Source organism: Macaca mulatta, chromosome 4, assembly GCF_049350105.2.
Source record: "Macaca mulatta isolate MMU2019108-1 chromosome 4, T2T-MMU8v2.0, whole genome shotgun sequence".
NCBI lineage: Eukaryota > Metazoa > Chordata > Mammalia > Primates > Cercopithecidae > Macaca > Macaca mulatta.
Genome location: NC_133409.1, coordinates 133,045,656 through 133,117,744, shown reverse-complemented (window position 1 = coordinate 133,117,744; position 72,089 = coordinate 133,045,656). Strand labels below are relative to the sequence as shown.

General features: G+C 35.8%; 1 long non-coding RNA gene across 1 annotated transcript; it reads left to right on the top strand.

Moving 5' to 3' along the window:
• Positions 1-17,095: 17,095 nt before the first annotated feature.
• LOC114677400 (uncharacterized) lies at positions 17,096-70,110 on the top strand. Its single transcript, XR_003728676.2, has 3 exons — positions 17,096-17,234; positions 63,933-64,054; positions 65,770-70,110. It is a non-coding gene; the product is annotated as an uncharacterized LOC114677400 (long non-coding RNA).
• The last annotated feature ends 1,979 nt before the right edge of the window (positions 70,111-72,089 follow it).

The window sequence follows — 72,089 nt, the reverse complement described above, 5'->3', positions numbered from 1 at the left end:
TCATTTCCCTCAATTATGAAAAAACATTTTGATTGGCTGACTTCCTGACCGCAACTGACAAACTAAGGAAATCTAGCATTATAATTAAGGGAAAATTTGAAACCCAGAAATTTCTAAAGGAAAAACAAATTTAGCAGCCTTTTTAACTTCTTTTTAGAAGACTCAGCCTCTAAGTTACACCAGTCTTCACAACGACTGAAATGTGCTGTCAGATTCACTTCCTCTACAACTAGCTACAGAGTGAATTTTGTCCATGTTTAATCACTCTTCCTGTTAAAAATTACCTCTATTTCAGATTTTTCAGTTGGATGATTTAATATTCAAAGCTCAAGATCAGAACCTGCAATATACTGTTCCCATGTAACAGATAGTGATTTGAGCCTCAGATTTGATGAAAGTCATTAGGAATAGAAAACCTTTTATTCTTTTGCTTAAAAAAAAAGTATATTAACATAGCAGATGTTGAACAGCGAATTAGAAAATATTATTGAAACAACTTTTAAAATAAATATTGAGCTACAATTTAAGAATTTTTAAAATATTACATTTTTGTTTTACCATTATATTATCACCAGATAAGGAGAAAACTTTTTATTGCATGCTAAATGTGAACTTGGCAGATTTCTTTCAAAATAAAAAGAGAGGTTTAGGATTTTATCCTAGCTTTGTGTCAAGAGATCTCCCTGGTTCTTTGCTTATAGTTTATAGTTTGCCTGAGCTTTATGTAATTTTAAAGATCCTTTGTTAATTCGCATCCTAAATCATTTCTTTATCAGCATCATTCAATATTGTTAAGTACATACTTTTGTAAGAGTCTTTTTCATTAGCTTCTATGTTCTGACACTCATGATTTTCCTTTCATGTTTTCATTTTCTTTGTTTTAGGTTCATCCTTCTCTTCTAAAACATTAATTATACAGACATCCAAGGTTGAGTTCTAGGGCCTCTTATTTTTCCAGAGTATTCTGCTTGGGCATTCTCATTCACACCCAAAACCCCAAATACTTTCTCTACCTGTATGATTTCCAAATATGTATTTCTACCTTAGGACTCCCATTTGAACTCCATATCTAGGTTGGTGTTTTCTCCCATATACTCAAAGGCATCTCAACTCTGCATGTTCTAAACGGGACCTATAGTTGTTTTTTCACAGCCTCACCATCTTCTCTCCTTTACTATTTCAGTAAATGGCACGGTGATTTCTCTAGTTCCACAGCCTGAAAAATAGAGTAATCAAGTGGTTTTATGCTACCCATTTTTCATATCAAACTCATCACACCTGTCTTGTCAGTATTATCTCCTAATTGTCTCTTAATCTGTTAACTCTTCCCCATCTCCGTCACTACTTCCAAATTCCAAGCTATCATCATCTTTCCCATGAACCGCTGAAAAAGAAAGAAGGATCTGCAGGCCTGACAATCTTTGTTGTGTGGCTTCCTCTCACCTGTTTATCTCCCTCAATACCATCTCTCCCTAGCAACTCGTCCACCTTAACAAAGAAAAATTTATAGTTGCTCAATGGAAGATAAAATATCTATGTATATTTTTATATACATCTAACTTGTGCTAAGCTATACTTGTACAATATTTCAAGAAACTTGGAAATCACTGTAAGATCTGATAATTTTCTTTTGTTCTACATGTTTTAGCTGCTAAAAAATGAACACAGTAATGAAATTAAGTGACATAATTTAGTTCAACATAAAATAATAATCTATATGTATTATATGTTATCTATTAAATTAATAGGTAACAGTCACTTATTCCAATATTCATACTTTATTCAACATAACAGAACAGAATTTTCATAGGATTAATGTTTCAATATTTTTCAGGTTTCTTTTTATAAAAACCCAATCTACGAAGGCATGCATACATATTATGTCAACTGTGACGTTTGATAAATCAACATATCTCTCTTTTCCTCCATTTCTTTATCTTCAAAATAAGAAATGTGATGGTTTATGAGATCAGTTTAGCTTCTGCAATTAATTTTAGAATTAATTGCAATTGAGGATTCATCTGATATGGAAGGGAAAAAATAGGGCAAAAGGGTTCTTCGTGAGCTTAGCAATTATTGAGAAAGATGGTTAATATGCTTCTTTTAATGGCAGAGACATAGAACCAATTGTGACTGCAAATTTTCCAAGAAGTCTTGCAATTAAATAGCACATTTAATTTTGTTTAAATCAGTGCTTTCTGAAAGTATTTGCTCTGATGACCTCATTTTATGTACCACGACACACATTATATAACATGATGTATTACATAATACATTTTATATAGCACATACCACTAGTTGGGAAATGATAGCTTTATGTTGGGATTACAGCTCTTTGCTCTTTATATAGTTGAGTTATATAAATTTCCTCACATTTTCATAAGCCTAGTTGTTTCAACAAGTCTAACCTGTGTCTGTGGGGCCGAATGAAAGCAATTTCACAGCATGGCCATCTGTTACAAATTCTTGGTATAAAAACTTTCATTAATTTAACTCAGAAGAATTTCCCTTACAGCAAATTAACAGACTGGAAATTCATGGTGAATAAATTCAGGGTCATTCTGCTTCACAGAACAACTTTCTTTCCAGGGATATTGGGGTCAGTGGGGGCAAGATTCTCTATTGTCTCTTAGTCATCTCTACCCTAACTCCTGCAATGAGATATCTGGAGGCCAAAGACTTTTATCATTAGTATTGTTGCTTGAAGTTGCAAATAATACTGATCCCCAAATAGGTATAAATACAGTTTTAATCCCTAAATTTGGCTTCTGCACAGTTCAGGGACTAGTGCTGAATTAAAACTCTCCAGAAGAGAAAAATTGTATTTTTCCTGCAATGAAATATCTGGAGGCCAAAGACTTAAATCATTAGTACTGTTGCTTGCAGTTACAAATAGTCCTGATTCCCAAATAGGTAGCAAAACAGTTTTGATCCCTAAATTCTGCTTCTGCACAGGTCAGGGCCTAGCACTGAATTGAAACTCTCCAGGAAACAAAAACTATATTTTATGTTTCATACAGGGAATAATTCCTCAACGTGTACTGGGCATTTTCTTCTCTATAACTTGGATTTTGGGGTCATATAAAAAATAAAATATATAATGGTATTTTTATTTAAACTAAATTTGAGTTTTGTATATCTGTATTTATTGACATACTTTATTTGCAGAGTACAACATTTTAAATCAATGCTGCCAATACATTCTAATAAATTTTATTTTCCAGAACTGTAATTGCACAATTTATTTCTCAAAGGAAAAAAGAACAGTGTCAGCCTTCAGAATTCTGTGGCAGCCAGTAATTAATTTTCCTGTCAGTAATGTTGGCTCCTCTGATGCCATCACTACCACAAATATAGTCACATTTCCAAAGCATTCATATCTTGTTTTTTCTTTACTTTTCATATTAGGTGATTATGTTGGGGGGAGGGGGTTATTTAATATATATATGTTAAGCTGGCTAATGCTTGCTGAAAACCTCTTGACAAGCTTATTGGAAGTAAATTTTGTAAGTAAAGGGATCTAATGCAAGGGAGGTGGTAGCTTCTTTCATTTAGGAGAGAATGTCAGAAATGATGATGAAACTATTTGATTTTTTAATAATTTAGGAAGGCAAAATCTAAAAAGTTGAATGTATTAGATTGCAGATTTCTCTAAAAGACTATGAGATACTCAAATATTTTGTTGTATCCCCATTTTATATCACAATGTCTAATATTTTCTAGGTGCTCAATAAACCTGTGTTGATTAGCTGAATGAGTGACTGAATGAATGGCTATATATTATGTGGTAAGATTTACCACCCTTTGAAATTTTTTGAAATACCTTCAAGGAAATTTTTTTTTTTTTTTTTTTGAGACGGAGTCTCGCTCTGTCGCCCAGGCTGGAGTGCAGTGGCGCAATCTCGGCTCACTGCAAGCTCCGCCTCCCGGGTTCACGCCATTCTCCTGCCTCAGCCTCCCGAGTAGCTGGGACTACAGGCGCCCGCCCCTGCGCCCGGCTAATTTTTTCTATTTTTAGTAGAGACGGGGTTTCACCATGGTCTCGATCTGCTGACCTTGTGATCCGCCCACCTCGGCCTCCCAAAGTGCTGGGATTACAGGCGTGAGCCACCACGCCCGGCCCCTTCAAGGAAATTATAAAGAGGCAACAGAGGAACCCAGGCCTGAAAATTAAAAATGGATATCATAGTCCAAACCTGATATAGTTTGACTCTGTGTCCCCACCCAAATCTCATTTTGTAGTTCCAACAATTCCCACGTATTGTGGAAGGGACACAGACGGACATGATTGAATCATGGGGGCAGATATTTCCCGTGCTGTTCTTGTGATAGTGAATGGGTCTCAGAACTGACAGCTTTAAAAATGAGAGTTTCTCTGCATGAGCTCTCTCTTTGCCTGCAGCCATCCACATAAGACGTGACTTGCTCCTCCTTGCCTTCTGAAATGATTGTGAGGACTTCCCAGCCCCATGGAACTGTAAGTCCAATAAACCTCTTTCTTTTGTAAATTGTCCAGTCTTGGGTATGTCTTTATCATTAGTGTGAAAATGGACGAATACAAATCCTGAAGTTAAAATTCTAAAGACCAAGCATTCAGTTTAAAAACTTGAAACCACTATGGAACATCAAGAAAGGACAGTTAGGGTCAGAATCAATATTTTTGTGGATGCCAACTTCTATTTCTTTCATCATGCCTCTTTCATTAATGCCTGCAAAGAAAGAAAATCAAACTCCTTCCTATTAACCAAGATGATTTAATATCAGCATCACTCATATTGTTTCTTTTCTGTATTAGCTTTATAGATTTAATAACTATAATCACAAATTCTTCTCTCATTAATTTATATCTGCCAATCTTCTAGTGAATCTCAGAACCCAAAAATCATGATTTTTAGGTTTCAGTCTCATAAACACTTCAAACATCCTTAGTGCACATATTCTCCCAGTATGTAATAATTGTATTTAATTGAATTACCAATCTAGAAACAGATTTGAAAGCTGAGGAAAACTCAGATGTGAAAGTACTTGCAAAACAAAGAAATTCTCAAGTGACTAATATTATCATCAATGGTCAAACCTTTCCCCAAGAAAATATCATTAATAAGCAATATTTTTCCTGTGAAACATTTAAAAAGAGAAAAGGGTACCCCAAATGCACCTAACATAAATTAAAGAAGCAGTGTAAATCAAAACATAGGGACATTGCTATGATTTACATGTCCCCTCCTAAACATATGTTGAAATTTAATTGCCATGGTAACAAGCTAGTTCTTATGCTAGCTGTGAAACAGTCAGAGGATCCTATTGTTTCAACATTGGCCAGAGTGTCTGTCTTAGCCCGTTTTCTGCTGCTGTAAAAAAATACCACCGACTGGGTAATATATTAAAAAAAACAGAAGTTTATTTGGTTCATGTTTCTAGAGGCTGAGAAGTCTAAGAGCAAGATGCTGGCACCCGGCAAGGGGCATCCCATGGTAGAAGGCACCGCTCTCTTGTGGGAATTGATAAAATCCACTTGGGAGCAGTTGAGGGGAAAGCAGGGTGTTCTGCCCTCACAGACTCCAGTGTCCACACTTACATCTCGCACGAGTGTAGCCTAATTGGTATGCAGCTTAATAATTAAAACAAATTTTTTATTTTATTGATATGGTAAATCGGAAAACAATAAAATGTATTTTATGTAAGAATTTACATAAATGTAAGAATTTAACTGCAATAGAAAGGCTAAATCTCATGAAAGCATATACCAAGCCACTTTCAGATCTAAAAAAATCATGATTAAAATTAAGGATTAAAAATAAAGTAAGTAAAGGACAAGCAAAATCTTGAAATAAACAGAAACTGTAGAGATGAGATTAAAAGATCAAGTCAGAATAATTTGTGCTGAGCAAAACAAAACGAAACACATTTGGAATTGAATTGATTTAAAGGTAAATAAATAAGTTAGTCAACTAGATTAAGAATGGGGCATACAACTACAGTTTAAAGAGGTGAGACACATGGTTTTTTACTATTTGTTTCCCCTAGGGAGTCTCAATATATGAAGTAAAATAAAAAAGATTGTATTAAATCCAAGTGTGTCTAAATGATTTCTCTATCCAAAAACTTACATTAACTGAAAAATTTGAGAGAAAGAGGTTTTGAATAAATGAATAAAAGAATACATGTATGTTCTTGTGGCCAGAGGGGTTAGGTGGGAAATCAAGTTTCTACACAGCCATGCTAAAATCACAAGGAGTAAGATGCACTTTTACCATAAGTGTTTGTCTGGAATAGGGCAGGTGTTGTATAAAACATTTTTTATTTTTGGCCATCCTGGTCCTGACTCTTTGGCTTGGAGAAACAAGCATTTACTTGGAGATTTTTTTTCTATAACTCTTGGTAGTTCCCTTTTAGAGGCTTTTCTGACACCCTGTCTAGGTTAGGTGGGGAATTAAAACCAGAGAACTCACTTCCAAGGCAATCTTTCAGTCTCAAGTTCCCCAGACTGCCTCACTTTCCACCTTTCAGAGTATTTCTGTTTGTTGCTGTGCTATGTCCAGGCTTATTTAGTCTTAGGAAGGAAAACCTGAGAGGAATTGGGCTACTCCTACATGAAGAAACGAGATGACACTATCAATATTTTAAAATCTTTAAATTTTATGAAAGAACTCTTAGAATGAGAAGCAGACTTGTAATATAAAATATAGAACCAAAACTCATAGGTGAAATGTATATAATAAGACAACAAGAAGTCTTATTAAATTAGCACCATGACAAACTGAAAAATGTATACATGTCTAAGGGCATTTAGATTCCAAACTGTGAAACCACCAGGCTAGTCAAATGAAATCCAATCTGGCCTCAGAATCCTAAGTTTGAATTCTAAGAGAATGTGTAGTTCTTAGGCTCAGTTTCTCTTTTTTTCTCCTCCCTCAATTATACCTTGATTTGATCATCCAAGATGAACTGCCTGAACTTCCCATTTCCTTTTTGCCCCAACAATAATCTCCAGTGGTGCTTACAGCTGCAGCATTTACCTTGACATAACTCATAGATTTCAGTCCTAACCTTACCTTCAAAGTTTGCTTTTAATATTACTTTATTATTATTTCAGCATCACTCTAGTATATCCACTTTGGAAACAAAAGACATCATTCTATTCATAGCATTCTGTTTTTAGTAGTGGTATTTCCTTTTACAAAATATAGTAAATCTCAATCACTGAAAACATCAAGTCCCAGAAAAAGTACCATTCCTACACATGATGTTAATTCTGCGGTGAACTTATTGCGCTGAAATGCTGTGACAAGAAGGAGGTGAGAAGTCGACATTCCACAGTGATTCTTTGATTGAAGTGGACAGCAGAAATGGAAAGAAGACTAAGAAGCCATGTGCCATGGTGGATTATAACAAGAATATGAGAGCAGTGGACTAGGCTGATCACGTATCCTACTAAGCACAAAGGTACAAGGTTTGGTATAATTCTTTCTCCCCATTCTAAACATTACAGTGCTGAACTCCTGCATCCTGTTCAAGAAAGACAATCCTGAGCAGACAATTAACCATGTCAACTTCAGACTGATGTTGATGGAAAGAATGCTGGAAAAGCACCACAAACCATGGCGGCAGCATCTTTGAGGTCATCTGTGCAGTGATGATGTCACACCTTTTTGCCTGTCTGGAAGACATTTCCCCAAGAGCATATCACCATCAGGGAAACACAATCTAACTGGTGGCTGCAAAGTTTGCTGCTTGCACAACAACAAGGATGGCAAGAAGATCTGGAGAGAAGTGCAATATTTTTGTGCAAGATGTGATATTTCTCTTTGTGTTGTTCTGTGCTTTACTATTTATTTATTTTTTATGTACTTATTTATTATTATTATTACTACTGAGACAGAGTTTTGCTCTGTCATCCAGGTTGGAGTGCAATGGCGCGATCTAGGATCACTGCAACCTCCACCTCCCAGGATCAAGCAATTCTCCTGCCTCAGCGTCCCAAGTAGTTGGGATTACAGGCGCTGGCTACCACACCAGGCTAACTTTTTTTTGTACTTTTAGTAGAGATGTGGTTTCACCATGTTGGCCAGGCTGGTTTTGAACTCCTGATCTCAAGTGATCTGCCCACCTCAGCCTCCCAAAGTGCAAAGTGCTAGGATTATAGGCATGAACCACCCTGCCTGGCTGTTCCATATTTTAAAATTTACTACACACACATAAAAAATTATTAAATACTGATCATCATATACATTTCTATTACATTAGGGTTAGAGACAAGTTTTGTTTAGAAATAACTCCAAAAGCAGTTTTTCTAATTTATTTTCATATTGAAAATCAGTCAGATTTGCTTCAACCTCAGGAACATATTTTTGTAAAATTAAATGAACACTGGCAACAAGCTGCACTTTTTTTCTAAACAAAAACAGTGAGTGAAAGATGGAGAAGTAGAGGATAAATTCATTCTCTGAAGGGTTAAGTTTTTGCATCATAATATTGGAGACTAAGAGGTAGTCAGAGTCAGAACAACAGAAGAGAAAACAATGGCAAAAATATATAACATGGGTTTTCTTTATTTTCATGTATAATATATTAATTTGTATCTTAAATAGGAAAATATATTTTTATTTTTTGAGTGAACTAGAATATAGCTTCTTCCCAGATTCTTACAAACTTTTAGTAGTTTTCCATGAGAAAGAAAAAAAAAGTAAACTTTTAAGCCTTGCAAATATTTTCGTAAGTAAACTACAAGCTAATGTTTGCCTTATGAGTTAAATACATTTGTAAATTTGAATTTTGTTCTAAAATTATAGTTCATGTAAAAAGAAAACCTATTTCTACAGAAATTTTCTCCTGGCCTGAAAATTTTCTCTTTAATCCCTTGCAAATATAATTGGTATAGTAAGTAATAATAGATCTCATGTATCTGAGTCTAACAAAGTAAACCGGCCTAATTACTAACTGTGGTTGAATTCTCTCTGGCTTGCACTTAGATTTTAATTGCATCTAACATTTCCACCTTAATCTCTGCCCGCGAAGCTGTCAAGTGTGGACTTCGTCATCAGGCTTCTTTGCCTTCTACCTTTTTTTAGGGTCAGACAATGAGAGGCACTGGCAGAAGGTCAGAGATCAGAAGAAGAGTCAGGGTATTAATTTCTCCAGCATCTTCCCTGCTAAGACACAAATTGTGATTGTATTCCCTTAGCCAAAACCAGAACTCCTATTGGTGACTTTCTTATGGCTTTCTTTCTTTCTTATCTTTGTCTTTTGGGGACTGAGCTCCTTCACCCAATTCCCACAGGCATGGAGGTGTTAACTCCCTCTCTTGCTATCAGGGATGTTTTTTATCCCTCTAATTTTCTTTTCTTAACCCGACTAAAACCTTTATTAACTTTTAATTACCCCCATTTGACTGTGCCATTTGTTTCCTGAAAGGCTCTAGTCTGATACAATTACATTCCTTAAATATCTTCTTTGTCAGGGCTCTTTTACACTTCACGCAATGAAGACTCCATAAACTTAGCTACTAACAAACATAGTATTAATATTTTAATACTATTTGTTACTATTGTTATTAATTAAACTCCAGGAAAAATTATAAAGTAAGCAGAGATGGATTGGCGTGTCATCTGTGAAGCCAACATGAGTTTTGAAGTCAGAGAAGTCTGTGTTTTAACTACATCTTCAGCATGTATTAGATAAATAAAGTACAAATGGCTAAATAATGAAAGATGAATGTAACCTAGCTTGAAACTTGGTTTCCTAGTCCTTAAAATGGTAAGAATAATACTATACTGGGTTGTCATGTTGACTTCACCTGACACAACACCAGCATACAGTGTCCAAGTAAAACAATGACCAAGTAAAGGAATTATTTTACCAAGTAAAGGAATTACCTTCCTCATCTTCCCTTTTTTATGAATAATCAGAGATCATTCCATTATTCTGTATATCTAGGTATATTCTCCCTCCTGTCTTCCTGTTTCCTGAGCAGCCTGCTGAATGGATGGCTTCTTGAAAATGGATAGAATTATTATTTTGCATTAGTTTAGAAAAAAACATACTTTTATCACCCTCATATTTTTCCTTGGGATTGAGTCTAATAATAAAATGTGTGATTAATTCTTGATTCATTATCTGCCTGTCTTTTATTTGTTCATCAAATTCAGGAAGCAAAATTGCTTAATTGGGTATAGGGTCTTAGTGTCTTCTATGAAACTGAAAGATTAGAATAGATAGATGATCTTTCAGAACCCTTACAATTCTAAGATCCCATGAAATATTTCTTTTTAGACGATTTGCTAAAATCAACCATTGACATCACATAAAATGAATTTCTATTCTTTTCCCAGTCATGACTATCAGGTGATCTCCAGCCTGTTGGTGTACCAAAGTTCCCCCATCAGTGTGCTTTCTAGTGTACTGTGTGTGTACTGTGGGTGGGTGAGTCAACCACTGTGCTGAAATATTGACTCCATTAGCCCTTCAGAGCTTACAGGGCTGATGATGTGTGCTATAAATCTCTTCTTTGTAACCCATTGTGACCTATATTATCACAGGATATTTTGTTGATGGTGGTGGTGATTAGTATTAAAAATCTACCTGGAAAATTTCCATTTTATACCTGGTGAGTTTAGTGGAATGATATTATTATTACTATTACCATATTGGCACCATTTCTACCATCTTATGACTGTATTTGTGTCACAATTTATGTTATTTTTTAAAATTATGTTTTTCTTTTTAGAGATGGAGTCTTGCTCAGTCACCCAAGCTAAAGTGCAGTGGCATGATCATGGCTACCTGTAGCCTCAAATTCTTGTGTTCAAATGACCCTCCAACCTCGGCTTTCTGAGTAGCTAGGACTACATGTGTGCACCACCATGCCCAGGTAATTTGTTGTTGCTTTTAGTTGAGATGGGGTCTTGCTGTGCTTCCCAGGCTGTTCTCAAACTCCTGGGATAAAGTGATTTTCCTATCTCAGATTCCCAAAGTGCTGGGATTACAAGTATAAGCTATTGCAGCCAGCCTAAAATTATTTTTCATTTAAAAATTATTTTGAGTCTTTTGCACTTCAATTTGTTAGAATTCTATTTCATTTTAATGTTTGAACTTAAAATTTGCCCATGCCAATTTAACATAATTAAATCCACATCTTAACCCCATCCTTAGCATTTAACTTAGATATTATTGATAACCATTATTTTATATGAACAATGTTTAATTCACCTCAAATGTTTACCAATTTTCTTTGTTCACCATTCTGTCTTATGTTCCAAACCCTGATTTGGGAAAATTTCCTTTTTCTTGAAAGTATATTCTTTAGAATTTTCTTTTCTGAAAGTCCGTTTGCGGTAACCTAAGTTTGCACTTCTTTTTTAAAAAGCCTTATTTCACATTATCTTAAAATATAATTTTGCTAAAGACACACTCCTCTAATCATGTTATTTTTGTCTTTTTATATTGTAATCACATAAATATATTACCATCTCATTTTATCTTCTGTGTCTCTGAAACATCTATTTATAATCACCATTTTGTTAGTTTTTTTCTGAATTTTGAGAATTTCTTTAGCTCTACACTTCAGTTCATTTAAGTATCCTACAATTTCTTCTGTCTACAACTGTGGCTGACCAGGTGGCAGTCATGATTTAGTTTCATTGTCTGACAACTTATGGTATCACCAACTAAGCAGCAACCGAACTAACAGAATGGGCGTCAGTAGATAGGAAGAGAACCCTAGGAACAAAGGTGGAGCAGCCATTGAAAAATGCCAGGTTAAAGTTCTCATGAAGACACTCCAGAAATGATAGTGGAACATTTTTGATGATTCAGAAAAAAAGTATGAAAACCGATGGCTCTAAGTTGGTAAGAGATCAGAAGGATTGAATTATAAATAAGAACAAGGCTAGGATTTTGTAAACCAATTTATTTCATCTATATTTTCTTTCTTAGGTAAGCACGCTAGTGATGGGTGACAAAAACTTACGTCTAAATACATATAAAAAGGCTCCGTCAATGAGTATAACATAAAACTTTTTTTCTTGAGAGGCGCGGTTGCGCATGCCTGTAATCCCAGCACTTTGGGAGGCTGAAGTGGACAGATCACGAGGTCAGGAGTTCAAGACCAGCCTGATCAAGACGGTGAAACCCCGTTTCTAGTAAAAATACAAAAATTAGCAGGGCATGATGGTGGGCGCCTGTAATCCCAGTTACTCAGGAGGCTGAGGCAGAAAACTGCTTGAATTGGAGGGGCAGAGGTTGCAGTGAGCTGAGATTGCACCACTGCACTCCAGCGTGGGTGACAGAGTGAGACTCCATCTCAGAAAAAAAAAAAAGAAAAAAGAAGAAAAAGAAACCACACACACACGTGCACATTCTTTATTTCTTAATTATACATAACATGATAGTGCATTTACAATTAAAGGCATCTTAGACATGAAGTAATACAGAATCACTTCACTGATAGAATTGCTCATGTTCTTCCAGACCAGATACCATTCTCTTGAAAATGTTGTATGCCTTCCAGTTGTCTTATCTGACATCCATACACCATGTTTTAAAATATGCTAATATCATTGATTCTATTGTGTTTGAGTTATGTTTCCTGTGAGTTTGGAAGACATAATTAGCCTTACCATTTTTTGCTGATTCAATTAGTTGGATTCTCAGAATGTGGTTGTTCCATACAATTTTACTGATTATTGCTGCAAACTGAAGTCCATTCAAAAGAAATTTGAGTGTGCTTAATATTCAATGTGATACACACACACGTACACATATATGCAAAAAGAGGGAAGAAGAGAAAAAGAGAGGTGGGGCTAGAGAGAGTTGTACTGGTGATGTGAGATATTGATCTCAAATCTAGACCTAGATATTAATTTCCTTAAACCTAAGAAGAAGCAACACATTTCAGCTACTGAAAATTTTTGTAATAACAGAACAATGAGCCTGTTTATTCTGTCTTCTCTTGTTAGCAAAAATTGCTACTTAATAAGGAACACAGATTTCCCCATCCTCACTGTCATTTAGATTTCACGATATTATCCTTTATAGCTTTATAGATAATTGGCCTAACTAAAGAAGAAACGGTCCTTATTGCTTAAATTATTTGTTTGAATGAAGGCTGTCTTTTGAGATCTAGATTTATTGTCCATGAGGTTAAGAATATCTGTGTATCAGGTGACTTCAGCTCCCAAGATATAAGAAAGTCCTGCTTACACATTCAACAATCAGTCACTGAGTATTTACTTGCAGTGTGATACACAAGGCACTGAGTACTAGGCACCTGAATATCGGTAAGATAAAGCTGTTGCCCACATGTATGTAACGCAGACATATTTACAGTAACAATACAATGATGTCAGTTAGTAGGTTCAGCTGCAAGTAATGGAAGTAGATTTCAAGGGCTTAAATAACACAAAAAATAAATAAGTTTTTTTTTTTTTCCTCACTAATCAGGAAGTAAATAGCTAGTGTTGCTGTCAAAGGCCTATGTTCTTTTCATAATCTTTGAATTACTTAGCATGTTCTTCTCATACTTCTGACCTTACAATTATAAGATGACTGCTGTATATTTCAACTAGAATCAATTATCCACAAAGGGAAAAACATGGTGGAGAGAAAACAGGGAGGAGTGGGACCCATATCAGAATGACTTCCTGTGTCACTGTCGACTTCTCTCTCATTTGGCAAAAACTGGGTGGCACACTCCTCTGGTTGTAAGGGCATCTGAAGGAAAGGATTATGTAACTGAACATATTGCTAACAAAGACAAAACCTAGGGAATTTTTTAGAAGGAATGCTGTGGACAGGAGATGGAGTGGGCAACTGGCAGAAGAAAGCAAAATAGAAAAACTAAAGTTATAAGAGAAGGATGCACCAACTGTGACAGCAAAGCCTCCGGGGACTAAATATTTCTCAAATATCCCCTAAGGTATTCATTGTTGTTAATGCACTACCTACGACACATTAATTTGGAAATGCATGATTGTCTGTATTACTATCTTACACATAGATAACTTTAGATGACTTTATTCAGATCTCATAATTTGGTAAGTTCACATCAGTGGTTCAAATGTAACTGTCTTTCTACAGATGTTTAGCTTTCAGTTATTTCACTGGAAACAGACTTTTCTGGCACTCTCCACCATGTAACAAAAGCATGTTTAAGTAAGACTAAAGAGAATTTTTGCAAATTCAAGTAGAACTGATTTATCTCCACCTGTCGGATACATGGAACCTATAAAAAAAAAACCCATTTGATTATCTGGTCTGCCTGGCATCTTGCCCGTAGCTGCCATTATCTAAGCCAAACATTTCCTAAACTTAACCACTCAAGCGTTACATCACTGATAACAGAACAGACTCTCAAAGCAGCTGAGATGCAGGTGGCCAGGTGTGCTTTAAGATAGACCAAAGAATTAGCTAAAAATTCTGTTTTGAAAGAAAAGGATGAAAGAGAAGACAGCCATAAATAATTAAAGAGCTTCATCAAAAAGCTCCTTCGTCTTTTCTAATTTGTTGCAAATGCATTTTATCCATCTGTCAGTAGGCATTATCATTTTTGTAGCATTATAAAATAAATTATTCACTTGACAATTAATTTTATGCCACTGCATGCCTCCAAACATGTAAAGCACAAGAAACCCCATTTTAGAGTCTTGGCCATACACATAATGAGGGTTTTATAAACTATTTCATAATAAATCTGACTGCCCACAGCAGTGGTTGGATCTATGCTATCTGTAAAACAAAAACACTCAGGATATATTGTCATATTTGTAATAAATCTTATTTTCTAATTAATTTGAATACACATTTACAACATGTCTAGAACTTTTAGCATTATGAGGTAGAAAGTATTCTGTAAAATAATGCATAGACTCCTTTTGAGTTTATGTACAAATATAACATTTGGAGTTATTTATAACTGATCACTCTGCAAGAATGTATTCAGGACCTATACTATCTAAGAGATAAGCCACTGTCTGCCATTAAAAAGTTTTGCTATAAGACTTTTTCATTAAATGGTTTTTCAGACAGGACTGGTGATTTACTACATTAATTGAAATTTCTTTACAGTATCTTGATCAAATAAAAAATTATTTTTGTCTGACATGAAATGCAAAGATTAATAGATCAGAGCTGGATCAGTAGCTTCACAATGTCCTTTATGCCCCAGACACCTTCTGTCTTTCCAAAACACCATTCTTAGTATAGGCCTCTCGTTCTCATAGAAGTCTCATGGCCACAACATGACTGCCCCACTATTAGCTCCTGTCTGCGTTGCTGGAGGTAGGAGAGCATATCTAGACGGTCCTTATGGTTTCCTTATTAGGAAAGGAATACCAGCACTAGAACCTTTATCTTATTTGGAAGGGAAACTAGGAATGTAGTTTTACTTGGTCACAAACTGTGAATAAAAGGTTCTTTTCATAAGCAAAATCGAAAGAATGAATATCGTTAAGTCAATTAGCAGAGACTGTCACAATAATTTATAAATTTTCATTACATTAATTTTTGCCTCATCAAATAACAAAATCTCAGCAAAGTTAGTTTAATGATTGAATTGTTTTTTATTAGCAATTGATGAACCGGTCAGCATCCCATTTGTAAAATAGAAAATGTTCAATGAACCAAGCATAGGAGGTAGGCTTTATAGATGGAAAAGGCTGAAAAAAGCAGAAACAAAAAATAAGTGGATTTTAAGCAGAGAGGACTTTTTCTTTTTTATTATGGAGAGGACTGTTTTCTCAACTCAACTTGACTGGGCCCCTTCTGATTATTTGCTGTGATTTTCCTGTTTTTCACTTTTCTTTTTTTTAATTTCTCATTTCAAAGTTCAGTTTGATTACATGGCACCTAGAATGAGTGAATTCATTCTGGTTTGATCTGGTCTGCTGGGGCCTGGTGCAGGAACTCGGTTCAAAATGATAGACTCCCATAAACTTTGTTTAATATCCTACATTCCAACATACGTACACCATTTTAATTTATTTTACTTACAAAATTCTTTTATTAAAAAATCAGGCCAGGCATGGTGGCTGACGCCTGTAATCCCAACACTTTGGGAGACTGAAGTGGGTGGATCACGAGGTCAAGAGATCGAGACCATCCTGGCCGACATGGTGAAACCCCGTGTCTACTAAAAATACAAAACTTAGCTGGGCGTGGTGGTGTGCTCCTGTAGTCCCAGCTACATGGGAGGCTGAGGCAGGAGAATCACTTGAACCCAGGAGGCAGAGATTGCAGTGAGCCAAGATCGTACCATTGCACTCTAGCCTGGTGACAGAGCAAGACTCCGTCTCAAAAAAAAAAAAAAAAAAAATCAATAATTACTGATACGTTTCTAAGAAGGAAGTGGTTTTGCATTTGGAAATGGGATTATTGAATAAATCTCTTCAGATACTCATTCTCAAGACAGTATCAATTTTTAGTAAAAATTTTGCAAAATAATTTTCTTAATAATTCTTTAAAAAACTACAATGCAATTGCATAATTAACAAAGTGTAACAATATGTATGCAATACCAGATGTAACAAGACGCAAAGCTGGAAATCCTCATATATTTATTTTTGATCATTATTTATGTTAAATATTTTTCTTTGTACCAAAGAAATCATCTTTCTCATTAATGGGTACTTAAAGGTTAGATAAAATGTATTTTATTTTGTATTTCATAAAACTTTGGTTAAAAAATCCCAATTTTAATCTGCCTACAGTTCATTTACAAAAGTGATATCTATAGCTGCATTAAGCATAAGATTACTTTTTCTGACTTAATTGCTTTCTGAATTATACTGGAAGCCACTTCCAAAATCAAACAGCTGTAAGAGACAAACTTCCCAGCTTGATAAATGTTGCTTAACTTGTGTGTGTGTGTGTTGGGGGCGGGGAGCAAAGGAACTAATTTCAACATTAGTTGATTTCTATCATTAATATCCTTTTTACTAGGATGTCTATGAAAAGATGATTTTGAAAGATTAAAATATACCATATTTTCAGTCTCGAGAATTATTGACTTCCTTAAGGAAAAATAAAACAGGCAAAATAATTGTGCAGTATCCAGGAAGGGTATCTCCCAAAGTCCACTTTAGTTGCAACATTGCAGAATAATAGATCAAAAAATAAACAAATAAAAAGGAAAGAAGGTGGGATTGCACAAACCCAATAACTACAGGGGACAGTGGACAAGAATTTCTTTTATAGAGGAAAACTAGCTGGAAAACTTCATGACAAGAGTGAGAAGTCTGGTAAGTCTGTCTAACATGAATTTAATAATTGCTGTGAGTCAGTGACTGCTCAATTTCCCGTTATTCCTTCTTATTTTACCCTGTTTTCTCTCTTAAGTTTTAAATGGTGCATGTAATTTGCTTTTTTGGCATGTAGCAAGGACTGGACCTCAACTGAGAATGTGAACTATATGCTGGATGCAATATGAGTTTTGAAAAGATTCTTCCTTGATGGGAAATAAGCATGGTCTCTTTATGAAAGTAGGTTATGTATGGATATTGGTCTTCATATGTAAGTCAGGATGTGAAATTTCCAAATAAGCACAGCCAGCTCTAGAGCCCATGTTACAGTGGAGAATCAGGAAGAGACTATGTAGATAAAGAAAAGACGGAACAGCAGTAAAATATATACAAATCAACCCCAGAAAGAGAAGGGGTAATCTGACTTGGTGGATCAGAACACCTGCTTCTTGGGAAGTGAAAACTGAGCTTTAAAGGGTGTGGAATCAGAGGGAAGATACTGTTGGAATAGAGAGAAGCAACTTTTTTTTAAATATGGATTTTTAAAAATGTTTAGATTTATAAGGAGAACATTATCTCTGCATGGGCCACCATAATTCTACAGAAAGTGAAAATGTACAAGAGAAACCTAAATTGGCTTGAGCAAAATAGAAGACTTATAAGAAGTAAAAGGAAAATTAGGTAGCATCTCTTTAGTTGAAAAATAGAAAACAAAAACTGTTTTTAAAGAAATGTGTTAGGCTTTAAGAAATAAGAATTCTTGGTGTTTCAATAAATTAAAAGAAAATGGGGAAGTCGGAAGGGGTAGAGTATTCAGCTCAGATACTGAAGGACCATGTTAAGAATTATAAATTTTATGCAAAAGAATTGGAAAACCATTGGTGTGTGATATGGGTTGGCTGTGTTCCCACCCAAATCTCATCTTGAATTGTAACTCCCACAATTTCCATGAGTCATGGGAGGGACCCGGTTGGGGGCAATTGAATAATGGGGTCAGGTCTTTCTTGTGCTATTCTCATGATAGTGAATAAGTCTCATAAGGCTGATGGTTTTATAAAGAGGAGTTCTGCACAAGCTCTCTCTCTTGGCCTGCCACCATCCATGTGAGACATGACTTGTTCCTCTTTGTCTTCTGCCATGATTCTGAGGCCTCCCCAGCCATGTGGAGCTGTGAGTCCATTTAACCTCTTTTTCTTTATAAATTACTCAGTCTCATGTATATCTTTATCAGCAGCACAAAAATGGACTAATACAGTAAATTGTTACCAGTAGAATGGGGTGCTGCTGTAAAGATACCTGAAAATGTGAAAGCAACTTTGGAACAAGGTAACAGGCAGAGGTTGGAACAGTTTGGAGTGCTGAGAAGAAGACAGGAATATGTGGGAAAGTTTGGAACTGCCTAGAGACTTGTCGAATGGCTTTGACCCAAATGCTGATAGTGATGTAGACAATGAAATCTAGTCTGAGGTGGTCTCAGATGGAGATGAGGAACTCTCTGGGAACTGGAGTAAAGGTGATTCTTGTTATTTGTACAAGAGACTGGTGGCATTTTGCCCTGCCCTAGAGATTTGTGGAACTTTGAACTTGAGGGAGGTGATTTAGGGTATCTGGTGAATAAAATTTCTAAGCAGCAAAGCATTCAAGAGGCAACTTGGGTGCCACTAAAAGCATTCACTTTTAAAAGGAAAACAGAGCATAAAAGTGCAGAGAATTTGCCAACCTGATTGCATTAGACAAGAAAACCCCATTTTCTGAGGAAAAAAATAAGCTGGCTGCAGAAATTTGCATAAGTTACAGGAAACCAAATGCTATTCACCAAGACAGTGGGGAAATTGTCTCCAGGGCATGTCAGAGGCCTTCATGGCAGCCCCTTCCATCACAAGCCCAGAGGAGAAGGTGTAGGAAGAAAAAGTGGTTTCCTGGGCCAGGCCCATGGCCCCCCTGCTATGTGCAGTCTAGGAACTTGGTGCCCTGCATCCCAGCCACTCTAGCCATGTCTAAAAGGGGCCCAGGTACAGCTTGGGCTGTTGCTTCAGAGGGCGCAAGTCCCAAGCCTTGGCAGTTTCCATGTAGTGTTGAGCCTGCAGGTGCACAGAAGTCAAGAATTGAGGTTTGGGAACCTCTGCCTAGATTTCATAGGATGTATGGAAACACCTGTGTGTCCAGGCAGAGGTTTGCTGCAGGGATGAGGCACTCATAAAGAACCTGTGCTAGGGCAGTGTGGAAGGGAAATGTGGGGTTGCAGCCCCACACAGAATCCCCACTGGGGCACTGGCCAGTGGAGCTGTGAGAAGAGGGCCACCATCCTCCAGATCCCAGAACGGTAGATCCACCTAAAGCTTGAACTGTGTGCCTGAAAAAGCACAGACACTAAACACCAGCCTGTGAAAGCAGCCAGGAGTGGGGCTGTACCCTACAAAACCACAGGCACGGAGCTGCCCAAGACCATGGGAACCCACCTCTTGCATCAGTGTGACCTTGATGTGAAACAGGGAGTCAAAGGAGATTATTTTAGAGCTTTAAGATTTGACCACTGTCCAACTGGATTTCAGACTTGCATGAGGCCTGTAGCCCATTTGTTTTGGCTAATTTCTCCCATTTGGAACAACTGTATTTAGCCAATACCTGTACCCCCATTGTATCTAGGAATCGCTAGCTTGCTTTTGATTTTACAGGTTCATAGGCAGAAAGGATTTGCCTTGTTGCAGATGAGACTTTGGACATGGACTTCTGGGTTAATGTTGAAATGAGTTAAGACTTTGGGGGACTGTTGGGAAGGTACGATTGGCTTTGAAATGTGAAGACCTGAGATTTGGGAGGGGCCAGGAGTGGAATGATATGGTTTGACTGTGTCCCCACCCAAATCTCATCTTGAATTGTAACTCCCACAATTCCCATGTGTCATGGGATGGACCCAGTGGGAGGTAATTGAATAATGGGAGCAGGGCAGGTCTTTTTTATGCTGTTCTTGTGATAGTGAATAAGTCTCATGATATCTGATGGTTTTATAAATAGAAGTTTCCCTACACAAGCTCTTTTGCTTTGCCTGCCCCCATCCATGTACGATGTGACTTGCTCCTCTTTGCCTTCCACCATAATTGTGAGGCCTCCCTAGCCATGTGGAACCATAAGTCCATTAAACCTCTTTTTCTTCCCAGTCTCGGGTATGTCTTTATCACAGCATAAAAATGGACTAATACATTGTATTTAAGCAATACATTAGCACAAGGGTTGAAACACACCAGCCCACTGGCTAAATAGAACCGTCCACCCATTTTTGAAAAATGTCAATACTTATTGATTTACATATTGTCTATGGCTGCTTCTGTGCTGCAACAGCAGACTTGATAATTTGGTTTGCCTGTGTCCCCACCCAAATCTCATCTTGTTCCCATAATTTATACATGTTGTGGGAGGGATGTGGTGGCACATAATTGAATCATGGAGTGATTTCCCCCATACTGTTCTCAAGGTAGTGAATAAGTCTCATGAGATCTGATGGTTTTACTAGGGAAAATCCCTTTTACTTCACCCTCATTCTCTCTTGCCATCACCATGTAAGACATGCCTTTTACCTTCTACCATGATTGTGAGGCCTCCCCAGCCACATGAAACTGAGTCCATTAACCCTCTTTTTCTTTATAAACTACCCAGTCTTGTGTATGTCTTTATCAGCAGCATGAAAATGGACTAATACAGTAAATTGATACTGGTAGAGTGAGGTGCTGCTGTAAAGATACCCGAAAATGTGAAGGCGACTTTGTAACTGGGTAACAGGCAGAGGTTGAAAGAGTTCAGAGGGCTCAGAATAAGACAGGAAAATGTGGGACAGTTTGGAACTGCCTAGAGACTTGTTGAATCACTTTGACCAAAATGCTGATAATGATATGGACAATGAAATCCAAGCTGAAGTGGTCTCAGATAGAGATGAGAAATTTTTGGGAACTGGAGTAAAAGTGACTCTTGCTATGTTGCAGCAAAGAAACTGGTGACATTTTGCCCTGCCCTAGAGATTTGTGGAACTTTGAATTTAAGGGAGATGATTTAGGGTCTCTGGTGAATGAAATTTCTAAGCATCAAAGCATTTCAGAGGTACCTCGGGTGCTGTTAAAGGCATACTGTTTTAAAAGGAAAACAGAGCATAAAAGTTCAGAAAATATGCAACCTGATGATGCAGTAGAAAAGAAAAATCGATTTTCTGAGAAGAAATTCTAGCCAGCTGCAGAAATTTGCCTAAGTAGCAGGGAGCCAAATGTTCATCACCAAGACACTGAGAAAAATGTCTCCAGGGCATGTCAGAGGTTTCATGACAGCCCCTCTCATCACAGGTCCAGAGGAATAGGAGGAAAAAATGGTTTCTTGGGCAAGCCCAGAGTCCCCCTGCTGTGTGCAGCCTAGGGGCTTGGTGCCCTGTGTCCCAGCCACTCTGGCTAAAAGGGGTCAGCTTATAGCTGGGACCATGGCTTCAGAGGGTACAAGCTCCAAACCTTGGCAGCTTCCACATGGTGTTGAACCTGCAGGTACACAGAAGTCAAGAACTGAGGTTTGAAAACCTCCTCCTAGATTTCAGAGGATGGATGGAAATGCCTGGATATCCAGGCAGAAGTATGCTGTAGGGACAGGGCTCACATGGAGAATTTCTGCTAGGGCAGTGGAGCAGGGAAATGTGGAGTGGGTGTCCCCAGAGTCCTCACTGGGGCGTTGCCAAGTGGAGCTGTGAAAAGAAGGCCACCATCCTCCAGACCCCAGAATGGTAGATCCACCAATAGCCTGAACCGTGCATCTGAACAAACCACGGACACTCAACACCAGCTTGTGGAAGCAGACAGGAGGGAGGCAGTACCCTGCAAAATCACAGGGGTGGGGATGCCCAAGATTATGGGACCCCACCTCCTGCATCAGCATGAACTGGATGCAAGACCAGGAGTCAAAGGAGACCTTTTCGGAGCTTTGAGATTGGACCACCTAGCTGGTTTTCAGACTTGCATGGGACCTGTAGCCCCTTTGTTTTGGTCAATTTCTCCCATTTGGAACAACTGTATTTACCCAATGCCTGTACCCCATTGTATCTAGGAGGTAACTAACTTGCTTGTGATTTTACAGGCTCATAAGCAGAAGGGACTTGCCTTGTCTCAGATGAGATTCTGGACTGTGGACTTTTGGGTTAACACTGAAATGAGTTAAGACTCTGGGGAACTGTTGGGAGGGCATGATTGGTTTTAAAATGTGAAATGAGATTTGGGAGCGGCTGAAGTGGAATAATATGGTTTGGCTCTGTCTCCACCCAAATTTATCTTAATTTTAGCTCTCATAATTCCCATGTGTTGTGGGAGGGACCTGGTGGCACATACTTGAATTATGGAGGTGGTTATCTCCATACTGTTCTTGTGGTAGTGAATAAGTCTCACGAGATCTGATGGTTTTATAAGGGGAAAGCTCTTTCACTCTGCCACCATTCTGTCTTGCCACTGCCATGTAAGACATGCCTTTCACCCTCCACCATGATTGTGAGGCCTCCCCAGCCACATGGCACTATGAGTCCATTAAACCTTTTTTCTTTATAAATTACCCAGTGTCAGGTATGTCTTTATCAGCAGCATGAAAGTGGACTAATATAGTTGAGTAGTTGTGACAGAAATCATATGACTACAAAGCCTAAAATATTTACCACCTGACTCTTTAGAAAAAAGTTTGCTGAGTCTGATTCATATGTATCTATTTTGAAAAGATCACTGTATTAGAAATATAAAGAAATGTAAATTGCTGGTGGAGGGGCAAGAGGTCAGGCATAGAGACCAATTAGGAGACTGTGGTAGGTAAGGAATGATAAAGAACTGGATTAGGTTGGTAACAATAGATAAGGAATTATGTGAAAAATAAGGTGACATCAGCTGAACCTGGTGATGAACTGCAAATGGAGAATAAATTAAAACAAGGAGTCAAGGACATTTTCTAGGTTTTTCTTTTGAAAAATGTTATAGATGGAGGTGATAAGATTAGTTTGGAGATGTCAGGTTTGAAGAGTCTATGAAATATGCAAATAGAGATATTGAGACAGCAGCGCAATACATGGCCCTGCATTTCCAGGGACAGACAGATCTAGGTTGGGAGTCAAACACTAATGAAAATTAAACATATAAGAATAGCTGAAAATCCAAGAAAAATGTGTAGAGGAAGAAACAGGTAAAAGACCAGAATAACTTCACTCCCAATATAATTTTATTAATCTCCATGTGTTTGCATGAAATGCATATTTTGATGGGGTCAAGTTCTTGATTAAATGCTACTTTAGAAATCTGAAAATCCAACTTTGCACATTCCTTACACTTCACTTGTTCATTCTTATCCCACTATGTTACGACATGACTATTCACTGAAATAAACTCAAACTGCATTAAAATAGTTTATAATTAAGATCATCTTCATTTCAGTTACTCTAAATTAGTGTGAGTCCATGTTTTACTCCTATAATTTATCTCACTAATTTTGAGATGTTTACCCTGCAATATGATAGCTATTGTTTATTTAATGCTCACTCTCTATTTAGGCCCCTATCAAAGCAGTATGCAATCCGATCTCTGTATCCAGGGGTTTTGCATCTGTGAATTCAACCAAATGTTGATTTAAAATATTCAGGGAGAAAAGAAATGGATGGTTGCTTTATGCTGAACACGTACAGGATTTTTTTATTATTTTTTCTAAACAATTCAGTATAACAATTACTTTCACAGCATTTACATTGTATTAGTTGTTGTAAATAATCTAGAGATGATTCATGGTATATGGAAAGATGTGCATAGGTTATATGAAAGAACTACACCAATGTACATATAAGGGACTGAACATCTGTGGATTTTCCCATATCCATGAGAAATCCTAGAACCAATCCCTTGTGGATATTGATGGATGACTGTATATATGGCTCTCATTTTATTCTAAATGACAGCCATATGGGGAGACTGAGGCTTGAAGAACTTGTCCAGGTAAAACATTTTGTAAGTGGTAGATGTGGAGTACTCTACCTCCAGAGTCTTTACTCTTAGCCTGTCAGATACACAACCTCACTTCATTCACTTTCTCTAAATCCTGTGCCTTCTATGTATTTACACCTTCAAGTGTGTCTGACAGAATTATTATAATGGAATATATATTCATTACTGTGTGACAGAAATCATACAAGGCTAAGAGTCAAAAATCCAAATTTCAAAACAGTTTGTGACACATGCTTTGAACAATGATTTAATATTCCTGAACTTGCTTTCTAATATGTTAGAATATGTTAAAAACATGACTGACCTATCTTCATTAGAGGGTGTTTGAGATTAGACATACAAATAACAGTATATATGTGGAAGCACTCTGAAAATATGTATCGTCGTTAATATATTTATGCAAAATTGGTATTCTTTTATGGACCTGTCTCTGATGCAGGAGAATCAAGGTCTGGGAAAGAAAGATTAACCCAATTATGCCTGAGGTTGCAATTTTTTGAATTTTTGCAATCAGACCTTAGCGATGACCTTGAGCAGTAGGATATAAATAATTTCCACATGCTTAGTGTTCCAATAATGGAACACTAGACATACTAAGCAGATGGCCTGAAATTTATTTCTCTCTTTTTTCCAGAAAACATTGAAGAAAGAAAGAAAACAAGTTGCACAATCAAATCTTTTAAACATGGTGAAAACATACCTTGTGTAAATAAACTAATATTTTCTAGCATGAGAGTTCGTACTGATATAATGCTCTTGGCAAATGACTCTAGTCTAGGAGTGCTTATGATAATCAAACCAGGAATATGTGAATTTGTGGTGCATGGTTCTCTGCAAAATGTCATGGAAGCCATGTAAATATATTAATGTATAAAATGGAGACATTTCATAATCTAGATCAGCAATGGACAAGCATTTTCTGTAAAGAAGCAGGTGGTAAGTACTTTCAGTTTTGTAAGTCATTCAGTCTCTGTCACAAATATCAGTTCTGCCATCGTAGTGCCAAATATGTCATACATTATAAGGAAACTAACGTGGCTGTGTTTGAATAAAACTTTATTTACAAGAAGAGGCAGTGGGCTGGATTTGGCTAAAATCTGAAAATTTGAATTTTCTTGGATAAAGAAAATGTGGTACACATACACCATGAAATACTATGCAGCCATAAAAAAGAATGAGTCCATGTCCTTTACAACAGCATGGATAGAGCTGGAGGGCATTATTATAAGTAAATTAGCATAATAAAAGAAAATCAAATACTACATGTTCTCATTTATAAGTGGGAGTTAAATATTGAGTACACATGGACACAGAGAAGGGAACAATAGACTCGGGTTTACTTGAGGTTGGAAGGTGAGAGGAAGGTAAGGATTACAAAGCTACCTATTGAGTACTATGCTTATTACCTGGGTGATGAAATAATCTGTACATCAAATCCTCGGGTGATGCAATTTACCCATATAACAAACATGCACATGTATCCTCTTGAATGTAAAATAAAATTTGGAATAAAAAAACAAAAAAGTTTAATTATTTTAAAATTAAAACAGATAACAGGTCTACTGATACTAGTTATCATGTTCATGGCAAGCACTGTATAATGTATAAAGCCATTGCTCAAATGAGTTTCATTTAAACAGATTTATAATTTAATAATCTAATGGCAAATAAATGAAAACTTTAATTTTAGTAGAATACAGGATCTTTTACTAATTTATATTTTGAAGAGCTACAGCACCCCTACTCTTGATCATGTTCAAGAACTGGCAGCAAATTAGAGAACATTTCACTATATCACATAATTCTGAATGAATGATCATATATAAACATGAGATTTCTGATTGAAGCAGATTCATTTAAAATATGTAGGTCCTGTGAGATGCACTTAAGATCCAGTCATAAATCATAAATGATATCTATACCACGGAGACAAAATAATACCACCATGCATCTGAAATATTGTCTTTTAACAGACACTATTAACTTCTTATAATCTGTGGGAGAAATAATTCTCCTTCTCCAGTCTTCACCGGCAGAGAGGGAAGAATAAATATAAAGTGCTATGGTCTGAGCATCCAGCATGATCATCTCTAGTTACTTATTCATAAAACTTACTTATACAGTAATCACAGTTTTCTATTTAGTAACTCCTAAATTTAAAAAAAAAAAACTTTAAAATCAAAGGAGATGTATTTGTGTAGTCTAAAGAAAATATGAGCTGCTGCAATTTTTGTAATGAGGAAAACAGGAAGACATCTGGCAATGCATTCCAGCCTTAGGAGAATATCCCAGCATACATATTTTTGAATCAATATGAGCTAAGTACATTATTAAGGCCCTTTGTGAATCAACCACATGCTTTATGTTAACTCTAGAGTTAACAGGGAAAGCAAATTCCTGCTAAAAGGCAATACAACTATAACAAAGCTTCTACTTCTAATTATAGCTTAAACAAAACCTTTACTTTTAAATTTAAAAATCGTAATTATTAAATGTTCCCTGACAAAACCCTGGTAAAACACCCTCAATTTTGAAATGAAAACACATGAAAAAAATTATGTTAAACTATTGTCATTTTGATTCATACTCGTACTCAAAGTTTGTATGGAAATTGCTGGCAAAATCAACATGGGCTCAATGGAGACAACTGATGTGATAATTATCATCCATTATGGATTTAAAAATGCAGTAACATGAAATATGAAATATTCTATCTGAGAAGAAAAGTTTACTGGTAGAGTTCATAGCTCCAAAAATAGTCCTGGTAAGGGGTAAAAACAGTCAGTTATATATTCTCTTGTTCAGTTACAGTTTTCCAGTTCCATAACAGAAATATGTAGCTATTCCAGTATTATAGTCTAGATTGACTAGACTAATTTTATCAGACCTTAGTGTTGTAGAAAAAAACAGGTTCTTATCACATGACCAGAAAACATTAGGCTCACAGACACACAGGAGGGTGAGCAGTGAAGTTTATTGGACAAAAAGGAAAAACAACTCAGCAAAGTGGGAGGAAGCCTTGCTAACAGGCTCTCCACCTCACCAGTTGAATCTCAGGAAGAGGAGAGGCAGGGCGCTCTCCCTCTGCAAATGACATGAACTTCCTGAGACTCCACCCTAGTCCTCCCAGTGCACAGGCCAGTTGGAGATTCTCTGGGGAGCCCTTTTTCTTGGCTGTCTCATTAGCATTTTTATTTTTTCAAAAATATGAATCCCACAGTAACTCGTAAGAAAAATTCTTGTCAAAGTATTTTCTCTATTTCTCAAAATTAATATTTTAAGGGAGCCTGCTAGATGTTTAAATTATTAGAAAATAGGGGCTCAGTTATGGTTAGAATGGGGTAGATTAGGCAAGAAATAATAGAAAAGCAGCCACAAGTAAGCACTTCACTCTTTATCAACTAAGATATTTTCCAAGAGAAAATAGTCACCAGAGATTTGCAATATGGTTAAGAATATTTTTCTTAATGGTTTCAGGTGTCTGAACAAGATTAAAATAGTTATTTTGTTTCTGGTAAACTAGCACAGATACAGAAGCAGAAAAAAAAAATGGAAGGGATTTTTTAAAATCTCTCCTTCTTAGCAAATAAGAATCTTTTCTTTCTCAGGAAAATATTAACTTTGTACACATAGCTTCAGACAGAGAACTGTTATGAATGTCACCTCCCTTCTAGTGTAGCCAGCACTTGTTCTCTTCAGTTAGAGCCTGAGCTTGTTATATCTATAATTGTATTTAAGATGACTACAATTTAAAAGATTAAGAAACAAAATAAAGGGATTTGCACATAAGAGTACTTAATAATTTAAACTACTGTTTTTTCTTTACTTTTGAAATATCATTTTACATTAAATCATATATGATTTATATAACTTATGAATTTGCATTTTCCATATTTCAAGATAATGCCTTTGGTATTGTTGCAAACTGATGAAATTTGATTTGACCATTTATACTATAAGTTCCTTTTAGCGTATTTATTGTATTCAATAATAAAAGATGTATAGATGTTCCAATATGACATTCACCAATAACAAGGACAAGTTATATGAAAAGGATTTTCATGTAAACTGATACAAAAATAGTCCCATTCTGCAAACTCAATGCATTTCCAATAATCTTTCCTTCTAAGCACTGAGACAATTATCTTGCATGAAAGATGTAGTCAAAGCAGACATAGAATTGTTCCACTGTCAGGATTAAGTCAGGTGACAGCAGCCTGTGTAGGCTACTGAACAGAGAACGAGAACCTTAACCAGAACCAGAATCATTCCTACGCAACAAATTCAAACAATTTATCCACCCATTATGCTAATTAATACGCCCACAGACACTGACTGGAGATAAACATCATCAAAAATGTTGGTTGAGGGACACCTCTGAATTGCTGAACTTTGAAGAGCATCTAACGCTCCAACCCAGATTTTGTATTCCAAATTAGGGAGCATTAGGGGCTAACAAACAATTGCAAGGGTATAAATTAAAATTAACAAATTGAGATGTTTAAAAATAATTACAGACAAGTTAGCAAGAACTTAGAATGCAGATAAACTCAAATCATCATGAAAATGAATGTTTTGCATCCAGAGTACCTATTTGACCCCAATAATGTTGGATAAATGGCTTTATTAAATAAAGGTCTTGTGAAGTGTATTAGATTACCAGGCACATTCATTAATAGTTATATTTTCTGTTCATGTATGTGATTGATGATTTGTTTCCCTCCAATGTCAGAATTTCTATAATCTTAGTTCAATTTAAAAAATTAAAGAGGTGGTGTTACATGGTTATTGTGAACTAGGCAAGAAGACATGATAAAACACTGTCAGAAAAAAAAGCAACTTGAAAACTGTATCATTGGCCGGGCGCGGTGGCTCAAGCCTGTAATCCCAGCACTTTGGGAGGCCGAGACGGGCGGATCACGAGGTCAGGAGATCGAGACCATCCTGGCTAACACGGTGAAACCCCGTCTCTACTAAAAATACGAAAAAAAACTAGCCGGGTTCGGTGGCGGGCGCCTGTAGTCCCAGCTACATGGGAGGCTGAGGCAGGAGAATGGCGTAAACCCAGGAGGCAGAGCTTGCAGTGAGCTGAGATCCGGCGACTGCACTCCAGCCTGGGTGACAGAGCGAGACTCCGTCTCAAAAAAAAAAAAAAAAAAAAAAAAAAAAAAAAAAAAACTGTATCATCTGGCTGAAAAACGAAGCTTCATCTGAAATGCATACAAATTTACTCAACAATCAAGATGTTTTATTCTGGGTCACTACCTTCGTGTAGTTGATATTACAAAAATTAAGTGCATAAACATTTAAGTGTCCTGAAAACAATGTGAACTGAACTGAAATATATGACAGAGTTAGGTAGAATTCAGATAGGATATACAGAATTATTTCTAACCTTCTGTAACAGAATTTGAAATTTTAAAATATTTATGGTATTAAGGATTTTTTAAATGAAAGCCATAAATACAGCAACATTGGTGATAGAGAGGGGGATACAAAAATAGAGGAAAAAATACTTACTATCCAAATTTATTCCAATCTACTAATAGTAGGTCACATATAATGAAGAAAAACGGACAAGTTAAACTGTGTGTCTCAAAGCCTGATTTAGCTAGATCAGAATTTTATAAAGATTTGTTATTCCATGATTACACTTTTTTGCCAAATTATGGGATCACATGTAGGCAGAAGAAATAGTAATACCTTCTGTACATTCTTGAAAAATAATCTTTTCTTTTTCCTTTTATATAACAAACTTCTGAGAGGTTTGTGACAACATCATCTGAGAAATACAAAATCTTCAGAGGATTCCATTATGTATAACTTAGAAGTAAATTCAATTTAGATATCATTCAATCATGCAAATCAATTATCTAAAGTACCTTAATGATTCTGATCACTGCCTATTGATTCCAGATAATTAGTTATAAGCTTTTCTTGGATCCCAAGTACTAAATAGAGGTGGGGTCAGGCTAAAGGGAAAGCAAAATAGGGAGTAACTGTTCAGCGGGTATAAAGTTTCAATTATACAAGATAAACAAGCTCCAGATATCTGCTGTACAATACTGTGCCTAAAAATTTTTAAGTGCACAATACTGTATTGTTAAGAGGGTAGATCTCATGTTAAGTCTTTTTACTATTATTACAATTATAATGACAAGAGAATCTGGACATTCTAACTGGATCAATGGCAAAATCAAGATGGTGGCACTGGAGGCTCAAATTCAGTGACTCATGAAGTTCCTGTGTGTTTGAAATAATCAATAATAAGCTGGATTTGTGTTATACTAGCTTTTTATAATATAAAGTATGTCTGTTTTGTTAATAACAATACTCTGAATACGTTTCTTCTAAATATTTTTGTGTCTTCACATTCATTAGTTTCATTTTCATTACTTTTATGTCTAATGTACATATTTGCATCTGTGATCAAGAGTTATTTTGTTTTAAATAAAACACATTTTCAAGCCAAGAAATAACATATTTGGAGATAGTTTTGATGATTGTGACTAAAAGAGTTTAGGGTGAATTGATCATCTCACATTGTTTAAGAAGAACCCTGGATTATTTAAAGCTGAGCTGAAATATGCATGTTTCTCTATCCTAGAATCGTTCTCATGAAGTGCTCACTATATTACTAGTTATTTATAATACACAACAAGAGTGTTAAATAGGCATATTTAAAGTGGACGTTATTATAACATTTACTATAATAAATACAGAATACAAATATTATTTTCAGTAAAAAAGTAACAAAATTGTATTTGATATAATATATATGTATATTTAAAAGTGGGAAAATAAAACCTGCACCTAGAAGTTTATTTGTTATGACCCACCATCCTGTCACTTAATTTCCTAGTCAAAGCTGTTCTATTTATAAAGTGCAAACGACTAAACAAAGAAAGAAACAAATAGAAAGCAAGGGAGATAATACTGTCTCTCCTTTTGTGCTGCTGTTTAACATCTACATTAGGCCTGAATATCTCCATGTTTATCTCGTTTCTATAAAGGGGTTCTCCATGAAATTCTCAATGGCATACAAAGTATTTTTTGAGTCACCACTACGGTGTTATGTCTTGTCTCTTGATTTTGTTCAAAAGCCAAAAACTATACAATAGTACCCCTGGATGATTTCCTTTGTCATAAATTATTTTTAAAATTATTTTACCATTTATTTATTCATTTACTTAACATTTATTGAGCTTCAATTATAACAGAGGTTATCTGATATTTTGCATTCAATGAGTCCTGAGTCCTACCTAATTGCTTTCTCCCTTCCCTAGTAAAGATTTTTAAACTTTTCCAATTCTAGTCAGTGCCTTGAGTAATAACAATTAGAATCTTCCACCACCTTTTCTGTGCACATGCATTCTTTTGCTTTTTGCTTTTTATTTTCAAATCAGAAAATAGGAATAGGAAAATAGGCACAGGAAAAAAAATGGCAAAAATAGAGATAATTCCCAGATACTCTTAACCCATTCTAATACTAATATTCTACATAACCATAATATAATATTCAGAAGTAGGTAATTAACATAAATGACAATATAGTTAACTAAACTACAGACCTTATTCGAATTTCACACAATATCCTTTTTCTGTTTCAGGACCAATTCAGGATCACACATTGCAGTTAGTTGTCATGTCTTCTTAGTTTCCCTTAGGCTGTTATACATCCTAGGCCTTGTCTTCCCTTTTATGACCTTGACACATTTGAAGATCACTGGTCAGTTATTTTGTAAAATGTTCCTCAGTTTGGGTTTTCAAACATTTTCTCATGATTAGTTTGAGGTGATATATTTTTACAAGAATAATATGGAAGCAACGTGCTCTCTGTGAATCACATCAGAAGCACATAATGTCAATGTCTTATTACTGCTGATGCTACCCTGGATCACTCAATGAAGATTGCTTCTCTGCCTGCAACTTACTATTTTTCCCTTTGCAAGTAACAAATACCTTGGGGGAGAAACCTTGAGAATATGCAAATATACTTTTCCTTCTTAAACTTGTACCCTCAAATTTAATATTCATTGGTAGATTTTGTCGGCAGCAATTATTACTGTGGTGTTTGCTTAATGGTGATTTTTTTTCTCTCTCTCTCTCAATACAGAGCCTCATTCTATCTCCCAGGCTGGAATGTAGTGGCACAATCTCAGCTCACTGCAGCCTTGACTTCCCAGGCTCAAGTGACCTTCCTGCCTCAGCCTCACGAGTAGCTGGGACTACAGGCACACGCCACCACCCCCAGCTAATTTTTGTATTTTTTGTAGAGATGGGTTTTACCCTGTTGCCCAGGCTGGTCTCGAACTCCTGAGCTCAAGCAATCCACCTGTCTTCAGCCTCCCAAAGTGTGCAGGTGTAAGCCAGCACACCGGGCCTTTTCTCTTTTTTTTTTACTTGCATTATTTGCCTGTAAAGCAGAGCTGTTCCTTCTTCCCTATTATTTATTCAATTATTTATAACAGTTTTCATTCATAAATATTAAATTTATTCTGTGGGGCATATTCCAACATTATCATTGTTTTGTGATTCAAATTGTTCCACTTTTGGATCTTAGGAGTTTTTTTAGGTTAGTTCCTTTTGAGATGCTCCCGTCCTTTTTGAGCACGTCTCACTTTTTGGCACCACAATATATTCCAGGCTTATTTTTATTTTCCTGCTCTGATTTTCCTAGAATTAACTACTTCTACAAGAATCCTTGATTCCTTTATGGGGGAACAGTGATTACAAACCAAGATCTGGGTGCTATGTGTGTTCATTGCTACTGCAGTATAATTGTTACTAACTCTTCTTTATGGACAAAGCTTGAAAGTATACCTTTGTATAACAAAACATGCACACACACACACACACACACACATCTTTACTTCTTTATCTATGTGTATGTGTGTATGCATACGTGTATATATCCATGAGTTTATATTAATACATTGGATTCTAATTCAACCAGCATAGATATTTAGCCATCTCCCTCTCCTTTTCCTTATTCCAACTTCATCTGAAAGTTCAGATTCATCATTCACCATTAATGAAACTTAGCTATCATTATCTACAATACCTTTACTTATTTGTGTAACTCTAGGGTATAAGTAAAGTAGTTTCAGAATTGCTAATCATACCACTGGAAAGAGGAATTTATTAACGGGAATACAGTGCTTCCTTACGGATCTTTTTTTCCTTAGTCTCACCAGTTAAGATATAATATTCAGATTTACTCAGCCTATTTTTCTCTTCCCTAGCCCCTGCAGTTGATTTGCCTTAGGGCTTCATCCTGAAGTCAAATCCTATGCTATTTGATTTCAGGTTGGTTCAAGTATCCTGCTGTTCTTCAACAGGGACAGCCTTTATGTGAAAAGAGAAAAGCTGAGGGAATCCTCACCAGAGGCCCCTGGTGCTGCTTTAATAACAACTGTAGCTACCAGATTGCCTTCAGCATCTTGGCAGAAACTTTTCTTATCGATGGTGAACTGCAGGTGGACTTGATAAGAAGAATGTAAATATGTTTCTAAGAATTCATATTTCTTTACCTGTAAAATATTCCCTCACTACAATTGTAGTTAAATCTTGGGATTTTCTCTCTCAAAGACAATGCCCTTTCTGTATGGATTTCTGTGAGTCTGTCTTATCTTTTTAGATGCCAATTCCTCCCTAAATGAGAGCTTCGCCCTGAAACCTACCCTTTATATGAGGATGCTCAATGAGTGACTGTCAGTAACTACCGTGCCTCTGAGCAAGCCTGGCCAACTAACTACATCTTCCTACTGAGCAATGTTTCTGCAGCTTGAGCTCAAGTTTATCTTTTCTAAGTGTCTGAATATGCTTGCTGCTCACCAGGCTTGATTTCAGCTTCCGTTCTCTTTCTGTCTTGCTCGTACAGGCTTTCCACCCCTTGTGGATTATTAAAATTAGTTCCATCTACAATGAAATAAGGACATTACCCTCCTTCTCACTGGCAATAACCTTTGAAAATAACTGGGAATCAAACTTTATTTCTTATCTTCCCCAACTCCCTCATCCTAGGTGACAGGAGGAAGTGCTTTTAAAGCTGAGTTAGCTGCAACCATGAACAAACAAAGAGGCTTGAGAGAAAATCCAGTTATCACAGAGAGTCAGTGGAGATGGAGGATCCCTGGTAGGAAGAGCCCTGAGGACCCTGGGCATTAATATTCTGTTAACAGGGACACTGAGGGCAGCTCTGAAAGAAAAATCATGAGAGTGAGGCACATGACCATCTGTTAAATAAAAAAGAGGACATGATCATATCGGCTCATTGATGAAACTCCTTCCTGATAGAATGAAATGGTGAATATCATCATCTCCTCTCCCAACGCTTGTGTTTTTCCTGAGTTTCTTGATTAAGTTCCTTGATTTTGGGAGGAAAGGGAGGCCTTCCTCCTACCACCTAGGATCCAGAGAAAGCATCTCATCTATAGTGTCTGATGGAAGGTTCTGAGTCCATAAGAGATTCCTCTGGTATCCACGAAATAGAGGAAAGGTACTTCATCAACTCTCTGCTCTAGGCTTTCTCTTTGACTCATTTGCCAATTTATACTTGACTCATTTGGCAATTTATACTTATGAGTCTAAAGATTTTTTTCAGTACCTGTCCTTGATATTTACCTATATCATCAATTCTAATACACATTTTATTCACATTTTAACATCTCTAAAATCTAGATAAATGTGCAAGTCAATGTCATCTTTCTTTCAAGAAGTACATAAAATAAGGATGCATGTCAAAATAAAGTCATTTTATCTCCGAAGAGGTACAATAGCCTATTCAATATTCTCTCTTGGATGTATCAAAGGAAATTCAGACATAGTTGGTCCAAGATCAGCCTTATGATCCCCCCTTCAACGGTGATTATCCACTTTCAGTATTTCTTCTCCCAGTTAATGGCACTACGATAACTACAGTCAGGCAAGCCCTAAATCTATAAGTCATCCTTGACAGCTACCTCTTCCTCATCCTTCATACCTCTCCATCTCCTGTTACTTGAGCAGCTTTACCTGTTCAATACCTAATGTTGTCATTATTATTACGAAGGGTTTTAGTTTTAAAACCACTCTTTGTTTTAATCAACTGTATTGAGAATTAATCTACATCCATGCATTTGTTTTAAGTGTGCAGACTGTTGAGTTTTGACAAATGCATGTAGTTATGTAACTGCTACCACGATCAAGATGAAGAACATGTCTCTCACCACTGAAAAGATCGCTTTAGATCTATAGATTATTTTTACCTTCTAGAATTGCATGTGAATAAAATCATAGAGTATGGACTTCTCTGTTTTCCTTCCTTCCTTCCTTCCTTCCTTCCTTCCTTCCTTCCTTCCTTCCTTCCTTCCTTCCTTCCACTCTCTCTCTCTGTCTCTCTCTCTCTCTTTCTTTCTTGACAGTTTCACGGTGTCACCAGGCTAGAGTAGAGTGGCGTGATCTTGGCTCAACATCTGCCTCCCAAGTTTAAGTGATTCCCCTGCCTCAGTCTCCTGAGTAGCTGGGACTACAGGTGCGTAATTTTTGTATTTTTAGTAGAGATGGGATTTCACCATGTTGGCCAGGATGGTCTTGATCTCTTGACCTTGTTATCCACCTGCTTTGGTCTCCCAAAGTGTTGGGATTACAGGTGTGAGCCACTGTTCCCAGCCTTGGACTTTTCTTTTTAAATTTTACTTTAATTTCCAGGATACAAGTGCAGAAAGTGTAGGTTTGTTATACAGGTATACATGTGCCATGATGGTTTGCTGCACATATCAACCTGTCATCTAGGTTTTAATCCCTGCATGCATTAGCTATTTGTCCTAATGCTTTCCCTTCCCTTGCCCCCCACCCCTTGACTGGCTCAAGTGTGTGTTGTTCCCCTGCCTGTGTTCATCTGTTCTTATTGTTTAATTCCTACTTATGAATGAGAACATGTGGTGTCTGATTTTCTGTTCCTGTGTTAGTTTGCCCAGAATTGCGGCTTCCAGCTACTGCCATGTCTTGCAAAGGACATGATCTCATTCCTTTTTATGGCTGCATAGTATTCCATGTTCTATATGTACCACACTTTTTTAAAATCCAGTCTTTCTTTGATGGGCATTTGGGTTGGTTCCATGTCTTTGTTATTGCAAATAGTGCTCTAATAAGTACACATGTGCATGTGTTTTATAGTAGAATGATACATATTTTTGGGGTTTATACCCAGTAATGGGATTGCTGGGACAAATGGTATTTCTGGTTCCAGATATTTGAAGAATCACCACACTGTCTTACACAATGGTTGAACTAATTTACATTCCCACCAACAGTGTATAAGCGTTCCTATTTCTCCACAGCATCGCTAGCATCCATTGTTTCTTGACTTTTTAATAAATCACCATTCTGACTGGCAAGAGATGGTGTCTCACTGTGGTTTTGATTTGCATTTCTTTACTGATCAGTGATGTTGAGTCTTTTTTTCATATTTGTTGGTCGCATAAATATCTTCTTTTGAGAAGTGCATGTTCATATCCTTTGCTCACCTTTTGATGGAGTTGTTTTTTCTTGTAAATTTGTTTCAGTTCCTTGTAGATTCTGGATATTAGACCTTTATCTGATGGGTAAAAATTGCAAAAATATTCTCTATTCTGTAGGTTGCCTGTTCACTCTGATGACCATTGTTGTTTTTGCTGTTGTTTTTCCTGTGCAGAAGCTCTTTATTTTAATTAGATTCCATTTGTCAATTTTGGCTTTTGTTGGCATTGCTTTTGCCATTTTGGTCATGAAGTCTTTGCCCATGTCTATGTCCTGAATGGTATTGCTTAGGTTTTCTTCTAGGGTTTTTATGGTGTTGAGTTTTATGTTTAAATCTTTAATACATCTTGAGTTAATTTTTGTATAAGGTGTAAGGAAGGGGTCCAGTTACAGTTTTCTACATACAAGTAGCCAGTTTTCTCAGCATCATTTATTAAATAGGGACTCTTTTCCCCATTGCTTGTTTTTATCAGGATTGTTGAAAATCAGATGGTTGTAGATGTGTGGTCTTATTTCTGAAATCTCTGTTCTGTTCCTTTGGTCTACACCTTGCTGTTTTGGTTACTGTAGCCTTATAGTATAGTTTAAAGTCATATAATGTGATGCCTCCAGCTTTTGTTTGTTTGTTTGTTTTTTGCTTAGGGTTGTCTTGGCTATATGTGCATTTTTGGTTGCATATGAAATTTAAAGTATTTTTCTCTATTCTGTGAAGAATGTCAATGGTAGTTTAATGGGAATAGCATTGAATCTATAAATTACTTTGGACAGTATGGCCATTTTCACAATATTGATTCTTCCTATCCACAAGTATGAAATGTTTTTCCATTTGTTTGTGTCCTCTCTGATTTCCTTGAGCAGTGGTTTGTAGTTCTCCTTGAAGAAGTCTTTCACATTCCTTGTTAGGTGTATTCCTAGGTATTTTATTCTCTTTGTAGTAATTGTGAATGAGAGTTATTTCATGATTTATCTCTCTGCTTGTTTATTGTTGGTGCATAGGAATGCTTGTGATTTTTGCTTATTGATTTTGTATCCTGAGAGTTTGCAGAAGTTGCTTAAGGAGTTTTGAGGCTGAGAAGATAGGGTTTTCTATATATAGGATTGTGTTGTCTACAAACAGAGACAACTTGACTTTCTCTCTTCCTATTTGAATACGCTTTATTCTTTTCTCTTGCCTGATTGCCCTGGCCAGAACTTCCAACACTATGTTGAATAAGAGTGGTGAGAAAGGGCATCCTCATCTTGAGCTGGTTTTCAAAGGGAATGCTTCCAACTATTGCCCATTCAGTGTGATATTGGCTGTGGGTCTGTCATAAATAGCTCTTATTATTTTGAGATATGTTCCATCAATACCCCGCTTATTGAGGGTTTTTACATTAAGGGATGTTGAATTTTATTAAAAGACTTCTCTGGGATGCCTTTGCATCCTTGGGATGAAGCTGACTTGATCATGGGGGATAAGCCTTTTGATGTGCTGCAGGATTTGGTTTGTCACTATTTTATTGAGGATTTTCACATCGATGTTCATCAAAGATATTGGCCTGAAGTTTTCTTTTTTGGTTGTGTCTCTGCCATGTTTTGGTGCTGCCATGTTTTATGCTGGCCTCATAAAATTAGTTAGAGAGGAGTCCCTCCTTTTCAATTGTTGGAATTGTTTCAGAAGGAATGGTATCAGCTTCTTTTTGTACCTCTGGTAGAATTCAGCTGTGAATCCATCTGATCCTGGGCTTTTTTGGGTTAGTATTCTATTAATTACTGCCTCAATTTCACAACTTGTTATTGGTCTATTCAAGGATTTGATTTCTACCTGGTTTAGTCTTGGGAGGGTGTATGTGTCTAGGGACTTATCCATTTCTTCTAGGTTTTCTAGTTTATTTGCATAGAAGTTTTTATAGTATTCTCTGATGGTAGTTTGTATTTCTGTGGGGTCAGTAGTGACATCATCTTTATTATTTTTTATTGTGTTTATCTGATTCTTCTCTCTTTTCTTCTTTATTAGTGTAGCTAGCAGTCTATATTTTTAATTCTTTCAAAAAATAAGTTCCTGGATTTATTGAAGTTTGAAGGGTTTTCTTTGTCTGTATTTCCTTCAGTTCTGCTCTTATTTTAGTTGTTTCTTGTCTTCTGCTAGCTTTTAAATTTGTTTGTGCTAGCTTTTTAATTGTGATGTTAGAGTGTCAATTTGAGATCGTTCTCGCTTCCTGATGAGGGCATTTATTGCTATATACATCACTCTTAACACTGCTTTAGCTGTGTTTCAGAAATTCTGATATGTTGTTTCTTTGTTCTTATTGGTTTCAAAGAACTTCTTGATTTCTGACTTAATTTCATTATTTACCCAGGATTCATTCAGGAGCAAGTTGTTCAATTTCCATGTAGTTGTATGGTTTTTAGTGAATTTCTTAATCTTCAGTTCTAATTTGACTGCACTGTGGTTTGAGAGACTGTTTGTTATGATTTCAGTTATTTTGCATTTGCTGAGGAGTGTTTTACTTCCAAAGTGTTTTACTTTTTATGTGGTCAATTTTAGAATAAGTGCCATGTGGTACTGAGAACAATGTATCTTCTATTGATTTGGGGTGGAGAGTTCTGTAGATGTCTATTAGGTCTGCTTGGTGCAGAGCTGAGTTCAGTGAATACTCTTGTTAATTTTCTGTCTTATTGACCTGTCTAATATTGACAGTGGGGTGTTGAAGTCTCCCACTATTACTGTGTGGGATTCTAAGTCTTTTGGGTGGCCTCTAATAACTTGTTTTATAAATGTGGGTGCTCCTGTATTGGGCATATATATATTTAAGATAGTTAGCTCTTCTTGTTGAATTGATCCCTTTACCATTATGTAATGTCCTTCTTTGTCTCATTTGATTATTGTTGGTTTAATGTCTGTTTTGACAGAGACTAGGATTGCATCCTCTACTTTTTCTTTGCTTTCCATTTACTTAATGAATATTCCTCCATCCCTTTATTTTGAGCCTGTATGTGTCTTTGCATGTGAGATGGGTCTCCTGAATACAGCATACTGATGACTCCTGACTCTTTATCCAATTTGCCAGTCTGTGTCTTGTAATGGGTCATTTAGCCCATTTTCACTTAAGGTTAATATTGTTATGTGTGAATTTGATCCTATAATCATGATGCTATCTGGTTATTTTGCACACTAGTTGATACAGTTTCTGTATAATGTCATTGGTCTTTATATTTTGGTGTGTGTTTGCAGTGGCTAGTACTGGTTTTTCCTTTCTATATTTAGTGCTTTGTTCAGGAGTTCTTGCAAGGCAGACCTGGTGGTGATTAAATCCCTCAGCATTTGCTTGTCTGGAAACGATTTTATTTCTCCTTCACTTTTGAAACTTAGTTTGGCTGGATATAAAATTCTGCATTGAAAATTATTTTATTGAAGAATGTTGAATATTGACCTCCACTCTCTTCTGGCTTGTAGGGTTTCTGCTAAGATGTCTGCTGTTAGTCTGATAAGCTTCCCTTTGTGGGTGAACTGGCCTTGGAAAATCTGATTATTATGTATCTCGGGGTTGATCTTCTCTTGGAGTATCTTTGTGGTGGTCTCTGTATCTTCTGATTTGCATGTTGGCTTGTCTTGCTAGGTTGGGGAAGTTCTCCTGGATAATATCCAGGAAGTGTGTTTTCCAACTTGCTTCCATTCTCCCCATCTCTTTCAGGTACTCCAATCAATCATAAGTGTGTTCTTTTTACATAGTCCCATATTTCTCAGAGGTTTTGTTAATTCATTTTCATTCTTTTTTTCTCTAATCTTGTCTGCATGCCTTATTTCAGCAAGATGATCTTCAAACTCTGATATCCTTTCTTCTGCTTGGTCAATTAGGCTATTGATACTTTTGTATATTTCACGAAGTTCTTGTGTTGTGTTTTTCACCTCCATTGGGTCATTTACATTCCTCTCTAAACTGTTTATTCCAATTAGCAGCTCCTGTAACTTTTCATCAAGGTTCTTAGCTTCCTTGCTTTGGGTTAGAACATGCTCCTTTAGCTCAATGGAGTTTGTTATTATTCACCTTCTGAAGTCTACTTCTGTCTATTTGTCTCTCTTATCCTCTGTCCAGTTCTGCAACCTTGCTGGAGAGGTGTTGCAATCACTTGGAGGAGAAGAGGCACTCTGGCCGTTTGGGTTTTCAGTGTTTTTTCTTTGATTCTTTCTTGTCTTCATGAGTTTATCCAGTATCAATCTTTGAGGCTGCTGACCCTTGGATGGGATTTTTGTGCGGACTTTTTTTGTTGATGCTGTCGTTGTTGCTTTCTGCTTGTTTGTTTTCCTTGCAATCATTAGGTCCTTCTTCTGTGGAGCTGCTGCAGTTTGCTGGGGGTTCATTTCAGGCCCTATTCATGTGGTTTGCTCCCACACCTGCAGATGTAATTCCAGGAGGCTGGAGAATAGCAAAGATGGGTGCCTATTCCTTCCTCTGCGATTTCTGACCTCAGGGGGCACCTACCTGATGCCAGTAGCAATGCTACCCTGTAGGGAGTCTGATAACCCCTGTTGGAAGGTTTCACCCAGGTGGGTGGCATGGGGAGTAGGACCTGTTTAACAAAGCACTTTGTCCTTTGGTGGATGGGGTGTGCTTTGCTGAGGGGAAACTCACTGGTCTGGGCTGCCAGGATTCCTCAGAACTAGCAGGAGGAAAGACTAAATCTGGTCATCTGCAGAGACTTCGGCCACCTCTCCCGCTAGATGTTCAAAACCAGGGAGATCAGAGTTCTGCCCCTGAGCTCCTGGCTGGAGTTGGAGTTTCTGCAGGGAGTCCCCACCCAGTAAAAAGTGATGGGTGAGGGTCAGGCCTGAAGAGGCACTGTCCGCAGTCTGCCACAGCTGGTGTGTTGGGCTGTTGGCGATACCTCTCGAGACCAAACAGTCCAGCCTCCTTGGCTCCAGCAGGCGAAAAGTGTGGCCTGGAACTACAGAGATGCATGTTGCCCTTCCCCTGCCCTGGGAGCTTAGTGTGTTAGATAGTTATCAGTCCCCTTGTTGGCTGTCACCCCTTCCCCAAGGAGCTCAAATGGCTTAGACAGCAGCCACAGCTGCGGTGCTGGTCAGCCCTCCCCTCTGGGAGCTCAACAAACTTAAGCAGATTCCTGCTGAAAGGCTGTTGAGAATCTGCATGGGTCCGTGGTTAGGACCCTAGGCCCTGATGGCGTGGGCTCACAAGTGGAATCTTCTGATCCATGGATTGCACAGTTCCATGGAAAAAGCCCGTTGTTCCAGGTTGGGTAGCACATTCACTCACAGTCTCCCTTGGCTGGGGGCGGTGGGGCGCAGTGAGGGCTCCCCTGCCCCATGTGGCTCTCAGGTGGGCTGCCACACCACACTGCTCTTCTTTCCTCCCTGTGGGTCATGTCAGCCACCTAGTCAGTCCTGATGACAGAACACGGATACCTCAGTTGTCAGTGCAAGATTTGCACGGTGTTAAACTGTTCTTTTCGATGGGAGCCTCTGATCGTCTGTTGCTTCTAGTTGGCTATATTGGCCCTACCCCCCAGCACTGACTTCTATGAACCTGGTTTCCTTTATTCAGCATGATATTCTTGAGATTCATTACATTGCAGCATATATCAGCAGTTTCTTTCTTTTTACTTCTGAGTAATATTCTGTTATGTATCCATATCACAGGTTTTGTTTATTTATTCACCTAGTAATGGACATTTGGACTGTTTTTAGTTTTTTGCTATTATGAATAGTAGTGATATAAACTTTTATGAATAACTCTGTGTGTGAGCATATGTTCTAAATCTCATGTTTACATACCTAGAGATGGAATTTCTGGGTCATATTGTAGTTGTATGCTTAATTTTATAATAAACTATCAAACTGTTTTTTTAAGTGGTCATACAAAATCATTCTCTTTTGAAATACATTTTAGGTCATCGTTTTGTTCCTTTTTCCCCCAACTGTTAATTGTTTAGCTCTATCAGATCCTCACTTATCAATGTCTTTTTCTATTAACAAAGTTCTCCAACACCACTTCCACAGACTTCATCAGAGTCTGTATTTTTTGCAAGATGAAAAATTTTACCCTGAATTTAATTCATTTGTTTGGTATTCACAGATATTTAAAACACTTAAAATTAGGAGCTGACTATCAAGAATTTGGACCCAATAGATCTACTAATAAAGAGTTTGACTTTTGGTTTCGCCATTGATAACTTCCTAGTTCCTCCCATTTCCCTTTCACTTTTGCTCCACATCTGAGTAAGTCAGTAGTTATATCTGTACCGTTCCTGTCTCAGTTTCACAGGAAAGTTCAAACCACTATGCAAACTCCATCCTGTATGTGGAAACCCTAACATATACCCCCGTTAGCCACAGTAAAAACCAAAGCCAATATACCAACTCCTTCATTAACACCATTCTGAATCAGCTTGTACCAGTTCTCTCCATAGAAGTCACTTGTGTGAGTAATAAACTTTTTCTCAAATTTCCTTGGTGTGTGGTGCCTCATTAGTCTCAACACTCAAACCACTAATTGAGATAATCTGTAATATAATGTTTTCACAGGAAGGCCAAAGCATCTAGGAGCTAGGGTTAAACTCAAGAGGGATGTTTCAGTATACACTAAAAGTATGTCCAAATCATGGCTTTGTGTTATGACAACATTTGGGTTTTTTTTGGGGGGGGTGGGGGGGCAATTGCATGACTTTAGTAATAACAAATAATTATTTGTATTTATTTTCTATTTCACAAGAAATTTTCTGGGTAAATAAGCCATAATGTGAATTTCCATGAATTGAAAGTAGAAGAAATACAAGAAGATGCATGCTTGATAATAAACGGTAAGAAACTTGGAGAAAAAAGTAGTTAAACATATGAGAATATAAAGATAATTAAGATCAGAAGTCTTCTGAGCAAAGAAAAGTTACATAAGCCAGTACAACTTAAAGTGTAGTTCATAAACCATCATCAACTGTGAGTTTGTTAGAAATGCAAATCCATAGGCCCCACCAGATCCACTGAATCAGAATCTTGGGAATGAGGTCCCAGTAACCTGTGCTTTATCCATCTCTCTTGATGATTCTGTTGCATGCAAAATGTTAGGAACTGCCACAACAACATAAAAAGCAATTGATTGGCTGAGAGTTGCAAGTGATAGAGCCTTTGCAGACAAGAGGTTTATGTCTCCATAGGCATTCTTTCAAAATACGATAGATCTCATAAAAGCTGTCAAAGAAAATGAACTATGTAAATGAGGCATTAAGAAGAAAGACTGTCCTCAATAAAAGAAATTTAATACCTGTATATTAAGGATCAGAGGAAGTCAACAAGGGATATTTATGTACACACTTACTTCTGGAGTGGAAGTTTCTAAAAAAGTATTTATACAAGTGAATAACAGTGACTATTAAAAAGCAGAACAGAGGATAATAGACTAATCAACATGAAAGTAGATTTTTAAAAATTAAGTAGTTTAAATGTTTTAAAAACCAGTCTATGTATATATTGCTTTATTACTACAAATATTAAATCCTGAATTATACATTTCCTTTTCTATTTCCACAGCCACTATCTTGGTCCAAGCCAACATAACTCTTGCCTGATTCCTGCCACGGCATCCAAACTAGTTTTATCAATTCCACTTTCGCTCTTCTCCAATCCATTTTCCACACTGCAGTCACTAAGAATTTTATCATGCCAATTCCTCACTTATAACCCTTCCAAATTTTACCATTATATGTAACACAAAGTCAAACCTTTATACCATAAGTGAAAGTGTCCTAGATTACTCAACGCCTGTCTACTTTTCTGATCTTACTTTATATATCTCTCTCTAATGCAGATATATCTCTTGTCTTTGTTTATTTTATTCCAACTACAGTGGCTGTCAGACTGTTCCTCCACATGATACACTTGTTACAGCTTTGGAACCTATACACTTGCTATTCCTTCTGCCTACAGTGCTTTTCTCTCAGGTTATACATGGTGGGCCCCGCTTACCATTCAAATATCAGTTTCCATGACATATTTATAAAGAGAACTTTCCTGAACACAATCCATAACACATTAGTCATTCCAAATTATATTATTATTTTACTTTCTTCAAATACTTACAAATATAGCAGAAAGTATTTTTTCTTTATTTGCTTACTTATTGTGTCTTATACCAATACAATATAAAATCTATGACAGCCAGAACCATGAACTACTTCCTCAGCATGTAAAATACAATCTGGCACATAAAAGTTATTTGATAAATGTTTCTTGAAATATATAAAGATTTATTTCCTCACTCTCTTTTTGTTATTCACATGCCCACATTCCCCAATAGATGAATAGTTTCTTTGAAGATTGATGTCATGACATTTTTCTTCTGTGTATCTCAAACCTAAAAAAAAATTCTAGAATAAAGTTCTCAACAAATTGATCATCATAGACAATGAGCATTACCCAATGACTGCATTTACTTGTCAAAAAAATAATTTGAAAATTACATATCACTAGTCTTGGGACTTTAGAAAAGCTTATTTACTCAGCTGTAAAAGAGTTCTAACAAAACTTCATTATTCCCCTTACAAAATATTTGTGATAATTAAGTTAAATGCATTAAGGGTTCAGCGAATAAATATCATTATCTATTTCCTCTTCTCTATTTGCCAGACCTAAAACTCATTATTTTATTACCTATTTCTTAGATCAAGGATGGCAAAATACAGCCTGCAATCCAAATCTCAAGCACCACCTGTTTTCATATAACCTGCCAGTTAACAAAGGGCTTCACGTTGTTGAACAATTGAAAAAAACAACATAAAAACGATACAAGAAAATTATATGAAATTCAAAATTGTATTCATAAACAAAGTTGTATTAGCATACAACCACATTCATTTGTTTACATATATTGTTTACTTTATGACTGCTGTTGTACTAAAATGGTAAAAGTGAGTGTCTGCAATAGAGACCACATGGTCTACAAAATCTAAAATCTTTACTACCTGGTCCTTTACAAAAAAAGTTTGCAGATCCCTGGTTTAGAGCACAAATATCATACATATCAGTCTGCCCTTTGCATTTGATGCTGATCTCCACAGCAATGGCGGTGGATTGATTTATATTTACTCTTATAATACACTGTTCTTTGTGAACATTACCTGCATTGTGCTCTATTAAAAGGTTGTGTTTCATTTCATTTTCTCTCTTAGACTACACACTTCACAAAAAGAGGAGGTGGGTGCTGAAACACCTACCACTTCTTCATTCAGTCTTTCCACAAATATTAATTAATTAATTAGCGACAACAATGATCATATGAACATGCATTTAAGATATGCAAATATGCAAAAAATAATTAATCTTTTCTTTTCTATTTTACCTAAAGCTAACTTTAACACGATTTTACATTCTTCTCAAGAAGAAAATATATCTTGCAATTTAAGAAGTTAAACATTCTCCTTTAATTATCAGCATGGCTATTTCATTATAAAAAGGAATTTTGAGTTTTCTTACATCAGTGTAACTATTGCACATAAAACAGGATTAAGTGCTGAGAGTTTTCAACTCAATTTCTCCATTATGAATTCCATTCATATAGATGGGGCATTTATTATCTCCCTGTATTGAGCCACTTATAATGTCAAGACACTTGAATACAAGAACCAGGAATAGGCTAATTCATGGGTCATTGATTAATCTGAAAGATGCTCAGAGGCTGAAAGTTAAGTCTCAGCAATAGAAAAACAATCCAGTGAGGCCTGCATCCTGCTGTTCTTTTACTATTGTTATTACTCCTCATTCTTAGAAGTAGAAATGTAATTATTTTAGTTGAAAACAGAATTGAAGCTTACTTAGCCTTTCTTTCTCTACCTGGAATGGTAATTATTAGTGAGGACCTTTCAGAAAATGCTAGGGTTCATTATTAAAGGAAGAGGTGAAGAAAATAAAAAGATTAAATTATTTAATCAAGAGTCAAAAATTGAGATAAATTTACTAAAGAAAGTGCAGGCAGGCACGTTGAGGATTTCTTAAATTAAACCAAAATAATGTATAGTACTATTATTCAGATATTTATCTATGTCACCTCACAAACTATCTTGCTTATGTCTATACTACATTAGGCCTTGGATTTGTCCTTGGAATTTCTAGGAAATACTTGGTGGAACTCTTAATTCTTCTGGATATGCTGGAGCCAATCTATGTGGTCCAGTCTATGAATTGCTAGGTATAGTGTAAGATTTTTTTTCTTATGTTTTGTTTAGCATGGATGAGCTTAAATTATTTCTTGCTCATCAAAAATACCGATATTCTCATCATTTATGAAAATTCTCAACTCAAATATAAATACAAGGATAAATAAGATGTAAGGCCATCACAATTACTTTTAATAGAATTGTTTAATAGAATTGTTTAATAGAATTTTTAAAGTATTTCTGTTTTTTCCTAATGAGATGAAGATCCTTGAGCCTCATGACCTACTTTTCTGAATAGGTAAGCTGAGCACTATTGCTATGACTTCAAATATGACGTAACCTAAGTGACACAAAACTTTTATATTGTATTGTGCCAAAAGAGATGAATCCAGTAATGCAATAAATCTGAGTGAAGGTTGTGTCTCAAGAGATGGAAACTAGCATAAAAGAAACCTCATGTCTCAACCCAGAGGTTAGCCCCAGGCATGATTAGAAGTTTGTGGGACATGAAGGATTCAGTTTATTAAAACCTCAGAAGGTATAGACACGCCTTATATCAGAGAGACCAAATCATTTCTGAAAACAGAGCGTGAACCAGAACTCACAGGGATTTGCTGCTTCAAATAAACTTCAGATCATAGAACTATGAAACTAAAGTGAAAAAGGATTTATTGATCTGCTCAATATTATACATACGTCTAGTAATTACATGACTCTGGGCCTACTCTCTGATGTTAGGAGACCAAAGAATCAATCTCTTTTTAGACATTTATGAGTTTTTTGAAATATTTGAGACAAAGAGACTATGCACTTAACCATGAGCTAAGGATTGGTAAGGCTGGAGGTGCAAGAAAACTTCAAAATCTCCTGTATTTTAATTCTGTATTTTAAGTCTGTTGCCAAAATTCATTTTTCTAGATACTCAGAATATGAATGTTAAAATTATAAAGAGGCTTGGAAATATCAATATAGGTACAAATGTGATAAATATACCAAATTTAATATAAATACATAGTTTTTTTTCTCCCCTAACACTCTGGGAAAAATTATGTAGTTTCAGATAAAGGCATCTGCTTACAAATTAAGTTTTATAATGACAGGCAGTAAGTGAATCTATAGAAAAGGAAAAAGAAAAAATCTAAATAATAATTACTAGCCAAATAAATTGATAATACTGAAAGCACTTCCTTTGATAGTTATTTGAAAACTTTCTCTCTCTCTCTCTCTCTCTCTCTCTCTCTCTCTCTCTGTGTTTGTGTGTGTGTGTGTGTGTGTGTGTGTGTGTGTGTGGGTGGGTGGGTGGGTGTCTATGTCTGTGTGTCTTTCATTTTACTGCACAGGCAGTGATCTCATGATTCTTTACTGGGAAAGATGTCTTGCATTTCAGAAGCCATGAGATCTCTGATTGTATTTAATTAACACTACAACAGTCTGTGAGATGTAATTGTTGAAAGTCCTATCATTTTAACAGAAGTCTCACAGAGGATTGATTCATTTAACAATTCCACTTTAAAACATATGGAAAAAAATGTTTTCACTAAGTTCTTTTCCTGTATATATAAAACTCTTGAACATTCCTAATTAAGTCTACCTTAATATTTACCTTACCTTAATATTTACCTTAAATACATATTTAAGGACTATACAATTCTGCCTATTTAAACAAATTATTTTTGTTAAACACATCATTTTATACAAAGTCTCTCTAAGGAAAATCATGAAAACTAGAGGCTTTGGGGACAGACTTACCAAGAATAAAGTTTAAAGAAAACTGGTCTCTTTTAAAAATGCACTAGAAATAGGAGTATTTATTTTCAAGTCTCTATCTTGTAGCAAGACTTAGGATGTTACAGATTGTTTAGTAGAAGAAAAAACTGGGATAGAGAAAAATTAGTGGACTATATAAAGTAACACATCTAATAACCAAACTTGAAATAAAACTCAGATTTTCTGACACCCAGATTCCTGATTTTCCCATGAAGCAATACTAAGTAATGTCTGATATTTTTGTAGTATCTTATAATTTATATAGGTAATTTAACATATTTATTTTTTAAAAATTTACATAAAAACTGCAGAAGAGAGTTCAGATATATTAATAATATAATTGAATTTTATAAGTGAAAAAAGGGCTCAAGCAGGTTAAGTGGCAAATGACACATAAGAAGTGCACAAGCTAGAACGATTTCGTTCTGTTTCACTTCAGCATTGTCAGTTCAGTGTTTGAAAATAAATACTGAACATGCACCTAGAAAGCACCTGTTGTATTGGAAATGAATCTGCTTGTTCTAATATTGGGCAAGAACCACTACTTTCAACCTACTGAAGTTGATTTCTCCCCACCTTCCTTGAAACTGCTTTAGAGAACAGAAAGTCCCACAGAGTCAAAGGAAAGGAGCATTTGCCCATTTGATGAAAGCAGCAATTTCTGCCTGAGTTATGATTTGAAGTGAGATTGACAGAGATTGATTTTTTTCTCTCGTAATATTTTAGTTATGCTTGTTTCATTTGTTGTAGTTGCCCCTAAGAAAGTTCTTTGTTTTCCTAATATGATTTTGTAAGGAAAAGCCACTGTTGGATGTGAAGTCTGGTTCTGCCTCTTACTAATTTTAAAATCTTGGAAAAGTTATTTACCCTCTTTAAGGTTCATTTGCCTCATTTACAAAACATGTGTGTGGCTGTCTCAAAGTTTTTTAATGAAAAGATATATGAAAAGCCCGCACTATAAATACTGGATAAGCATATTAATTATCATGATGCTAATGAGAATGAAAAGGAGAACACACAGTACTTGATACACAGATATTGGAACTGTATAGGATGTCTTTTCCTCCCTTCTATCCTTCCCTTCTTTCCTTTCTTCCTTTCTTTCTTGACATCTCTAGAATTGCTTGCTTCAAAGTGACCTCCAGCTAAAACTAGAATGTTCAATTCTTTCATTTAGATGAATAAATCAGGATCTAAATTGGAAGTCAGTAGATGTCAGCGTGTGGCCCAAAATCTACAGAAAAAATGCAAAAGCAAATATATCAGAAAGAAAACTTATCTCTTGCTTGGACAGCTCACAAAATGTTTTTGTCAAAGCACTCATTTATAAATGACTATAATTTCTCAAAAGTTAACAGGATTGTTATTGTCCATTAACTTTCGGCCAGTGGTTTTTAAATGTCCTTGCATAAAATAAAGTGAATTTAAATAGCAGTTGAATTGCTAAAGAAATCTGTTAACCGGGGATTTTAAAAGTTAATTATAGCCTGTGGAGTATTTTAAAAACTCATTTGTTCTCCTCAATTGGAGTAATGAGATTTTTCTCTGCTCTATAATATAAATATCCCAGAAATATGTTTTCAAATGCTTAGAACAAAAAAAGTACAATATATTACACATTATTATATAGGCCCCCATATTATTGATGAATCAGTATAAAAGAAAATGAGTAAGTGTGGTAGGTAGACTTCTAAGATGCTCCTCATAACCTTAGCCTCTCACTAGTTATCTTTATCTATTAAATATTGACTACGTGCTTCTTTCACAATGTTTGCATAATAATAAAATTAGAATGCATTTTTAAAGCATTTTATGAAGCACTGTAAGTAAAGCTGATTTTAAAGTTTTATTTGGGGAAACAATGTGTTGTATTTCAATATGAAAAATAATGAACCATTATTTTATATGTGTACATTTATTATTTATTATAAATAAAGGCACATATGGATATGTTTGTGATAATAAGACAAATGGATAATTCACAATGAGAAAGTTAAAGAACAAACCTCTTTTTTAGTGTTAATATATATATTAGACTGAATTAAGAAGAAAAATAAGAATATATTTCAAATGAAAAGAAAATAAAGTAATTCGGTCAGAGGTTCCTAATTCTAGTTTGCTAAATTCCATTATGTTTTCCCTTAAGGGCTATTTTAATTTTCCTGAAATTCCTCCATATCAAGTGAATTAAAATTCATTTTAAATTAGAATCTGTTCAAAAACCATGGAAATTTTTAATGGAACTAAGGATCACAAAATCAAAATGTCAGAAATAGGAATTCCTTCTGTAAATGAATGCACAGAACGAACGTCCTGTGATAGCAAGCCTACCTACACTCTTCTTATGCACATGTTATTTTTTTTTAAGTATTCAGAATTCCAATTATGAAGAACTCCTTTTGTATATTGTTCCTGGGCTGTAATTAGTAAGTTGTCTAGTGATTAGATGTTTTGTTCAATCACATTCTCAATAGAGTTTATAGTAGATGTATTCGTTCATTTTCACACTTCTGATAAAGGCATATCCGAGACTGGGCAATTTACAAAAGAAAGAGGTTTAATAAGGTCCAGGCTGAGGTGGTCTCAGATGAAGATGAGGAACTTGTTGGAAACTAGAACAAAGATGACTCTTGCTACAGTCTCTTAAAATTCCACATGGCTGGGGAGGTTTCGAATCATGATGGAAGCCAAGAAGGAGCAAGTCGTACCTTATCTTACATGGATGGCTGCAGGCAAAGAGAGAGAGCTTGTGCAAGGAAACTCCCATTTTTAAAGCCATCAGATCTCATGAGATTTATTCACTATGATGAGAACACCACAGAAAAGACTCACCCCCACGATTTAATTACCTCCTACCGGGTTCCTCCTAAACAAATAGGAATTCAAGATGAGATTTCAGTGAGGAATAGTCAAGCCATATTATTCTGCCCCTGGCCCCTCCAAAATCTCATGTCCTCACATTTCAAAACCAATCATACCTTCTCAACAGTCTCACAAAATTTTAACTCATTTCAGCATTAACTCAAAAATCCACAGTCCAAAGTCTCATCTGAGACACAAGTTGCTTCTGCCTATGAGCCCGTAAAATCAAAATCCTTCCTAGATGCAATGGGCTTATAGGCATTGGGTAAATACAGCTGTTCCAAATGGGAGAAATTGGCCAAAACTAAGGAACTATCGGCCCCATGCAAGTCCAAAATCCAGCTGGGAGTCAAATCTTAGAACCCCAAAGTGATCTCCTTTGACTCCATGTCTCACATCCAGTTCATATTTCCCTTCTGCACTGCCCCAGCACAGGTTCTCCATGAGAGCCCTGCCCCTACAGCAAATTTCTGCCTGGACATCCAGGTATTTCCATACATCCTCAGAAATCTAGGCGGAGGTTCCCAAACCTCAAATTTTGACTTCCGTGCACCCATAAGCCCAACATCACGTGGAAGCTGCCAAAGATTGGGGCTTGCACCCTCTGAAGCCACAACCTGAGCTGGGCCTCAGATATTTTAGGAATGACTAGAGCAGCTGAGATGCAGGGCACCAAGTCCCTGGACAGCACACAGCACAGGATTTTGGGCTCGGCCCACAAAACCACATTTCCTTTCAGGACCATCCGGCCTGTGGTGGGAGGGACTGCTGTGAAGACCTGTGACATGCCATGGAGACATTTTGCCCATTGTCTTGTAGATTAATATTCAGCTACTCATTATTTATGCAAATTTCTGCAGCCAGCTTGAATTTCTCTGCAGAAAATGAGATTTTCTTCTATTGCATTGTTGGGCTATAAATTTTCCTAATTTTTATGCTCTGCTTCTCTTATAAAACTGAATACCTTTTACAGCACCCAGTCACCTCTTGGATGCCTTGCTGCTTAGAAATGTCATCTGTCAGATACCCTAAATTATCTCTCTCAAGTACAAAGTTTCACAGATCTCTAGGGCAAGGGCAAAATGTCACCAGTCTCTTTGCTAAAACATAACAAGAGTCACCTTTGCTCCAGTTTCCAACAAGTTCCTCATTTCCATCTGAGACCATCTCAGCCTAGACCTTATTGGTCCTATTACTTGATAGTCATTTTTGTCAAAGCCATTCAACAAGTCTCTAGGAAGTTCCAAACTTTCCCACATTTTCCTGTCTTCTTCTGAGCCCTCCAAACTCTTTCAATCTCTGCCTGCTACACAGTTCCAAAGTTACTTCCACATTTTCGGGTATCTTTTCAGCAATGCCCCAGTCTACTGGTACAAATTTACTGTATTAGCTTGTTTCACACGGCTAATAAAGACATACCCGAGACCAGGAAATTTACAAAAGAAAGAGGTTTAATGGACTTACAGTTCCACATGGCTGGAGAGGCCTCACAATCATGGCAGAAAGCAAGGAGGAGCAAGTCATGTCTTACATGGATGCCAGTAGGCAAATAGAGAAAGCATGTGCAAGGAAACTCTTATTTTTAAAACCATCAGATCTCATGAGACTTATTTACTATCATGAGAGCAGCAAGGGAAAGACCCACCACCACAATTCAGTTACTTCCCACCGAGTTCCTCCCACAACACATGGGATTTCAAGATGAGATTTGAGTAGGGACACAGCCAAACCATTTCAATAGGATTATCATCTAAGAGAAATCCTATTTCAAAATTGTCGAATAACAGGGGAGGAAGGATGTGACCCAGGAAAGCATGAGATGTAATCAATCTTGTCCATTGGTGACTTTATGATATGCACTTCAGATTAAAGCCATTTTAGACTGAACCCATTTGAGATTGATCTACAGACACTTCATCTATTCTCAGCAATGCAAGTAGATAAATTAAGCTTGAGTCCATGAAAGAAAAAATGCTTTATTAATCAAATGTATTTAAGGCTGTTTTATTTTATTATCTTCCATTTTAAAAGATATGAAAGGTTGCAATCTTGAAGGCTTTTACTGGGCATGGTGGCTCATACCTATAATCCCAGCACTTTGGAAGGCCAAGGTGGGAGGATCACTTGAGGTCAGGAGTTTGAGACCAACCTGGCCAGCATGGTGAAACCCTATCTCTACTAAAATACAAAAATTAGCCAGGTGTGGTGGCAAGTGCCTGTAATCCCAGCTATTCAGGAGGCTGAGGCATGAGAATCACTTGAACCCAGGAGGCAGAGGTTGCAGTGAGCCGAGATTAGGTCACTGCACTCCAGCCTGGTTGATAAAGCAAGACTCAGTCTCAATAGTGATAAAAACAATAATAATAATAACTCCAGATGGATCAAGGACTTAAATATAAGATCTGAAACTAAAAAAATTCTAGAAGATCAGAAAATCCCTTCTAGACATTGGCTTAGGCAAAGACTTCATGACGAAGAATCCAAAAGCGAGTACAACAAAAACAAAGATAAACAGATAGAACTTGACTGAACTAAAAAGCTTCCACACAGCAAAAGAAATAATCAGGAGGGTTAACAGACTACCTAAAGAGCAGAGAAAATCTTCACAATCTATACATCTGACAAAGGACTAATATCCATCATCTACAAAGAACTCAAACAAATCAGCAAGGAAAAAGCAAACAATCCCATCAAAAAATGGGCTAAGGACATAAATAGATAATCCTCAAAAGAAGATATATAAATGGCCAACAAGCATATGGAAAAATGCTCAACATAACTAATGATCAGGGAAATGCATATCAAAACCACAATGTTATACCAACTCATTCCTGCAAGAATGGCCAAAATTTAAAAAAATAATAAAAAAAATAGATGTTGGTGTGGATGTGGTAAAAATGGGAACACTTTTACACTGTTGGTGGGAATGTAAACTAGTAAAACTGCTATGGAAAGCAGTGTGGAGATTACTTAAAGAACTAAAAATAGATCCACCATTTGATCCAGCAATCCCACTACGAGGTATCTACTCAGATGAAAAAAAGTCATTATACAAAAAAGGTACTTGCACATGCATGTTTACAGCAGCACAACTTGCAATTGCAAAAATATGGAATCAGCTCAAATACCCATCAATCAATTAGTGGATAAAGAAAATTATATATATGTGAATAATACTCAGCCATATAAAGAAACAAAATAATGGAATTTACAGCATACCTGGATGGAGTTAAAATTTTTATTCTAAGTAGTGTAACTCAGGAGTGGAAAATCAAACAATATATATTCTCACTCATAGGAGCTAAGTTATGAGGATACAGAGGCATAAGGATGATACAATGGACTTTGGGGACTCGGGAACGGGTGGGAGGGGGATGAGAGATTTAAAAAAACAGCACATTAGGTACCATGTACACTGCTTAAGTAATGGGTGCACCAAAATCTCAGAAATCATCACTAAAGAAGTTATTCATGTAACCACCACCTGTTCCCTGGAAACCTATTAAAATAAAAAATAAATTTAAAAATAATTTACTAAGTCAGTTCTGTAGCAAAACTCAGATTAAGGATATAGCCTTTTCACCTCCTGTGAATTTGCATGGCTTATAAAAACCAGTGAAAAAGAAAAATCACGACAGAGAGGAAAGAAAGAAATCAATGAAATATGAGAAAAAAATATACAGGAATGAACCTGAGTATGCATAATGATACATGGAACTATGTGGAAGGAGATAAAGGCCAAATAAGTATTTAAGGGAATTTTATTGATAGAAAAAAAATGCACCAACTTAAAACAAAGCTTATAATTATTAAAACCTCAAGAAAGTCTTTACACTACAAACATGTTCCAAATTCACATGAACAGGATACAGGTAAAAGTTGTAGAGCCTACAAGAGGGGCCTGTTCCCCTTCTGATATTGGCATAATATCTTAGATATTGATCAAACTCTGATATTAGCATAAGGGGCAGCCAGACTATTTAAAAAAAATCATTTCTAAGGTGCAATACCACGAAGAAATACCTATAGGTGTGGGGAAGAGAGCTGCATATATGTCACGTAACTTTGGGCCTCAATCCGGCTGTACTTAACTACCTGGGACTTTGGAGGATAATTCATAGAAAGAAAATGAGGGTGTTTTAGTCTAGGGAGAATACTAAAATTTCAGGTTGGGGCAGAGTCTGGACAGTTGATCACAAAATAATTTTCATTCTCTCCTGGACCACAGCTCTAGGCCACATTTCCCCTTCTGCCTTACAGTGAAATGAATTCTGTTCACTGGGATGTGGACTGAAGTAATGTATACCATGTCTACATCTGCCTATAATGTCCCTGCATGTTCTTTCGTGCTTTTTCCCCCTCTCCTGCTGGATGTTAATGATCAGAGTGACCTTAAAGCTAAGTGTTAAAGACAGGAGGGATTCCATCAGTTTGTGTCCTTAAATGATTGTGTGGAGTACAGCATCCCCACACCCACCTCAACCACCAGTTGCACTTTATATTAATGGAGAAATTTTATTGTGTTACACCTTTGAGATTTAGGTTTGTTTTTTGTTTGTTTGTTTGTCTGTTTTGTTTTTTGCCTAGTGTCAGCTATCTTCACCAGAATTATCAGAATTATTTTTTTAAAGTCATTTGCAGATATATATGTCTGAAATGTTTTATCTCTATGACTATTACTTTTTCAGGGTGTGTGTATATATACACACTGAAACATGTATATATGTGTATATACATTTGCATATATCTGATGTCTTTTATTAGCTATGGTTCTAAATTTTGAAATAATTAAGTTAGTCAATGTTTTCCTTAATAGCTAATTTTCTTTTGTCCTAATTAAGAAATATATTCTTAACGTAGGGTCATGACAATTTTCTCTGGTATTGTTTTCTGAAAGACTTTCACATGTTCTCTCCTAGTCTATCTGGAATTTATTTTTGTATGTGGTATTATATAAGTAATAAAAAAAAGACATGTATTCCATATGTATAAATAATTTAACCTGTTATTTCTTTTATAGTTAATCCTTTTCTTACACTGATTTGTGGTATATCAATTATCTATCGATCTTTGACTTTTCTGGATCTTCCATTCTCTTATGTTTAACTTTTTTATCTGTTTCAAAGCCAATACTATAGTGTTTTATATAACATCCTTACTATAGCCTTAGTATGTGGTATAATATGTCCTCCATCCCTTCTTTACCATCATCACAGTTCTTGACACATAGCAATTCTATATACACGTTATTGTTTATTATTTTTATTTTTTAACTGACAATATACCCAACATACGTATGGGTACAATTTGATGTTTTGATACATAGTTTTATAATGATCAACTCAAGGTATTTAGTGTATTTATTACCCCATGCATTTATCTTTTTTTGTGGTGGAAATATTCAAAAGTCCCTCTTCTAGCTATTTTACTGTTAACAATTGTCACTGCTGTGCAATAGAACACAAGAACTTATTCCTCCTATCTAACTGTAACTATGTACCTGTTGACCAAATTTTCCTCCATCTCTCTTTTACTTTGCTGCTCCTCAGTCTCTGGTAATCATTGTTCTACTCTGCTTCTATAATATCAACTATGTTTTTTAAGAGTTAGATTCATTTGCATTTCTGATTCAGGCTTATTTCACTTAATATCTCCAGGTTCATCCATGTTGTTGCAAATCAATATATTTCATTTTTTTTATGGCTGAATAGATTTGTATATACACATAACACTTCCTTTGTCCATTCATCTGCTTGTGGATGCTTAGGTTGACTTCCTATCTAGCTTATTGTAAATGGTGCTGCAATACACATGGGAGTGTAGGTATCTCTTCAACCTATTGATTTTATTTCCTTTGGATAGACACCTAGTACTGGGATTGGTGGATAATATACTACTTCCATTTTTAAATTTTATTCTTCTATTTTTATTTTTTGTAATGGCTGTACTAATTTATGATCCTACGAATGGTATGGAAATCTTCCCTTTCTCTACACCCTTGCCCACATTTGTTTTCTTTTGCCTTTTTGATAGTGGCCATTTTAACTGGAATGAAGTGGTATCTCTCATTGTGGTTTTGATTTGCATTTCCCTGATGATTAGTGGTGGTGGGCATTGTTTACTGTACCTGTTGGCCATTTGAATGTCTTCTTTTGATACATGTTTATTAAGGACATTTGCCCGTTTTCAAATTGGGTTATTTGGTTTTTTGTTTTTGTTTTTGCTGTGAGGTTTTCTCTATATTTTAAATATTCACCCTTTGTCAGATGTATAGTTTGCAAATACTTTCTCTTATTCATTTTATCCTCTTCCCTCTGTTGTTTCCTTTGCTGTGCAAAAGCTTTGTAGCTTGATGTAATCTCATTTGTCTACTTTTGCTTGTGTTGCTTCTGATTTTGAGGTCTTATTTTAAAAGTCTTTGCCCACTTCATGTTCTGAAGCATTTCTCTTGTTTCCTTTAGCAGTTTCATTATTTCAGGATTTACATTTAAATTTTTATCAATTTTTAGATGATTTTCTTAAAATGGTGGGAGGTAGGGGCCTAGTCTCATTCTTCTCCATGTGGATATCCAATTTTCCCAGAACAATTTGTGCATTAGATTGTCCTTTCCCTCATGTATGTTCTTGCCCTCTGTGTTAAAAATCAGTTGGCTGTAGGTGGATAAATTTATTTCCTTAGAGTTTTCCATATAGATTATGTAATCTGCAAATAGAGACAATATGACTTCCTTCTTTCTAATTTGTATGCCCTTTCTTCCTTTCTCTTGCCTGAATTCTTTGACTAGGACTTCTATTATTATGTTCAATAAAGGTGGTAACAGTAGGCCTCCTTGTCTTGCTTCAGCTCTTAGAGAAAATGCTTTCAGCTTTTCTTCATTTTCTGTGCTATTAGCTGTGAGTTTGTCATGTATGGACTTTATTGTGTTGAAGTACATTATTTTTAAACCTATTTTTTGTAGAGTTTTTGGGAGTTTTTATTATGAATAAATGTTAAATCATCAATTTTTTTGGTATCTGTTTAAATAATCTTATGTTTTCTGTCTTTCTTTTTGTTAGGATGGTGTATCAAATTTGTTAATTTGTGTATGTCGAACTATCCTTACGTTCCTGGGATGAATCCCACCTGATTATATTAAATTGTCTTTTTAATGCACTGTTGAATTTGGTTTGCTAGTATCTTGTTGAGAATCTTAGAATCTATATTCATCAGATATATTGGCTTGTAGTTTTCTTTGTTGTTGTTGTATTCTTGTCTGGTTTTGGAATCATGGTATTACTAGCCTTGAAAAATAAGTTGGGATGTATTCTGTTCTCTTTAATTTTCTTCAATAGTTTGAAGAGAATTCATATTATTTCTTCTTTAAATGTTTGGTAGAATTCAGCAGTGAAGCCATCAGGTCCAGGGCTTTTTTTTGAAGGAACACGTTTTATTACTGATTTTATTTCCTCAGTCATTATTGGTTTGTTCAGATTTTCTGTTTCGTCATAATTTAATCTCAATAGATTATATGCATTCAGGGAATTTATAAACTTCTAATGGTTTTAATTTTTTGACATACAGTTGTTTATAATGGTTTCTTATGATCCTGTGGGATCAGTTGTCTCCTTTTCTAATCTCCTATTTTATTTATTTGGATCTTCTCTTTTTAATCTTAGTTTCACTAGTTTTGTTGATTTTGTTTATCTTTTCAAAAAACTAACTCTTCATCCTGTTGTTGTTTTGAATTTTTTTATTTCTTTCTTCTACCATTTTGGGGTTTGATTTGTTCTTGTTTTTCTGTTTTCTTGAGGTGCATAATTAGGTTATTAGAATCTTTCTTCTGTTTTGATGGGAGAATTTATTGTTATGAACTTTTCTCTTAGAATTGCTTTTGCTGTGCCTTATAGGTTTTGGTATATTCATTCTCCTTTGTGTCAATTTATTTTCCTTTTAACTTCTTCATTGATCCATCCGTTATTTAGTGGAATATTATTTAATTTCCTTGTATTGGTAAGATTTCCAGAGTACTTATTGTTGTGATTTATAGTTTTATAATTCTTAAATTTGTTAATACTTGTTTTGTGACTAATATGTTATTTTTCCCGGGAAATATTGCATATGCAGTTGAGAAGAATGTTTATTTTGTAGCTGATGGATGAAATGGTCTGTAAATGTTTATAGATCTATTTGGTCTATAGTGCAGTTTAATTCCAATGTGTCTTTGTTGATTTTCTGTCTAGATGTTCTGTCCTTTGTTGAAAGTGGGATGATGAAATACTCTATTATTATATTATAGTCTACCCCTTCCCTCCTTTTAGATCTATTAATATTTGCCTTACATATTTGTGTGTTCTGGAATTGGGTACATAGATATTTACAATTGTTATGTCCTCTTTGAAGTGAATATTTCATTAATACATAAAGGTCTTCTTTTCTGTTTCCTGTTTATAGTTTTCTACTTGGTCTATTTAATCTCATATAAAAATGACCACTCCTGCTCACTTTTGGTTTCCATTTGCATGAAATACCTTTTTCTATTCCTTCGCTTTCAGTCTATGCTCACCTTTAAAGGTGAGGTGAATCTCTTATAGACAGCAAATAGACTTTTTATATTAAGTCACTCTCTTTCTTTTAGTTGAAGAACTTAATCCATTTATATTTAAGGTTATTATTGACACATAAGGATTTACTACTGTCATTACATACAAATATGATTTTACTTTGATAAAATGATTTTTTATCTCATGAGCTTGTCTGACTAAAGTTGTTATCTTAAAATATGAGAATAAGAGAGGAAAGAGATCTATTGCTGGTAATTCATATGGTGTTAATAATGCTGATTCTTTTTAAAATTCTATTTTCTTTCTTTCTTTCTTTCTCTCTCGCTCTCTCTCTCTCTTTCTTTCTTTCATACAGGGCCTTGCTCTGTCACCCAGGCATGATCACATGTACAGTGGCATATTCACAGCTCACTGCAGCCTTGAACTCCTCAAGTGATCATCCCACCTCAGCTTCCCACGTAGATGGGACTAACCACAAACACATCTGGATAATTGTTTTTTTTTTTTTGGAGTGCAGAGTCTCACTATGTTGTCAAACTGATCTTGAACTTCTGGGCTCAAGCAGTTTTCTTGCTTCAGACTCCCAAAGTGCTGGGATTACAAGCATGAGCCACAGCATCAACCTTATATTTCTTTTTTTTTTTCTTTTAAGACTTTTGAAAATCTCACAACACTGATAAAATTGCCTCATCCCTTCACAAGCTATTCTTTATTTATGGAATGTTTATTAGTGTTTTATAAAATATTAAACACATGCTCTATTAAAGCCTGTTTGTAATGAGATTAAAGCAATTAAGTAATTGAAAAAGCATGTTTGAACATGCTGAATTAACTTTGCTGAAATAATTAATAATTTATTTTATTGAATATATTATATATGAATATGTAGCTAATTTTTGTCAACCTCACTGTTTTTATGTATTTGACAACATAAATTTATCTGAATGTTAATATCCAAGATAAAGTTTGGCTCACCATCCTCACAGCCTCATGTATTTATCTCATTTCAAGTGCTCCTTTTTTTTATTATTATTTATTTTATTTATTTTTATTTTTGCTACTGAGTAAGTGATATACAAACAGAAATAAGCTCTTGGTACAAACACTCAGTCCTAGTATTTCAAGTCCTTTCTTCTAGTTTATCACTGCCAAAGCAATAATAAATCTATGACTCTGGTTGTTAGATAGAAATAAAGGCACTCTGCTTTTAACCATTTCCCTGTGGTGAAGGAAACAGGGGATGGAGAGGAGGTGGAGGGTGGAGAAGTGTCATCAAATTGAAGACAGTAATATTGTTTATGGGAAGAAGTATAGTGCAACTCTACAACTCTATAAAGCATAGAAGCTTTTTATTATTCTCTTTGCCTTTTCTCATTTCCTGAAATAACCCTTCAGCCCACATCAAAGTCTACCAAATCCTAGAAGCCACAGCCACAGTCTATTTGTCTCTGTATCTCTCTCTTTTTTTTTTTTTTTTTTTTTTTTTTTTTGACAGAGTCTTGTCTCTGTCACCCAGGCTGGAGTGCAGTGGCTCGATCTTGGCTCACTGCAAACTCCACTTCCTGGGTTCAAGTGATTCTCCTGTCTCAGCCTCCTCAATAGCCGGGATTAAAGGCATGCACCACCATGCCTGGCTAATTTTTGTATTTTTAGTAGAAACAGGGTTTCACCTTGTTGGCCAGGCTGGTCTCGAACTCCTGACCTCAGGTGATCCACCCACCTCGGCCTTCCAAAGTGCTGGGATTACAGGTGTGAGCCATCACACCCGGCCTATTTCTTTAATGCTCTTGTCAGAACACACTAAAGTATCTGATACATTAAGAAACCAATAACTCATGTTTAAAGGATAAAGTTTTTGTTTTCTGAAATGGCTGAAAGCCATGATAAAAAGGGATATACTGTGGTAAAGAAATGTGAGGTAAGAGCATGTTTATGTAAAATCTTCCAAAATACTGTTCCCTTGGCATTTCTACTAATAGAAAGATGAATATGTTTCTATTTAAAATGATCTATATAAAGCGAAAAATAAGGTCATTTTCACAGATCACTGGAATTCTGTAGAAATCTTAATGAAGAAATATCTGAATTAATTGAGTTCTGGGGAATGGTTATGAAACTTTGAAGATAAATATAAAATATGATTTCTTCAGCTCTAGTAGCTGTTCTGTCTGATGCCCATTTACAATCCACAGCCCTCAAGACCAGTCACATAGTGAGTCCTGGACCAAACCTGACAAAGGCAGGACCCATCAATGTCACAGTCCTAAAATCTCATCAGGCTGCATATTAATGTATCCATTCAGATTTGCTGCATGCTTTGTTTATTTACCTTATAAAGGGAAAATTACTTGGAAAATACTAAGAAATTCCTGAAAACAACAACAACCACCACCTGGAACTGTATTATGACAAAAAATAGTCTGTCTTGGTCACACCCAATCTGAAATATTATGTTAAGGGTATTATGTATTGAAGGATATTCTAAAACCAAATTTTTTTTCCCACTTGAAGTAGAAAGGTTTAGTAAGTCTAGAATATTATGCCTGTTTCTCACTGTTTTTTGAAATTTCTTCATTTTACTAGAGGTTCAGATACAACTGTATTGTCTGTGAAGTCTTCATATCAAATTGAACTTAGAGTAATGGTTTCTATTTCTCAACTGCTAAAGCACATTCTGTCTCAACCTTTAATTAGAGATTTACTGAAGAGTTTTCATTAAATTTTTATACATGTATGCCATCTCAAAAGTGAGACAAAGTGAGTGCTAGTTTTTATTATTTCATTGTATGTGTCTTAAGACTTTCATGTAACAGGCATTTAATATAGATCTAATAAATGAGTAAACATTTTTCCATCATGCATTTAAATTCATGACATTTTATTCCCAGTTCTACTTACTAATCCTATAATTAAGAATGCATATGGAAATTATTTATGGGAAGTCTATTCAAATTTCTGAATTTACCTCATTTTGCAATTAATAACAAGATAGAAAAAGAAGATAAGACTGGTCATGGAGGTACAAATAAAGTCATTTTGAAAGTGTCAACAACATAGTTCATGGTGGTAAATTTTAAAAAGGTCACGAGCCCAGGATTAAAATCTTCACAGCAAGAGACAATCATTTTTAAGTTTGTATACCCTATTTCTTGCTGGTTCCAGGCTTTTGGCTATTTCATTGATTTCAGCAGAAAGAGAAAGAAAGATAAAGGATATTTATAATTTCACTGTGATTCTCAGATAATCTTTCTTTTCATGGCTGCATTTTACCATGAATGACAGTGCTTCTCAAACTTTAAAGTATATAAAAATTCCCTGAAAGATTATTAAGGTCAAATTCTAAAGTCTTACCCACAGAGATTCTGATGTGACCAGTTGTTGATGGGGCCTGGAAATCTGCATTTAACAAGAACCTGAGAACTAGCCCATTGGTTTTCAACCCTAAAATACTTCCCTAAATGATATGACCTCATATATAATGGAATTGGCTGTACTACTACTTGGATATGCCAGAAATTATATAGATACAAATACAGTTACAAATATAGATATAAATATATGTAATGATAGATATAAATATCAAGGATTTTCTTTGGTTACCTGTAATTCTTGGTGTCACCCATCTGCTCTAACTTTAACAGATCAACAATACTGTTTTGTTCTGTTCGTTGACGTTTACTTGCCAGGTAGTTTCCTACCGAGAGTTAAATCTACGTCATGGTTCTTGAAGAGGTCTGAGGAAAGTGAGACAGTTTATAAGAGCTATATAGAGTTGCAATTCTTTCTGAGGCTCAGATGGCTATCACGGTGTAAGTATGAAATTTTTTAAAAAATGAACATACAGCAAAAAATATGCCTTCTAGTTATTACAGTCTCTTTTTTTTTTTTTAAGATACAGGGTCTCACTCAGTTTTCAAGGCTGTGAATGCAGTGGCATGATCATAACTAACTATAGTCTCAAACTCCTGGGCTCAAGGGGTCCTCCTGCCTCAGCCTCCTGAGTTAGGACTACAGGTATGCACCACTATGACCTGCTATTATGGTGTCACTTTTATATAAGTCATTGATTTTTTTTTCCTTATGTAAAATAGATAATAACTACTCTGCCTGGCTTGTTGAGACTAAAATGAAAAAGTATATGTGAATAATTTTGTGAATGCAAAATATACTTTTATCTACAGCACTGTGCCTTCCAAAAAAAGATAGCTTGCATCTTTGATTGACAATTGCAAATCTAAAGACTAAAACATGTTTAAAAATTAAACAAAGCATCAGGTCTGAAAATGAAAAAAGTCTATATTATCTCACCAACTATTGAATATTTTATATCCAGGAAGTTTCCTATTACATTTTTATTTATTTGAATAACTCTTATATTAGAAAAAAATCTCTATAAACTGTGTTCCCTTTGGGAATTTGAAATAATATACAGTTTATCTATTGTTATATTTTTACATTTGGAAAAAAAAAAGGCATAAACTTCATCAACCTGGAAGAAATATTCTCATATGTTAAAATAGAGGCAAACACAGAATTTACAGGAATTATCTAAACCTAATTTTTTTAATGCAAACCATTTCCCTTAGGGAGTTTGCTACAATTTTTGAGCAACTTTAAATAATTTTTTAAACTATGTCACCAGACCATTAAGTGCATAGCTTAGAGCACACAGGTGTGCCTGAGGACAGTTTAGACACGTGTCATCCTTTCTGAATGCGGCATGCCTAAAGTGACTGCTCCCTCACAGTAAGGAGACTTCATGTTTCAAATAGTTAAATATGAGAAATCATCTAAATATAAAATGTAAGCCCTAAACTATGTGAACATTTATGGCCAAATATAATTATATTGTTTCTCAAAATAAATATTTTTACTCAGAACTTCTAGGTTTCCTGTGGTGCCGTAAGTGACAATCCTGGAAGTTTGATTATTTTTAAATGAAACTTGATTTTTATAACAATAAAGGAAATAAATTATGTACTCCAGCTTTTTCAAGGTTTATATTGAACTCTAATACTGCATAAAACATTTTGTACCACTGATGTATAATACAAAGCATAAACAAAGCAGATATTTATAGCCAAATATAATTCTATTGTCAAACAAAACAAGTTGTTTTTTATTCAGCACTTCTAGATTATCTGCCAAGCTCACGGCTTTACGATTATGTTCAAAGTGTGCTCGTTGTATTGAATTGTATTAATTATATCATCACTTCCTTATTCTGATAATATGCATGTCTGGAGACCATGTTATCGGGCATTGATGAGAATTCAAGCTTTCAGTCTATTCTCTCAGTCTGATTACTGAGTGCTATCCCAGCTGTGGATGTAGTAGAATAAAAAATATTAATTTTTTCAAAACAGTTAATGATCATGGAACATTCAGGGGTGTTAATGACACTGGAATATGCTGAGGTAAACATTTTAAGGTACATATCTTAAGGGTAAAACACTTTATTAATTCTGGAAAAGTTAAAGCCTTGTCACGGTAAATGCCAGACCATTCTCTGACATCCATGAAGGAGCCTGTGAAATTCTCGTTAATTACAGTAGAACATTTCTAAAAACAGGATAAGTCTGAAAGTGACATGATAGGGAAACTGCTTACTACCTAGCCCCAACAAAGCAGCACCATTTAACATTTTGAAAGTTTCCTAGATAAGTGGCTTTTATAGAATGGACAAACCACGAACAGCTTCAATTGTATCCCCTAAACTTTTACTGCAGGGCCTGAGTTAAGGTCATTGAAGCACAGTATTCAAAAGCAAACAAAAAGAAGAAGAAGAAGAGAAAGAGGAAGAAGAAGAAGGAGGAACGTGGAGGAGCAGGAACATGGAGGAGGAGGAGGAGGGAGGAGGAGGAGAAGAAGAAGAAGGAGGAGGAGGAAGAGGAGGAGAAAGAGGAGGAGAAGGAGGAGGAGAAGGAGGCGGAGAAGGAGAAGGAGAAAGCAAATATTTGGAATAAGAGCTGTTTTCAAAGTAAGGTAGTTTGTGACTTCAGCCACAAAAACAGATGCCTTAACAAGATTTTACAAGACAGTAAGTTGATAGCAGGACACCCTCTCTACTTACAGATGAGGGAAAAAAATCCAAATAAATTTACATTTTTTTCCAAAAATCAAAACCTGATTAGTGATTGATATCTCTTGAAACTTTGTCTTGTCTTCTGTAAAGGTAACTAGAAACTGCCCAGGAATTCTTTAGTTTAATTTTGACATTCTGAATTGTTTAGGTGAAAATTCTTTTAATTCTACTTATAATACAGCTTTTATACAATTTAGATTCACTAAACATGCTCTATTAGAAATATCAAGCCTGGACTATAGAGTCAGAAACTTCTAGATTCAAACCCAAAGTCTCTGAAACAAAGCTTTAGTTTCCCCATATGTAAACTGAAGTCAATAATCTCTATTTTCTGGCATAATTTTGAGGCCTAAGTGAGATAATATACATGAAAACATCTCGACCAGTGCCTGGCTCATTGCAGATAATACACAAATGATATTTTCTCATTCTCAAGCTAATAGTAATTATATTACAGATTTATGTCAACATATTCTATTACAAAGTATAGCACTACTGAAAAGTACCAGAAAAACATAAATGACCAAAAGTATTTAGGAAACTGTGGAGAAAAATTCAGTAAATGGGATTCAATGTAGAAAATATTTTTTTCTGAAACTGAAATATGAGTAGTGGGGAAACAGCTGATCTAGATGTGCTGTCTCCATTATGTAAAAATTCACACAAGTTAAATCTGTATCCCCATTCACTTAAATCTGGAAAGATTTGTAATCACTTTGGGCAACGTGGAAATGACACCATGTGATTTCTGAGACTAGGTCATTAAAGAAAATATGGCCTCTGACCCTCAGCTTCCTATCCATAAAACATTAATAATAATATTTACCAATGAGGGCTGTTATCAGTCCTAAAGAATAAAGTCTTTATTACTTGGAGAATGCTATATTAATCTGTCAATTTCACCCATAACTTCAAAAAACGCGCAATAATTTGAATTTAGGTAAAGTGGAGTAAATTTCTACATTTTATGTAGTTAGACTCCGTAATTTTTTTCTTACCTTCCCTTTTTCCTTTTTGTGGGTTTCTTAGAACTATAAGAGTGAAACATTAATATATTTTAGAATATATTTTATTACATATGACTGTAGCACTTTGTGTTATAGTCAAGTTTGCACACTTGAGTATCTCATTCAATCTATTTCACAGTCTTAACATATGTGGCCACAGCAATAACTTTCACCTTCACATGTTCCTGCACACTGTGACCTTGACATAGCCCTCTCAAGAGGTTTAACCCCATCCACTTAAACCTGGAGGATTTGTAACTACTTTGAGCAACGTGGAAATGACTCCATGTGATTTCTGAGACTAGGTCATTAAAGAAAATATTATCTCCTTTTTGTCAGTGAGAAATTGTTATTATTTTCATAGTATAAAGCAAATTCTCGCCAGGCGCAGTGGCTCATGCATGGGAGTACTTTGGGAAGCCAAGGTGAGCAGATCACAAGGTCAGGAGTTCGAGACCAGCCTGACCAATATGATGAAACCCTATCACTACTAAAAATATAAAAATTAGCAGGAAGTAGTGGTGGATGCCTGTAATCCCGACTACCCAGGAGGCTGAGGCAAGAGAATCGTTTGAACCCAGTAAGTGGAGGTTGCAGTGAGCCGAAATCACGCCACTGCATTCCAGCCTGGGCAACAGAGCGAGTCTGCAGCTCAAAAAAAAAAAAAAAAAAAAAGGAAATTCCAAAAATACCTGATTAATAAGATGATAAATTAGATTAACCCTAAAAATCTTTTCCAAGCTTGTGCTTCTGTGCTTCTCTGTTACATATCAACAAGGCTACAAGGCTATGGTACTCACCAGTAATGACATTTAACACTGAGCTTTATTAGTTGCATTAAGACAAGATGAAGTAAAAGGAAATTATCTGAATTATTTACTTAGTATAACAAAGGGGAGAGGAAAGCTGGATCAATGCTTAAAGTCTGTTTTTTATCCTATCAGCTTGAATATTAATTCTAATATGCTTACAAATAAATTCTGATTTCTTTTTAGGGCCAAAAGCTAAAAACAGATGGGAAATATGCAGATTTCTGTCTCCTCTATATAGGTTAACAACTATTTCTTATGTTAAGCCCTAAGAAATTTGGAATTCACAAGTATCTATAAGATAAAAACCAAAATTCTTGCAATTCAGTTCAAATACTGTCATTCTTCTCTGTATTAGTTCATTCTCACACTGCTATAGACAAATACCTGAGACTGAGTAATTTATATTGGAAAAAAAAAGGTCTAATTGACTCACGAGTCCTGCAGGCTATACAGCAAGCATGGCTGGGAGGCCTCCGATGGTAGAAGGCAAAGGAAAAGCAGGCATATCTTACATAACCATGACCAAAGCAGGAGGAAGAAAGAGTGAAGGGGGAGATGCCACACACTTTTAAATAACCAGATCTCACAATAAATCACCATCAGGAGGCCAGCACTAAAGGAGAAATCCACTCCCATGATCCAGTCACTTCCTGCCAATCCCCACCTCATCACTGGAGATTATAATTTGATATGAGATTTGGGCCAGGACACAGACCCAAACCATATTATTCTCCCAGTACTACTCTGATGTATGATACATAGTCCAGATCAACTTAGAATACTCACTTCTATCGAGTCACAGGTACAGTAAGCTCTGTAAGACTCCCGCAATCATTGATTTTTGAGTGTCAACTTGACCAGATTAAGAGATACTCATATATTTGGTAAAGTATTATTTATTCTCAATGCTTCAGTAGGCATTTGGCCCATCTTTCTTCTGCTGAAGGAGAAACCCAAGTGGTTTTGCTTTTGGTTAGAATGATTGGGCTGCCCAAGATGTGCCAGTGAAGCTGGTTCCAGAGGAACTCAGCACGTGAGTCAATGGACTGAGTGGGGATGATCCACCCTCAATGTGGGTGGGCACCATTCAATCAGCTGAGGCTGAAGTAAACAAAAAGCCAGACAAAGGTGACTTATTGGTATGTCTTCTGGAGTAGGAATGCTCTTCTTCTGCCCTCAGACCTCCAGGTTCTCTAGCTTTTGAACTTTGGGAACTGAACCATCAGCCCCCCAAGTCTCAGGTCTTCAGCCTCAAATGGTGAGTTTACCAATGGCATCCTTGGTTCTGAGGCCTTTGGCCTTGGCCTGAGCCATGCTACCAGCTTCCCTGGTTCTCCAGCTTGCCAGCTGTCTCTCTCCATTCTTCTGTCATTTGAGGACAGTGTTGCTCTCCTCTGCAGAATGCAGCCCTCACCAGACAAGTGAACCTACCACTGCCTTGATCTTGGACTTCTCAGCCTCTAGAACTGTAAGAAAATAATTTTCTGTTCTTTATAAATTACTTAGTTTTGGGCATCCTGTTATAATAACACAAACAGACAAAGACAGCTCCTTAATTATAATAGGGTGCTTAAAGCCTAAACTGCTTAGGAACATGCTGATTTTTAAATTACACGGAAGAGATTAATTTTTATATATTATGTAGTAAGTGAGAAACTAAATGAAAAATAATTGGATTTTTTTGTAAAAATAAATTGTGTTTATTTACCAAAATCATCTCTCCTAAGAAATAAAATAAGATACATTTTATAGCAAGTATGTTAACAACATCAATATCAACAACTATTAATACTTTTCTCAACATGTACCAAGAAATCTCCTAATCACATATTCATTTCCTCCTCTCGACAGCTCTAGGGGATAAGTGCTGTTACTACCCATGTTCCATATATGAGGAAACTGAGACACAGAGAAATTAATTTGTACCATGTCACTCAGTTAGTAAATGGTGTGGCATAATTTGATTTCACGTAGTTGGATTTGAGACATTATGTGCCATGTGGCACTGCCTCTTAGAAAAAAATGTGAACTAACAGACCTAGATGCTTATTAGTTTAAAAAATCAGTTGCTAAGGAAAACTGTGCAGCATTTCTTAATTGGAATTGTTATTCCTTGAGATAATTAAACTCTAAAGCCCTAAGTTAATGTTTATGTAATGAATTACCTTCTTTCCTATGCATTTAGAATGATACTAATTATGTATCATCTTTGGAATAAATTGAGAAAATAGACATCCAAATTACTTCCTGTGTTCTGTGACTCAGACAAATATTCCTCATTAAGAAAGTTAACAGGATCTTTTGAATCAACTTATAATTCCAATCCATCTTTTTGACTGACATGTGTCAGGAATCTTTCAGTTGCAAGTGACAAAAATCCAAAGGAAAATATGCAAAACTGGTAATTATTTGGTTCATATAGCAGGGATTAATATAGTAATTGATTACAGAATTAAATGTAGAAATACAACATCCAGAACTTTTGGGCCTGAAATGAGAAATGTAATTCAAAAGAAAATTAACTCTTTCCTACCATTTCTCATTCTCACTTGCCTCTGATCTCCTCTATATGGGCTTGGTAATTTACTGTGTTGGTTCCACCACAATCTGAGATCAAGAAAAACATTTACAGCTTACTGTAGAGTATCAGTGTACTCACATTTTTGTAGACATTTTCAAAGGTCAGGTTTACTTTTACAATAAAACAATATATGTTTCCTTGTGAAAAAAAAATATGGGCATCAAAAGCAAATGGAAGAAGTTGTTTAGGAACATTCTATTTGCTGTGAATTTATAACCTCAATGAGGCCAGTACAGTTCCAAGTAATGATAATACTTCCATATAACTTCAGTACCTTCTTGCCTGTAGGTTCCAAAAATAATACTATTTCCACTGATAAAGGTTTATTTATTATTTTTTACAAAATTTACTGTGTAAGTCTACATTCCTTGTAGACTTATACAATGTTCACTTTTGTAAGTTTAATATGCTGAGGTTCATATCTGAGACTATGGACAATAATGGTTGACTTAACATTTTAGAAACTGAGAATTTGTTTATGCTAAATGATTAAAAAGGGCTTAGTTTGATTAGTATCTGAATAAATGTAATTGAATAAGTTTAAGATTGATTAGAAAAAAGTTATGTTGTCAAACCATCTACTTGTGTCTCTAGGGGGGCTATGAATTTACAGAATAAAACATATGATATTAAAAAATCACAAGGAAACAGAGCAGATATAAAAGTAGGCTGCTATAATAGCATAGAGGCATTAGAGGTGAGGGATAGATGTAATCTTGGACCTCAAAGAAAATTGTTTTATTCTATCCAGCTCCAAAATATAACTCTAATTGGCTTGGTGTTAACTCTCTATGTTTGTTCATTTCAGTTCATATTAATAGTATTTAGGAGAAGCAATTCAGCATCTTAAATCTTTGTAAATTTAAAACAGTAAATAGAAGGTAAAATAGACCTTAAAAGTAGAAAGAGTAGAGTTCTTGTACAATGCCCCTGGTAGAACTAATATAAAAAACTACAAAATAAACTAATGACAAGGAAATTTTATTACAAATTCCTTATAACAGTGTACTGCTATAGGTTTGAAATACAGGGTGGTAGCAAGTTAGAGAACTCTAAGTATAATGTATACTAGAAACAAGTTGAGGGAAGGAAGTACATGACAGGTAGTTTGTCTTCAGTTCTTTGTATTTTGTATTTTAAGCTGAATATGTATCAATTATAGTTAATGCCCTTTTCGAACAGCCATCTTTCAAACTCCACTCTAGTAATAAACAGATAATTTATTGTGACAAGCTTGCAATTTCCTTCTAAACAAAATGGTTCAGGTGCTCCAAAAACTACATTGTTCTAGGTAGAAGGTGTTCCACCCACAACAGCAACAGAAGCAACAACAATAACGATAAACGTGAAAAACAAAAAATAAAGCCTGGAGGTAGTGGAAACTTATTTCTGGAGTTACTACATTGTATTATTTAAAATGTCAAATATTCAACAGCAAGTTTGAGATACATGAACAGAAAATTATGGCCCATACACAAGAAAAAACTAGTCAGTAGAAATTGCCCTTAAGGAAACCAGTATGGTTCATTTTGGACTTACTAGACAAAGACTTCAAATTATTACA